Source organism: Anolis sagrei, chromosome 4, assembly GCF_037176765.1.
Source record: "Anolis sagrei isolate rAnoSag1 chromosome 4, rAnoSag1.mat, whole genome shotgun sequence".
In the NCBI taxonomy this organism is placed as follows: Eukaryota; Metazoa; Chordata; class Lepidosauria; order Squamata; family Dactyloidae; genus Anolis; species Anolis sagrei.
The window spans coordinates 122,456,593-122,517,540 of record NC_090024.1 but is presented as its reverse complement, the minus strand read 5'-3'; the positions used below and the strand labels follow the sequence as shown (position 1 = coordinate 122,517,540).

The window sequence follows — 60,948 nt, the reverse complement described above, 5'->3', positions numbered from 1 at the left end:
AAAAACTATGGAGCCCCCGGTGGCGCAGTGGGTTAAACCCCTGTGCCGGCAGGACTGAAGACCAACAGGTCGCAGGTTCAAATCCGGGGAGAGACAGATGAGCTCCCTCTATCAGCTCCAGCTCCTCATGCGGGGACATGAGAGAAGCCTCCCACAAGGATGATAAAAACATCAAATCATCCGGGCGTCCCCTGGGCAACGTCCTTGTAGACGGCCAATTCTCTCACACTAGAAGAGACTTGCAGTTTCTCAAGTCGCTTCTGACACGACAAAAAAACGAAACAAAGAAACCCCTAAAAACTATGTGCCTGTGCTCTAGGTAGTAGCATGGTAATTCTACTAAAACTCTGGAATACTATATTGAATTTTACATTATTTCAGAGATATAAATGGACAGCCATCACTCGCCTACTGTGACTTGTCCTGGCTTTCTTTTTAGACAGGAAAAAGCTAAAGAAGCCAGTATGCATCACAACTGATAAACATGAAAGCAGAATACAGGGTGAGGCAGCATAACTTCCTTTTTTCAAAACTTAATAAAACCCATTGTATGAATCAGAATTTTTTTATATAAAGTAGGCGCATACCTAACGTTTTGTTTTACGTAGTTTTGAAGATCAAGTTATGTAGGTGATGTCCCCCATTCTCCATACACTGAGTAAACCGATTTCTGGCGTTTGTCATGCCAACATAGGAGGTGTTATGTTGGCAATTTCTTCCTGGATGTTGGTCTTCAAATCTTGTAGGGTCCTTGGACGGTTCACATAAACACGGGATTTCAAAAAAACCCATAGAAAAAAATCACAAGGGGCCAAATCTGAAGAGCGGGCCGGCCACTCCAAATCCACTCGAAAAGTAAGCCTCAATGGCAAAAGCACACTCCTCACTGTTCCAATGCATGATGGCGACTGAACTGTGTCAGGACAAAACTTGATACTCCCGCCTCTCGAACGAGACCACTAGCGCTCCGCTACGTCTTCAACCAACTGAATGGCACGCATTTTAAAAAAGGAAATTATGCTGCCTCACCCTGTATATTGAATTTTACATTATTTCAGAGATACAAATGGACAACCATCACTCGCCTACTGTGACTTGTCCTGGCTTTCTTTTTAGACAGGAAAACGCTAAAGAACCCAGTATGCATCACAACTGATAAACATTAAAGCAGAATAATACCACACACATAGAGGCTTCAGTTATAACAGAGGATTTGGCATATTATAATGAGATGAACTGCCTTATAAAAGGAGCGGAAACATCAGAGTTCCTTGAGTTTGAGTTTGCTCATACTTCACTTGGAGGATCTTGGTTATTGTATTCTTCAATGTAGGATTTGGGGAAAATTCCGACTCTTCCATTGCATTTGCCTTCCAGCCACTCATCATTCACTACGAAGATAAAATAGCATCATGTTTAAGTTTTTTTACAAGAAAAAGCTTATTAATTAACAGTGAATTTTAGTAAAAGATTGCACTACAGTACATTATCTGTGAATTAGAAACCATGATGGGAAGAAGGATGGGGCTCCTGTGCAAAGCTACAACTGCGGAGGAGAGAGACTTGGTAGCTACTGTTTCTCTTAGAACAGGCATGGGGAACCTTCGCCCTCCAGGTGTGGTGGACTTCAACTCCCACAATTCCTTGAGGCTCGGCATTTGCCCCAAAGGCTTACCTTGGCCCAAGGAATTGTGGGAGTTGAAGTCCACCACACCTGGAGGGCCGAAGGTTCCTGACCCCTGTCTTAGAATCATAGAGTTGGAAGAGACTTCATTGGCCATCCAGTCCAACCCCCTGCCAAGAAGCAGGAAAATTGCATTGAAAGCACCCCCGACAGAGGACCATCCAGCCTCTGTTTAAAAGCCTCCAAAGAAGGAGTCTCCACCACACTCCGGGGCAGAGAGTTCCACTGCTGAACGGCTCTCACAGTCAGGAAGTTCTTCCTCATGTTCAGATGGAATCTCCTTTCTTGTCTAAAAGTCCACCTAGTACACAATTACCAAAGATACACAAGTTTTGCTATTTTTTTGCATATATGCACATTTCATGAGACTTGCTGTTGGAACAGGAATGAGGAAAATCAAGGGCCAGTAGAAGAAGAAGAGAAGAAGAACTTTATTTTTCTACCCCGCCTCCATCTCCCCGAAGGGACTCAGGGCAACTTGCATGGGGCCTAAGCCCAGGCAGAATACAATTAAAATAAAGCAATAACAATTAAAACAGCATAAAACAACATAACAAAAATAGCTAGCAACAACAATAACAATAATTTTAGAGGGGGGAGGAAAACCACTACGTGAACTAGTTAACGGATAAAATAGTTTAGTAAGGTAGATGAAATACAACACCGTCTGAGCTCTGCGAGCACAGCATTTTTCCGAATGAAACAGAGAGTGTTTGAGGACCAGGACATCCGTAGGGATACCAAGGTGCTTGTTTATAGAGCTATTGTCCTCCCAACCCTGCTATATGCCTGTGAGACATGGACTGTCTACAGACGTCACATGCAACTCCTGGAACGATTCCATCAGCGCTGCCTCCGGAAAATCCTGCAAATCTCTCGGGAAGACAGGCGGACAAACGTCAGTGTGCTGGAAGAAGCAAAGACCACCAGCATTGAAGCGATGGTCCTCCACCATCAACTCCGCTGGACTGGCCACATTGTCCGGATGCCCGACCACCATCTCCCAAAGCAATTGCTCTACTCCGAACATAAGAATGGAAAACGTAATGTTGGTGGACAGGAAAAGAGATTTAAAGACAGGCTCAAAGCCAACCTTAAAAACTCTGGCATAGACACTGAGAACTGGGAAGCCCTGGCCCTTGAGTGCTCTAACTGGAGGTCAGCTGTGACCAGCAGTGCTGCAGAATTTGAAGAGGCACGGATGGAGGGCGAAAGGGAGAAGCGTGCCAAGAGGAAGGCGCATTAAGCCAACCCCGACCGAGACCGCCTTCCACCTGGAAACCAATGCCCTCACTGCGGAAGAAGATGCAGAGCAAGAATAGGGCTCCACAGCCACATATGGGCCCACAAGAATACTGGAAGACAATCCTCCTCGGAAAACGAGGGTTTGCCTAACTAACTAACTAAGGGATATTTAACAGACGGATGACAATTTGACAGTTTCCTTAACATGGAGAAACGAGAAGGGAGTAGAGTTCATAATAGTTTCTTGCTTCATTCAAATCCCCGTGATTTCGGATTGAGTTACCTTGAGCCAGAACAAGTATTGTCTCTCCCTTTTGAAACTCCAGGTCCTCTGGTTGACTGGCTTCATAACTATATCGCGCTACAACTTGATTTTCTTTCATCTCTTTTTCCGTCTTGTCCTGAGCCTCCTCGCCATTTTCTGTGTTTGGATTGTCGTTTCCCGTCTGATGTAAAAACAGCAAGCTTAAGAATTTCACCTTTTACCAAATAAGCGGCACACAATAAAGAAACAGTTCTCCATTCCCTCTGTCTGCTCTGTCTCTCCAATCCCCAGCTATCCTTCCCAAATAGCTGTAATCTTCCTAAGCACACCCCCTTCAGGAGATGAGATTTAAAATGGATGCCCCGGGCACCCTTTCCAAAATGGCTGCCGAACTTTCTGGGCCTACTTTCCTAGCTTTTCCAAGCCTAGCAGGTAGGGAATTCGCTACCAGGAACAATTAGGAAATGACATTCCTAACCCAGGAACAAAAATTGTGTTGCATAGTGTTATCAATCCTTTGAAAGGCAGCAGATCACAGGAGCTGTCTTCATAGACCTGTCAGCGGCTTATGATACCGTAAACCACCGCCTCCTCCTGAGAAAAAATGTATAATATCACAAAGGACTACCGTCTCACCCGCCTCATAGATAACCTGCTACAAAACAGGAACTTTTTTGTTGAGTTCCAGGGCCAGAGAAGCAGATGGCGAAAACAGAAGAACAGTCTGTCTCAGGGAAGCGTGCTTGCTCCATCCATGTTCAACATCTACACAAATGACCAGCCACTGTTAGAAGGGACAGAGAGCTTCATCTATGCTGATGATCGTGCCATTACTGCTCAAGCAGGGAGCTTTGCGATGGTTGAACAGAAGCTCTCCGAAGCCCTAGGTGCTCTCACTCCCTGTTCTGTCATGCGCTGGGCCTGTAAAGAATTTCCTTTAGAACAGGACGTGCAACCTTTGCCCAGCAGGAAGGCAGGGGGCCCAAGGAGAAGTTCTCAGAGGTTTTCCACCACAAATGATCTTTAGATGGCTTGTGAAGTATAACAAAGTCTTTATTAATGAACAATCAAACAGAAACTTCTCTTGTCTTCAGTAAAGCTAAACAAATGATTCCAGGCTTTTATGCAACTGGTAGCTTCCTAAACTTGTCCACGAACTTCTCCCAGGCTGACTGTAATCTAATCCTTACTGATGTGGGCTCCGCTACCAGGTTGAATTACGTCTCGAACGCCGGGTCGACCTACCAGTAAAGGCTTAGATATTCTCCAGCTGGAGTTCTTTGGTCTTTAGGGCTGTTTTCCTGGAAATCTTTGGAGACTCTTAAGACTGTTTCCCCCCAGAAAGTCTTGGATGCTCTTAAGACTGTTTCCCCCCGGAAAGTCTTAAGGATTGAAGCTTTTGTACAGGGGAAACTTGCACACATCCTATACGTAAGTTTACCTTGCTGAGACTAACTAAAAATGGCTCCCTTCCCTTCCCAATTACCCTGAGCAAGGGGCGGAACCAAAACATAATGATGATGGACAGGTGACTTGCCCTATGACTGCAACTAAAGGAAGCCACCTTTCTGCAGAGTCTCTGAAACCTTGGACTGCAAGCAAACAATTAATATAAAGCAAATAAAATTGGAGCTCCTGGTACGGCCATACCAGAACACTGTCTATTACAGGGAAAAACAGCTGATCCCTAATCCATCTAAAACACAGACATGTGCCTTTCACCTTAAGAACAGACAAGCATCCCGAGCTCTGAGGATCACTGGGAAGGAATCCCACTGGAGCATTGCAGCACACCCAAATACCTGGGAGTCACTCTGGACCGTGCTCTGGCCTACAAGAAGCACTGCCTGAACATCAAGCAAAAAGTGAAACAATATCATACGAAAGCTGACTGGCACAACCTGGGGATCACAACCAGATACAGTGAAGACATCTGCCCTTGCACTGTGCTACTCCGCTGCTGAGTATGCATGCCCAGTGTGGAACACATCTCACCATGCTAAAACCGTGGATGTGGCTCTTAATGAGACATGGCGCATTATCATGGGGTGTCTGCGCCCTACGCCACTGGAGAAATTACACTGCTTAGCTGGTATCACACCACCTGACATCCGCTGGGAAGTAGCAGCCAATAGTGAAAGGACCAAGGCAGTCACATCTCCAGTTCATCCCCTGTTTGGGTATCAGCCAGCACGTCAACGACTTAAATCTAGAAATAGTTTTCTAAGATCTACAGAGACACTCTCTGGAACACCTCAGCAAGCGAGAGTCCAAAGGTGGCAGGCCCAAACCCAGCACCTCAACCAATGGCTGATACCAAATGAGAGACTCCCTCCTGGGCACACAGAAGACTGGGAGACTTGGAAGGCACTGAACAGACTGCGCTCTGGCACCACGAGATGCAGAGCCAACCTTAAGAAATGGGGCTACAAAGTGGAATCCACAACATGCGAGTGTGGAGAAGAGCAAACTACAGACCATCTGCTGCAATACAACTTGAGCCCTGCCACATGCACAATGGAGGACCTCCTTGCAGCAACACCAGAGGCACTCCAAGTGTTCTTTAGTTGAATGTGTATGTAAGTCAGGACAAGAACTTTTAAAAAGTGCAACTCCATATATATATAAACTTTGGATACATGGGAAGGATTAACATCCCTGTGGTGTTTGTGTTGCTGTCTGTGCCCCTGTTCAGAAGATTTCACCTCACTTTTTGTCTCTCGAAGAATTGGATTGTAAAAAAAACTGTCTTACTGTGGAAAAATGGATTGGTGAGGAAGCTTCACTGGAGATAACTTTCCCCATGAAAGCTCTTCCAGGAGTTAATTTCCCTGCCGAAGGGTAGATTTCTCTCACTTCCTGTTGTCTCACCCCTGTTCTTAAATATGAATAATTTGTACCATATATTCTGGTGTATAAGACTATATTTTAACCCAAGAAAATCTTCTAAAAAATCAGGGGTCACCTTATACACGGGGTCGTCTTATATGTGGGGGTAGTCTTATACATGGGAGTAGTCTTATACGCGAGAGTAGTCTTATACACGGGTATCGTCTTATATAGCGAGTGCTGAAACTTCCAATCCGGATTGGAGAATCTGTGGTTGCTGCATATGGTGGGGGGAGCTCAAAAATGGCAATGGCCACATCCTTGCCTGTATAAAAAGTGACTGTATAACAGCATTAAGGGCGACTCTGTACAAGTATGGTAGAAGAAAATCCATTCATTAGGATTCATGGACTTAATGTGGACCCGATGGTGAGGTGAAGGGGCGCCTCACCGGGAAGATGTAAATGAAGGGCGGAGCAAGCTGCAGGTGTCCCAAGGTATGGAAAAAAAGAGGGAGAGTGACTCTGGGCCCAGACAAACACACCTCTTTTACCTGTCTGGCCTGCCCTTGTATCCTATTCCAGTACCTCCTCCTCTGCCTCTCAGATCTCGCTCCTGAAGACTGCAGTTAAGTGCGAGATCTGAGAGGCAGAGAAGGAGGTACAGTAATAGGAAAATTAACATATTGAAATCAAATATGATGCTTTAAAAAAAATGGTGTGCATTGGAAGAAGTAGTCTTATACGGCGAATATATCCCAAACTCTATATTTTAACTGGAAATGTTGGGGGTCGTTTTATACGCCCAGTCGTCTTATATGCCGGAATATACGGGTAAGTCAGATGTATGTAATTTGGGGACTGCTTGTAATTCATCAGGTTACTTTTTAAATGCTGCAGTTAGCAACAAATCACTATCACAAGGAGACCAAGTGTGTTCCCTTTTAATTTGGTCTGACCCACCTCCTGGCTGCTGCACCACAACGTCAAGCAATTGTTCTCTGCCTGATTCCACAGGTCCTTCATCTTATCCTCACTCAAAGGCACCAACTCTGTATCATTTGTAAGCCGGAAGCTAAAAAACACAAATGAGTAAACAGATGAAGACCAAAGCAGCCCTGTTTGCTCAGCCAGAGATGAAGGGGATGTTGGACAGCATTCCTTACCTCAGAGTTGTGTGCTGCGGGGAGAGCTCCAGCTTCTTGCAGACCTTCTCTAAAAGACTGCTATACGAAAGCTCGGGGCTCACTTGCAGGGCTACCGTGTATTTATAGTGTACCTTGATAATGTATGTAGCTGAGGAATCAGGCTGCAAGAGGAGAAAAAACAAGGAATAGGGGAACAGAACTCTAAAAGCGCACAAGGACAACACCACTCCCTGTATTCAGAATGGCCATTTCAATGGGAGAAAACAAGAACTCATGCGACTGAGCATGGAAACACATGAAAAATATGTGTTGACGCAAATACTCTTCCATTTTCTATTCTTTCGGGCAAAAGTAGCTGGGAATGTCCCAGATTGACAATGTGCATAATAAATTTGTGGACAAGGGAAATTAAATACTGAATTTCTAACTCAAAAGGTGCCCATGCATCTATGTGGATCTGTGTCATGTGTTTTGGATCAAAGCTTTGCATTCTGTACATTCTCAGAAACACATTTTATTCTACTTGCAATCTTTATATGCCACCCAGCTATGGAGATACAGTGAGCCCCCAGTGGCGCAGTGGGTTAAACCCCTGTGCCGGCAGGACTGAAGACCGACAGGTCGCAGATTCGAATCTGGGGAGAGGCGGATGAGCTCCCTCTATCAGCTCCAGCACCTCATGCGGGGACACGAGAGAAGCCTCCCACAAGGATGATAAAAACATCAAATCATCCAGGCGTTCCCTGGGCAACATCCTTGCAGACGGCCAATTCTCTCACACCAGAAGCGACTTGCAGTTTCTCAAGTCGCTCCTGACACGACCAAAAAATATATATGGAAATACAGTGTATGATTTACAGCAGGGGTCCTCAAACTAAGACCCGGGGGCCGAATGCGGCCCTCCAAGGTCATTTAACCAGCCCTCGCTTAGGGTCAACTTAATTTTGTAATGACTTGAAAGCACAGAACAACAACAACAACAACAATCCTATCTCATCAGCCAAAAGCAGGCCCACACTTCCCATTAAAATACTAAAAAAATTATATTTGTTAAAATTGTTCTTCATTTTAATTATTGTATTGTTTTAAGTGTTTTTTGCACTACAAATAAGATATGTGCAGTACGCATAGGAATTCATTCATGGTTTTTTCAAATTATAATCCGGCCCTCCAACAGTTTGAGGGACTGTGACCTGGCCCTCTGTTTAAAAAGTTTGTTTACCCCTGATATACAGCAAGGGTCCTCAAAGTTTTGAAGTTGAGGGCTGGTTCATGGTCCCCCGGACTGCTGAGGTGCCAGACTATAGCTTGAAAATGCATGAACAAATACCTATGCACATGACACATATCTTATTTGTAGTGCAAAAAACCCATGAAAAAATAGTACAATATTTAAAATGAAGAACAATTTTAATGAACATAAACTTAATGTTAGCCTGCTTTTAGCTGATGAAATAGTCAAGTTAATTAAGATTGTTGTCGTGTGCTTTCAAATTATTTCAGACTTAGGGTAAATCCTATGGTTAAATTACAGGGTGGGGGCTGTGTAAGTGACCTTGGAGGGCCACATCCGGCCCATGGGTCATAGTTTGGGGACCCCCAATTTGTTGTTCATTCGTTCAGTTGCTTCCGACTCTTTGTGACCTCATGGACCAACCCACACCAGAGCTCCCTGTCGGCTGTCACCACCCCCAGCTCCTTCAAGGTCAAGCCAGTCACTTCAAGGATACCATCCATCCATCTTGCCCTTGGTCGGCCCTTCTTCCTTTTTCCTTCCATTTTCCCCAGCATCATTGTCTTCTCCACGCTTTCCTTTCTTCTCATGATGTGGCCAAAGTACTTCATTTTTGCCTCTAATATCCTTCCCTCCAATGAGCAGTTGGGCTTTATTTCCTGAAGTATGGACTGGTTGGATCTTCTTGTGGTCCAAGGCACTCTCAGCACTTTCCTCCAACACCACAGTTCAAAAGCATCTATCTTCCTTCGCTCAGCCTTCCCTATGGTCCAGCTCTCACATCCATAGGTGACTATGGGGAATGCCATTGCTTTAATTATGCAGATCTTTGTTGCCAGTGTGATGTCTCTACTCTTCTCTATTTTATCAAGATTGGTCATTGCTCTCCTCCCAAGAGTAAGCATCTTTTGATTTCCTGGCTGCAGTCCGCATCTGCAGTAATCTTTGCACCTAGAAATGCAAAGTCTGTCACTGCCTCCATGTTTTCTCCCTCTATTTGCCATTCTTGTGGCCATAATCTTGTTTTTTTTATGTTTAGCTGCAACCCAATTTACAGCAATTAAAATCTATTCTATTAAAATCTATTAAAATCTAACTATTCTCATTAAATAAGAACAAAATGTTGCATAAAACAAGTATTTTGGATAAAAGATACTCCACCTGTATAGTGCTATTGATTTAAATTCACATGAAATAAATAGTTTCTGTTAATAGTGGAGGGTGTGCAGTGCACACCGTAAAATCAATTTGTAATATTAGGTGTATCTGGGTTCTTCTCTCCAAAATCTCATACATCAAGGCAACAAAGTAGATCATTTACCTCTGGCGCTTTCTTCTGACCTGCAAGATGAAGCAGAACACATTTCTGTTTTGATTTTGTTTTTTTTCTGAACAAAAGAGAACTAAAATATGCATAGAGATTGATGCTAAGGCCTGCAGTTGCAGTCACACCCCCACATGTTCCAAAATGAGAAGAAAAATTATCTGGGTATAGAATAGATTGTGGAAAATTGCTTTTGAAAACATTTCCTCACATTAAGCATAAACCCCTTGCAGGTTGAAAATGAGGTTAGACTAAAAGCATTACCCTTAATATGCTAATTTTGTATGATAGGAACAGTTTGTTTTTTGGAAGAAAAAAAAACACCAACGAGATAGGGAAGAATACCAGAGTACTGCCTGTGTTAGACCATTACAGCAATGAGTCTTCTAGACCACTGCTTCTTACACTGTGGTTCCTAACAAAAGCACAGCACGGACATGTATAACAAAAGGAAGTCGTGATTATAAAGAGAGAAACATGATTTAAAAATCAGTAATCTCAAGAGTAAAACTTGCAACCATCTCGCCAAAGAGGAGGTGAAAACCTACAGTACTGGGATGCATAGGAAGGGCTTGTGGCTCTTTAGATGTTAATAATAATAATAATAATAATAATAATAATAATAATATCCTTTATTTGTCCCCCGCTACCATCTCCTGAAGGACTCGGTGCAGCTTACAAGAGGCCGAGCCCAAATACAACAATAAAAACAACAGCAACAGCAACAATGCAATAACTCAAAAAACAAAGCAATAACATTAACAACACCCAATGATGCAATTAAAAACAATGGCCGGGCCAAAAGTAATAATTAAAAATTAAAAGTGCTGGCCATGGCAAGGTGGGGAGTTTGGAGGGAGATAGGCATGCAGATATCCAGAAACTCTGATAAAGTGCATTGGGACATAATGTTAAGAGTTTCCTTATTCTGGAAAGGCACACTGGAACAACCACGTTTTCAAGCTCCTCCTAAAGATTGCTAGCCATGGGGCCTGCCTGATGTCCTTAGGGAGAGAGTTCCAGAGTCAAGGGGCCACCACCGAGAAGGCCCTATCCCTCGCCCCCACCAATCGCGCTTGCAGTGCCGGTGGGATCGTAAGCAGGGCCTCTCCAGATGAACGAAGAGATTATGTGGGTTCATACACAGAGATGCGGTCACGCAGGTAGGCAGGTCCCAAACCGTTTAAGGCAGGGGTCCACAAACCTTTTACACAGAGGGCCAGGTCATAGTCCCTCAAACTGTTGGAGGGCCGGATTATAATTTGAAAAAAAAAAACATGAATGAATTCCTATGCACACTGCACATATCTTATTTGTAGTGCAAAAAACACTTTAGAACAATACAATAATTAAAATGAAGAACAATTTTAACAAAGATAAACTTATGAGTATTTCATTGGGAAGTGTAGACCTGCTTTTGGCTGATGAGGTAGGATTGTTGTTGTTGTTGTGTGCTTTCAAGTCATTTCAAACTTAAGTTGACCCTGAGCGAGGCCGGGTAAACAACCTTGGAGGGCTGTATTCGGGCCCTGGGGCGTAGTTTGAGGACCCCTGGTTTAGGGCTTTGTAGGTAAGCACCTGCACCTTGAATTGGGACCGGAAAATGAATGGCTACAAATTCCCCCAGAGCTATAGGTAAAGGTAGTTCCCTGACATTAAGTCCAGTCATATCTGACTCTGGGTTGTGGTGCTCATCTCCATTTCTAAGTCGAAGAGCCAGCATTGTCCATAGACACCTCCAAGGTCATGTGGCCAGCATGACTACATGGAGCGCCATTACCTTCCCGCCGGAGCGGTACCTATTGATCTACTCACATTTGCATGTTTTCGAATTGCTAGGTTGGCAGAAGCTAGGGCTGACAGTGGAAGCTCACGCCGCTCCCCGGAATCGAACCTGCGACCTTTCGATCAACAAGCTCAGCAGCTCAGTGCTTTAACGCACTGCGCCACCGGGGGCTCACCGGATAAGTGCTAAATCAACACAAAATCTATGGTAGTTTGAAAATTAGACCCCAGCTTTCAGAATACACACTCCATTACTATGATCACCAATCCAATGCCTCTGTCTCCAAAATAATTTCCTTTCCCATGACTTGCACAAAATTATTGCCATATCTGCACCAGGCTTTGGGACAAGCTTCCTCTTCCTTACCAGGAGGGCGCCTGGTGGGACGTTCTGGAGCAGCAATGCTGGGTGGTGCTGGGATGTCCAAATCAGAATCGTTTTCCTTCTGTGCAAAAATGAAAATCATTGTTCAGTAAAAGTTCTGGTTATACTCACTCTATACAAGATAGATAAGTTGGTCACTTTTTGTTGGAAGTGAGGCTGGAACTATACTGCTGTATAATCCAGATTATCTGCTTTGAACTGGCTTTTATGAGGCCACACTGCCATATAATCCATTGGCCATAGATTATATGGCAGTGTAGATGGGCCCTGACAGACAAGGTTTGAAGGTACCCTATAAACTTCCAAATACAAAAAGCATAGGAGCCTCTGAGGATGTTTGCCATAGATGCAGGCGAAACATCAGGAGAGAATGCCTCTAGAACATGGCCATACAGCCCGAAAAAACCTACAACAACCCATAGCAGTATCTCTGAGTAACTTGTCTAATCTTTTGCCAACAACCATTTGATCAATTACTTTGGAGACCCAACGATTACCGTACTTAGGAAGAAGAATTGCACATATTTATTTATTTGTTTATTTATGTCATGCATTTCTACCCTGCCCTTCTCCCCCCCCCCCCCGAAGGGGTACTCAGGGTGGCCTCACACAGGTACCGTACAATGCTATCAACATGTAAAAGAGTCCAAAAATACATTAAAAACAATAGAAATAATTGAAATCACAATTTATACAATTAATTAAACAGTAAATTAAACAAGCCAGTTAAAACCAAATCCAGACCCTTGATCATTTTAGTCGCCCTCCTGTGTACACATTCCAGCTTGTCAATATCTCTCTTCAATTGTGGTGCCCAGAATTGGACACAATATTCTAGGTGTGGTCTAACCAAAGCAGAATAGAAGGGTAGCATTGCTTCCCTAGATCTAGACACTATGCTCCTATTGATGCAGGCCAAAATCCCATTGGCCTTTTTTGCTTGCCACAGATGCAGGCGAAACGTCAGGAGAATGCTTCTAGAACATACAGCCCGAAAAACCTACAACAACCCAGTGATTCCGGCCACGAAAGCCTTTGACAATACATAGGCAGATACTCTGACCAAGTCACACAGGAGAGAGAAAGGTGGCTTGTTTCTTTTTCTTTATGTAGCCACCTGCTGATAGGTCATCAGTAAGGGACACTGGTTGATGCAACCTCTTTGCAATACATCTCACATGTTTATTACCATTAGCACCAGAACCCCCCCCCCCCCCCACCACCACCACCCTTAGGTCATATCCAGGTACTATCAATATACTATATGTTCACCAAAAAGTGTTTTATTTATCAATATACATGTTCATCAAAAAGTGTTTTATTCTAGGATTAGAAATGTTTGTCATTTCTATCTAACAAAAACAACATGTGATGTGTTAAATAAACTGTAAGCAACAGTGAAGCTGGGACCACAGAGAATGATACATGTATTTGAGACACTGGATATGAAAGATGTTCATACACTTCCTTCAGTAAAACCGGGGAAATCTGATCCATCTCCTGACATTATAATGCTATTTTCCGCTCATGCACCTTGACTGGCAAACTGCAGGTGATGTTAACCTAGCAGTCAAAAGTTCACAATTGTATGGACTTGGAGGAATAGGTCCCACTTTTAGTGGACACATGTCCAGTTTTCAGTTAGAATGCAGTGGCCTCTTACCCAGACGGTGCTCTGGTTCAGCATTTCCATCGGCTCTAAATAGTTGCAAGGTACAATCCCTTTCTGTACAAAAAGCAAAAGCAAGAACTGTTAGGAGAGAATGGATACAAATAGTTATACTTGGACAGCAATGGTACCCGTATAGACTACTGCAACACTCTACGTGGGGTTGCCTTTGAAGACTGCTCGGAAGCTTCAAATGGTCCAGCGTTCGGCAGCCAGGTTGCTAACAAGAGCGGCACTCAGGGAGCATACGACTCCTCTGTTGCGCCAGCTCCACTGGCTGCCAGTTTGCTACCGGGCACAATTCAAAGTGCTGGCGTTAGCCTATAAAGCCCTAAACGGTTCTGGCCCTACTTACCTCTCCAAACGCATCTCCTATGAACCGACTAGGACACTAAAATCATCTGGGGAGGCCCTGCTCTCTGTCCCACCTGCATCACAGGCGCACTCGGCGGGGACGAGAGACAGGGCCTTCTCAGTGGTGGCCCCTTGGCTGTGGAACTGTGCAGATATCAGATGGGCCCCCTCTCTGCTGGCGTTTCAGAGGAAAGTGAAGACCTGGTTGTTCGAACAAGCATTTGATTAAACAATGTAATTGAACATAGGAATATGGAATAATGGATGATGAGACTGGATTCTGATTTTACTGTTGAGGTGCTAATGATTGTGATACTGATGTTTAATTATTTATGGTACAATTGTTTTTAATTGCCTTATATTTGTTTCGTGATGTTTTGTATCGATGTTGCTCACCGCTTTGAGTCGCCTGAGGGCTGAGAAAACGGTATATAAATAAAGTAAATAAATAAATAAATAAAGCCCACAAAGGAAAGGAAATTTCATCCTACTTCTGGCTCCTGATTTTTGAACTCTAAATGGCAGGATTTTCAAAGTCCTAGTGTTCATTCACATTACAGAATTTAGCTATTATGGGTGTGCCCCATAGGATCCTGAGACTAACAGTTTAAGGAGAGATATTTAGACTTTTCGCCCAGACCTTTCTACACCGCCATTTATTTATTATTTATTTATTTGCTATATTTGTATACAGCCCCTCTCTGCCCGCAGGTAACAAAGGGCGGGTTACAGAGGCAACAATTCAATGCCCAACCACAGCATAAAACATTTAAACACATTAACATATAATAAAAAACCATAACAAGATCAATAAAAACATAAATCCTTAAAAACGTTGTCCAAAATGATCATCCATTCGTTCCATATTCCTATGTCTGTTACACTGCATTGTCAAACGCTTGCTCAAATAGCCAAGTCTTAACTTTTCTCCTGAATACTAAAAGGGAGAGGGCCGATCTAATGTCCCTAGGAAGCGCATTCCATAGCCGAGGGGCCACCACTGAGAAGGCCCTGTCTCTCATCCCCGTCAGATGTGTTTGTGACGCCGGCGGGAATGAGAGCAGGGCCTCTTAAAGTACTAGCTGGTTCATAAGGGGAGATGCGTTTGGACAGGTAAGTTGGGCCAGAACCGGATTATCAAAGTAGAAAATCCACATTGGCTACTTTGAACTGGCCCCAAATGGCTCTGCAACTATTATGTAAGGTACCCAAAAATTGGAGTATGTGGTGGGTTTTGTGTGTGCGTGTGTGTGTCAGGAGCGACTTGAGATACTACAATTCGCTTCTGGTGTGAGAGAATTGGCCGTCTGCAAGGATGTTGCCCCTGGGACACCTGGATATTTTACTATCCTTGTGAGAGGCGTCTCTCACTTCCCTGCGTGAGGAGCTGGAGCTGACAGATGGGAGCTCAGCCTGCTCCCTGGATTTGAACCGTCAGTCATTCAGTCAGCAATCCTACTGGCACAAAGGTTGAACCCATTGTGCCACCGGGGGTGACTAATATTCAATGAAATACAGTATCTCAAGCTGGATCTACACTGCCATATAATCAAGTGTGACGACCTCCCTGCCCTAGAGGGTCACCCTCATCAGTCTTATAATACCTTTCCATTGAATACAACAGTTGCCCAGTTGTCTTTCTCCTTCTTCAAGACGAAAACAATGTTCCCGGGAAGGACTTGTAGCTCATTTGCTGTTTCTGGTGTAAATTCATATAGGACTCTGTGCGGTTGTCCCTGCAACATCCTGCATGGAAAGGCAACTCATATGTAAAAGAATACAATATCAAGGAAATAATCTGTGGGATGAAAATAACATTCTCTTTTATTATACAGTCCAATCCCATGCAAAACTAATCAGACCAGGGAACTGAGTGTTGGAGTTCAGCCTGTGTTTGTGTTTCAGGATCAGGGTGCTTTGGATGTGGGAAGTGATGCCAGTGAATTTCAAGATGGCAATGGTTTGGTCAATTATATTGATGCAGAGAAGGAGACCCCTGTGCAAAGTGTAATTTGATTTCCCATGAGAATGTTCCTGAAGGGTGTGTGGATGATGGTGTACTCCCTGAATTGTTACCAGAGGGTGCCCAGGATTTGGAGGTTGAAAACAACTGGGCACCTGGCTCAGCTGCAAAACTTAATGAGCAAATAGATAGGAGGCAGGAGATTAGTCAAAATAGGCAGACCGAACAGTGGTTTCGGCAGTCTGCCAGAATCCAACAGAAAAAGATAAGGGAATCTCAATTAAAGCGAAATCAATTTCTGAGTGCTGGGGATAGCTTAACGAAGGGATAAAAGTTCCAAGTGTGGGAAATATAGCCAGATGAAGAATTATTTAGAATCAAGGGACGTTCTTGTTCTTGTTCATGGAAGCCTTACTGGAAAGATTCTTGTTTAAGTATTTCTTGTTTCATGATTCTTGGATTGTATGAATTCATGCCTTGGATTAGTGTTTCCTGGTTGGCTAAATTATATTACAGAAGCATGGACTTTGTTTTTATGGACTTTGCTGAACTTTATCCTGGGCTATTTCTTACCTAATTGGATTTACCTATTTCTTTAAAGTGCTTTTTACTTGCTGCTTTTTAACTATCTTCAATAAAAGGAATGGTGTGGTACAGTCAGCGGGCTTTTCCTGTCCTGGATTGCAACATTGAGGATTTAATGACTCAAGTTTAGACTCAAGTTCACGTTTTTTAACAATATTGTTCCAAAACCATGTTTGCATTAAACAGTTGAACCCCAGCAGAGGGAAAAGAAGGCAAATTATACCTATTTGTGTAAAAAAATCTCAGGGACATTGATCTGAATTTCAGAAGGTATTTCTTATGTTTGTGGTCTGTATGTGGAATGCCCTCACTTTTTTGTGTTTCTGAAAAGTGTCTTCCTTATATTTCCTTAATTTATAGTTCCTTAATTGGAGACAGTTTTCTAAATTGGAGACAGTTAATTGGAGACAGTTTTATAGTTCCTTAAATGGAGACAGTTTTCTAAACCTTCAAGCACTGCACATGTAAACAGAATTAGAAATGCAGGTTATTTGTTTAAGAAGTCCTTATGTGTAATTATGGGAAAGTCTTCCTGAATCACATCAATATATATTTTTGTTGAGATTAATTTCACAATTCAGCAGCAGATCAGTTGCACAACTTCAGCGCTTTCCAGTAGCTTCTTCTTGCACGTATTTTCAGTCAACTGCTCCCACAAACTGCAGTCACTCTGGAACCTTTTACAGACACTTGAGTACATGCCCGGCCATTGTCAGTTTTACCATTGTCTTTCCCCCAGTCTAGATGACATTACAAACTTACCACAGCATACAGTTATATCTTGTCTTAGTAGACAGGTTCTTTTATTCAATTACATAGAGCCTTTGACGAACAACATCACAGCACAAGGAGAGAGATATGCACTGTACATGACTTCCTTATATACAGTTCTATACAATTACACATAACAATCTCTGATTGGTTCCCAACTCATTAACTTAACTCAGATCCAGGATTACATCATTCACAATCACCTGGACTAGGCCAGAACACATTCCCCAAATGAAGTTCTATATACAGTTAATGCATGACTCAGTATTTCCAATAGAAGCCTATTAGCAGTGCATGACTCAGCTATATTACATTACAATACATTGTAAAACCTGACAATTTTGATGTGCTGCCATTATCTTAATTTTATTGATCTTACCTAAGAGTTTCTGGTGTTTTTGGTCTAGGAGGTGGATCTGATGCCTAAATCAAACAACAGCACACCACATATATTAGCATAAGTCCCTTCCAGGTTATACTGTCATTTTTATCTCAACAAAGCTATTGAAAATTAGTATCTTTGTTAGTGTGTTGAAGAAGCAACATTTTTATTTCTTTTTTCAAAAATATATTTATTAACACACATATTTTAACTAGATAAACTACTTTATAGATGTGCAAAAACACACAAAAAGAAAAAAAACATAATAAATGTCACAACTGCAAAAATTACATAGATACACATGCTCTACTACTAATGTACTACATCTACAATAACAAAAAAGGTTGTATGTCATTTCCAACTTTCCAGATTGCAATCACACTGGCCAACACACATTTTGGTACCTCAAATATTAAACCTGTTTCTGAGTATTTTTGACTTTCTGATGCTTCATTCAGTCAAATGCTGCAATATGGACGTGCTATTGTTGCCCTGCATCACAAGAACAGTGAGAAAACGCCTACATGCAATGCCTTATGGAGTGCGTGCCCTGAGCCCATTGCCCTGCATTGCCTCTCCACCAAGATCAAGCCCGTGAAAAAGGAAGCACTGCTAACCTCAAGAATTGGTCCAGGAACTTGCCCAGCACATTTCCCTTGACCTGGCCAACTCCTTCTGCCTAATGCAGTGTTTCTCAACCTGGGGGTCGGGACCCCTGGGGGGGTCACAGGGGGTATCAGAGGGGTCGCCAAAGACCATCAGAAAACATAGTATTTACTGTTGGTCATGGGAGTTCTGTCTGGGAAGTTTGGTCCAATTCTATCATTGGTGGGATTCAGAATGCTATTTCATTGTGGGTGAACTATAAATCCCAACAACTACAACTCCCCAATGTCAAGCTCTATTTTCTCCAAACACCACCAGTGTTCACATTTGGGCATATTGAGTATTTGTGCCAAGTTTGGTCCAGATCCACCATGGTTTGAGTCCACAGTTGTCTCTGGGTGTAGGTGAACTACAACTCCAAAAACTCAAGGTCAGTGTCCACCAGACCCTCCCAGTATTTTCTCTTGGTCATGGGAAATCTGTGTCAAGTTTTATTCAATTCCATCATTGGTGGAGTTCAGAAGGCTCTTTGATTTTAGGTGAACTATAAATCACAGCACCTCCAACATTCCCAAATGACGAAATCAATCACCCCCAACCCCACCAGTATTCAAATTTGGGCATATCGGGTATTTGGAATCTGAATATCCGCATATCAGATATTTACATTACGATTCATAACAGTAGCAAAATTACAGTTATGAAGTAGCAACAAAAATAATGCTATGGTTGGGGGTCACCCAGGGGCGGCTCAACCATTACGCAAAGTAAGCATTCGCAGTAGAGTTGATTTTGCCTAGGGGCGCTCTTGAGGTGCTCTTGGGGGAAAATAGACCTTGACATATGCGAGTTGTAGTTACTGGGATGTATAGTTAACCTACAATCAAAGAGCATTCTGAACTCCACCAATGACGGAATTGAACCAAATATGGCACACAGAACCCCCACGACGAACAGAAAATATATATCAGTGATTGGTTTGAGTGCCAAAATACTGTTTGCTTACCGTTGAAAATTACTCTGGGGTCACCACAATATGAGGAACTCTATTAAGGGGTCACGGCATTAGGAAGGTTGAGAAACACTGGCCTAATGGAAGCATTTATCATTATGCGAGAGTCGGATAGAGGGAGCAATTTGGCCTTACCTGGGGCTGAAGGGGAGCAAAGCCTGCAAACTCATCTTTGTCTATCACAGACGCCACAACCTAAAATCAGAAAGAGGAACATTATTTCACTCTCGCCAGTCACTTATGTTTTGTTCATTGTAAAATGTCATACAATGAGACCATTCTTTCATAGAATCAGAGTTGGAAGAGACCTCATGGGCCAGCCAGTCCAACCCTTTGCCAAGAAGCAGGTAAATCGCATTCAAAGCACCCCTGACAGATTTCCTCTCTCTCCCCGCGTTTTCTCTGTTGGTTTCCCATTTTCTGGGTAAGAGACATTATAGAATCATAGAATCAAAGAGTTGGAAGAGACCTCATGGACCATCCAGTCCAACCCCCTGCCAAGAAGCAGGAATATTGCATTCAAATCACCCATTACTACTTTAAAAACTTATAACTGATGATCTTCCAAGATGACAATGCTAAGTTGAACTCTCTGGCTAAACTTAGCTGTCCAAATGGTTCTGGCCCAACTTACCTGTCTGAACGCATCTCTCCTTATGAACCTTCCAGGACTTTAAGATCGTCTGGGGAGGCCCTGCTCTCGGCCCTGCCTTCATCACAAGCACAGCTAGCAGGGACGAGAGACAGGGCCTTCTCAGTGGTGGCCCCTCGGCTATGGAACACCCTCCCTAAGGACATTAGATCGCCCCCTTCCTTTTAACATTTCGGAAGAGAGCTAAAGCTTGGCTTTTTGAGAAGGCATTTGCAAATACAGTGTAACAGACATAGGAAAATGGAATGGTTTGATGATGTGATTGGATGATGTTTTCAACGAGAAGACCCTAATGATACCTGTTTTTATTGATTTTATTGATTCTGTTATGGCTTTATTATTTGATTGTTTTATTATATTGAAATTGTATTTTACGGTCTGCGTACCAACTGTAAACCATCCCATGTCACCTGCAGGTTGAGAGGGATGGTATATAAATGCAGTAAATAAATAAATAAATGTTGTTTGTAGATATTTCCAATATAGATTGATTCCTACTTCAAATGTATTCAAAGCCCTCGATCCAAAATTTATTTATTTATTTATTTACCGTATTTGTATACCACCTTTCTCAGCCTTTCGGTGACTCAAGGCAGTTTACAGGCAACAAGTAATATACATAATATAAAAATTCACATAAAAACATTAAATACAATATAAAATCATAACAGAAATAATAAGCAACAGCCAGGAGACAGGTGTTTTTGAAGTCTCTTCCTCAGTCCCCTTCCTCCTCTTAGCTAGCTTGGGAGCGGGGGAGAAGCAGCAGGATTTCCTCCTTCTCCTTCCGAGGTGGCAGGCAGATGTAGTAAGCAACAGCCAAGAGACAGGTGTTTTTAAAGTCTCTTCCTCAGTCCCCTTCCTCCTCTTAGCTGGCTTGGGAGCGGGGGAGAAGCAGCAGGATTTCCTCCTTCTCCTTCCAAGGTGGCAGGCAGATGTAGTAAGCAACAGCCAAGAGACAGGTGTTTTTAAAGTCTCTTCCTCAGTCCCCTTCCTTCTCTTAACTGGCTTGGGAGAGGGAGAGTAACAGCAGGATTTCCTCCTTCTCCTTCCAAGGTGGCAGGCAGATGTAGTAAGCAACAGCAAAGAGACAGGTGTTTTTAAAATCCCTTCCTCAGTACCCTTCGTCCTCTTAGCTGGATTGGGAGGGGGAGAGTAGCAGCAGGATTTCCTTCTTCTCCTCCTGAGCCAGGAGACGGGTGTTTTTAAAGGCTTGGGGCGGGGGAGAAGCTGGCTTGGGTCGGGGAAGAAGCAGCAGGATTTCCTCCTTCTCCTTCCAAGGTGGCAGGCAGATGTAGTAAGCAACAGCCAAGAGACAGGTGTTTTTAAAGTCTCTTCCTCAGTCCCCTTCCTCCTCTTAGCTGGCTTGGGAGGGGGAGAGTAGCAGCAGGATTTCCTCCTTCTGCTTCCAAGGTGGCAGGCAGATGTAGTAAGCAACAGCCAAGAGACAGGTGTTTTTAAAGTCTCTACCTCAGTCCCCTTCCTTCTCTTAGCTGGCTTGGGAGAGGGAGAATAACAGCAGGATTTCCTCCTTCTCCTTCCAAGGTGGCAGGCAGATGTAGTAAGCAACAGCCAAGAGACAGGTGTTTTTAAAGTCTCTTCCTCAGTCCCCTTCCTTCTCTTAGCTGGCTTGGGCGAGGGAGAGTAACAGCAGGATTTCCTCCTTCTCCTTCCAAGGTGGCAGGCAGATGTAGTAAGCAACAGCCAAGAGACAGGTGTTTTTAAAGTCGCTTCCTCAGTCCCCTTCCTTCTCTTAGCTGGCTTGGGAGAGGGAGAGTAACAGCAGGATTTCCTCCTTCTCCTTCCAAGGTGGCAGGCAGATGTAGTAAGCAACAGCAAAGAGACAGGTGTTTTTAAAATCTCTTCCTCAGTACCCTTCCTCCTCTTAGCTGGCTTGGGAGGGGGAGAGTAGCAGCAGGATTTCCTTCTTCTCCTCCTGAGCCAGGAGACAGGTGTTTTTAAAGGCTTGGGGCGGGGGAGAAGCTGGCTTGGGGCGGGGGAGAAGCAGCAGGATTTCCTCCTTCTCCTTCCAAGGTGGCAGGCAGATGTAGTAAGCAACAGCCAAGAGACAGGTGTTTTTAAAGTCTCTTCCTCAGTCCCCTTCCTCCTCTTAGCTAGCTTGGGAGGGGGGGAGTAGTAGCAGGATTTCCTCCTTCTCCTCCTGAGGTGGCGGGCAGATGTAGTAAGCAACAGCCAGGAGACAGGTGTTTTTAAAGTCTCTTCCTCAGTCCCCTTCCTCCTCTTAGCTAGCTTGGGAGGGGGAGAGTAGCAGCAAGATTTCCTCCTTCTCCTCCTGAGGTGGCGGGCAGATGTAGTAAGCAACAGCCAGGAGACAGGTGTTTTTAAAGTCTCTTCCTCAGTCCCCTTCCTCCTCTTAGCTAGCTTGGGAGGGGGAGAGTAGCAGCAAGATTTCCTCCTTCTCCTCCTGAGGTGGCAGGCAGATGCAGTAAGCAGCAGCCAAGGGACAGGTGTTTTTAAAGTCTCTTCCTCAGTCCTCTTCCTCTTCTTAGCTAGTTTGGGAGGGGGAGAGTAGCAGCAGGATTTCCTCCTTCTCCTCCTGAGGTGGCAGGCAGATGTAGTAAGCAACAGCCAGGAGACAGGTGTTTTTAAAGGCTTGGGGCGGGGGAGAAGCTGGCTTGGGATGGGGGAGAAGCAGCAGGATTTCTTCCTTCTCCTCCTGAGGTGGCAGGCGGATGTAGTATTGTGTGTCTTTCTCTTTTATAATAAAGTTTAAAAATGGTTCCCAGTCCTTTGATTTTTTTCCCCCTTGAGCTTTGTTGCCAATTTGTCCATTTCTGTCCTTTTCAAAGCTTTTATAATCCACTCTTCAGCTATGGGTGTGTTGTTCTTTTTCCAATGTTGTCCCCAGGTTTCCAGTATATGCAGATGAGAAAAGAGGAACTGGAATATGGTTTGGGGATGTGTGAAGATTTCAGTCCAAAATTAGACTGACTTGTTTTGCCTTATGTCTGCATTCTCAGGACACAACTAAAGACACAACTAGTACCCTTAAATCCACACATAGTCAGCAATCTGCATTTGTTGAAGATAGGGGCATAGGGCTCCTGTGAAAGTGGAAAACCACAAATAAAGAAATTGCTATTTTTTAACCTGAGGAAATCCCCTCTAAGAATGTCTAGGTCTTACAGCATGACTGTATGGTCAAATTCCACTGGAAGCTGAGCAAAGAATTGCACAGAAGAACCCAGAGAAGATACTGCCATTGTCGTTATTTTGCTTATTGTTTTGATTTGCTTTGCTATTGTTGTGTTATGTTTTCTATTGTATTGTGTTTTGAGGCTTCGGCCTGTGTAAGCCGCATCAAGTCCTTCGGGAGATGCTAGCGGGGTACAAATAAAGTTAATAATAATAATAATAATAATACTGGGCCTTCTCAGTGGTGGCTCCCCACCTGTGGAATTCACACCACAGTGAAATTAGATTATCAACGTCCCTCTTTTCCATTAGAAAGAAGTTAAACATGTGGATGTGGGACCAGGCCTTCGGGTAATCTTGCTGACAATGACAGTGACAATGATGACAATCGCTATGGAAATGGACTATGGACATGCTTGATGGAGTCTCTAACTACAGAATTTGGCTCAGATAAGGCCTCCAGGCTGTTATGGAAACAGAAAAAGATTTTAATTAATTGATGTGATTTAATGTTTTAAATGTATGTAATTATTGGATTTTATTAAGTATTTTATTATGTGTACATTGGAGGCATCAAATTGTTGCCGGCTGGAAACCGCCCTGAGGGGCCCCCCAGGGGGGGGAGGGGATGAGAAGGGCGGGGTACAAATATCTGAAATAAATAAATAAATAGAGATTCCTAGAGAGGTGTTCTCTAGGGACCTTATCACATTAACATAGGGCAGGGGTCCTCAAACCTTTTAAACCAAGGGCCAGGTCACAGTCCCTCAAACTGTTGGAGGGTCGGATTATAATTTGAAAAAAACATGGATGAATTCCTATGCACACAACACATATCTTATTTGTAGTGCAAAAAACAATTAAAAACAATACAACAATTAAAATGAAGAACAATTTTAACAAATATAAACTTATTAGTATTTCAATGGGAAGTGTGGGCCTGCTTTTGGCTGATGAGATAGAATTGTTGTTGTTGTTGTTGTTGTGTGCTTTCAAGTTGTGTGCTTTCAAGTCATTTCAGACTTAGGTTGACCCTGAGCGAGGGCCGGATAAATGAACTTGGAAGGCCGCATCCGCCCCCCGGGCCTTAGTTTGAGGACCCCTGACATAGGGATTCACCGTGCATCATGCATTGGGGCCCGGCAGGGGGACCCTTTGCCCCACATCCTGCATTGCCTGCATTGGGGTTGTGTTGGACTCATCGCTGACGAAGGAGGCCCAGATCACTGCCATAAGTAAGAAGCCTTTTTTCATCTTCGCCAGGCAAGGAAATTGGCATCCTACCTTTCGGTAGAAGCATTGGCAACGGTAATCCACGCAACAGTTACCACGAGGTTGGACTATTGCAATGTCTTATATGCCGGCCTTCCAAAGTCAACGACCCAGAAGATTCGGATGGTCCAAAATGCGGCAGCCAGGCTGCTATCGGGATCATCTATAAGATCCCATATTACACCGATTCTGCAACAACTGCATTGGCTACCAATAGAACATCGGATCTCTTAGAAGATACTGATCCTGACAGAGCTCAAAATGGCCAAGGACCTTTATATCTTAGGGACCGCCTCATTCCTTTTCCCCATCAGTGGTCACCTCGATCCACCCAGGAAAATCCCCTATACATACCGGGTCCTAGGGAGGCACATTTGGAAGCTACAAGGCATAGTGCTTTTTCGACCTATGCTCCAATTCTGTGGAACTCATTGCCTCCATATATTAGAGCAATGTCGGAGTTGCAACCTTTTGTAAAGGCGATCAAGACTTGGCTGTTTGGTTGTGCATTTAAGTAATTTAAGTAAATTACATTGTGGGATGGGAGCTGGTGGATTCTGTGACAAAAGTGAAGAGGAATCAGCATACAATGGGTAATTTTGCCCGTCTGATCATGAGGTTGTAGGTGCCTGGCTTCTCCAGCATAACTGGAGGAACTAGAAATTCTTAGAATATTTTTTTCAAATCCATGAAGATTCAAATCTAGAGGGACAATTACTGACATTATGGGGAAAATTCACTTATTTGAAAATGTGCCCATTTTCCTAAAGAACCGCACCATTTTAATTCAAGGGTGAAACTTGTGGTCTGCCAGAGTGTTTTGTCACTGCAGTCTCGGCATTTTTCACCATTAGCTATACTGGCAAAGCTTACTGGAAACCACAGTCTGAGAATATCTGTCTGGCTGGATGATTACGGAAAATGTGGACGTCATCTATTAAAATTACAAACTATGTGGTTATTTGTTTGTTTGTTTGTTTTCCTGAACAGATGGCAACTGTATTACCATAGTGTCTACATCCAGGGAAGTCATGTTCCCCTCTATTCTGCCTTAGTAGTAGTTGTTGTTCATTCGTTTAGTCGTCTCCGACTCTTCGTGACCTCATGGACCCGCCCATGTCAGAGCTCCCCGTCGGCCGTCATTACCCCCAGCTCCTTCAAGGTCAGTCCAGTCACTTCAAGGATGCCATCCATCCATCTTGCCCTTGGTCGGCCCCTCTTCCGTTTGCCTTCCACTTTCCCCAGCATAATTGTCTTCTCTAGGCTTTGCTGTCTCCGCATGATGTGGCCAAAGTACTTCAACTTTGTCTCTAGTATCCTTCCCTCCAATGAGCAGTCGGGCTTTATTTCTTGGAAGATGGACTGGTTGGATCTTCTCGCAAGTCCAAGGCACTCTCAGAACTTTCCTCCAGCACCACAGTTCAAAAGCATCTATCTTCCATCTATTCTTTCTGCCTTAGACCACACCTGGAATATTGCGTCCAATTCTGGGCACCACAATTGAAGAGAGATATTGTCAAGCTGGAATGTGTCCAGAAGAGGGCGCCTAAAATGATCGTGGGTTTGGAGAACAAGCCCTTTGAGGAGTGGCTTAAAGAGCTGGGCATGTTTAGCCTGAAGAAGAGAAGGCTGAGAGGAGACATGATAGCCATGTATAAATATGTGAGAGGAAGTTTTCTGCTGCCCTGGAGACTAGGATGATGATGATGATGATGATGATGATGATGATGATGATGATTATTATTATACCCCACCAACTATCTCCCCTAGGGGACTCGGTGTGGCTTACAAGGGACACGCCCAAAATTACAATTAAAACACACATGTAAACAATGGCTTCAAACTACAAGAAAGGAGATTCCATCTGAACATTAGGAAGAACTTCTGACTGTGAGAGTTGTTCAGCAGTGGAACTCTCTGCCCCGGAGTGTGATGGAGACTCCTCCTTTGGAACCTTTTAAACGGCTGGATGGCCATCTGTCGGGGTGCTTTGAATGCAATTTTCCTGCTTCCTGGCAGGGGGTTGGACCGGATGGCCCATGAGGTCTCTTCCAACTCTGTGATTCTATCTGAGCGAGACTTTAAGAATACACACTTGGTGGAATCTATTAATTCCACTTTTGCTATACAGATTAACATCCTACCGTAGCTTTCCCCAAGTAGTCTTTCTTCTCCAGCTGTGCCACATGCTTTTCATTTGGCCGAAACAACTTTCCTTCAGGAATCACTATGGGCTCAAATAATCTTTGCTTCTGCAGATACAAAGAAACAACAACAATCCAATGATTTCCTCACAAAACATAGCTTGACAAAACTGTCAGTACTTGACACTCCCTCTTCCAAATGTTAGCCGAGTTTAACGCTCCTGTTCCCCCAAGATCGGATGAGGTCTAGTGACTTCAGGGTGTTTAAATTCCTATTTTTACAATCAAAATAAGAACAATTGCAGAATACATGAAGAGGGATATCACCTCCATATCTGTAACATTGACACTTTACCCCAGGGCCAATCGAGAGTGCAATCAACCCTTGGGCTACTGTGGCAGTGGGAAGGAGTCCTTACCATCCAGCAGCACCAAACTTGATCTGGTGCCACTGGACAGCCACTCACTACCCTCCTGTTCTCATCATAGTACCGAGACTGTGGCGCAGCTGGCTGGGAGTCAGCCGCATTAAGATCACTATTGAGTCCAAAGCCAGCCCAGGTCAGAGGGAGCTTCCGACTGTTGTGGTTCAGTCTGAGCCTGCGCTTTCTGAACCTGAGTTTCCTCAGGACAAGGAGGAGGATGGGTTACAGATTTCTGAACATGTTCCCGCTAGTGAGGCAGTTGAAGCAGACAGTGTTGATTCTGAAGAAGAGACGGCATTTCTCTTCCCCAGAGAAAAGAATGTGGCTTTAGATAAGTATAGTGAAACTTCGGAGCTCCAGGTGGAGGCTCCTTCTGGGAGCTCCGAGCCTCGTTTGCCAGGGTGACCAGTCCTGGCAGGGTGAAGATAATGAGCTAACTGGCCTTGAAGATAGTGGAGATTTGATTAGAGAGGACCGTTTGCAATTAAGAGTTTGGATAGTGGAGATTTGATGAGAGAGGACCGTTTGCAATTAAGAGTTTGGAGAAGCGCACGCCTTGCCAACAAGCGTGAAGCTAGAGGTCAACATAATGTTTTCATGTTGGGAAACGTATTTAATGATCTGGTCAAAGGGCATTCTCTGTCAGGCCAATGTTGCTTGTACCCTGTTAACTTCTGTGGAATTACCTCGGCTTTTGCGGAAAGCTTCTGGCTCTTTGGGATTTTGATTTTGATCCTGATTTTTTGAGACCTTGCCTTGCTGCACTCTTGTTTAACCAATGCTTCGTGTTATTTGTCTTTGGAACCTGGATACTTTCCCTTTGCATTTAAGACTCTGTTTTGCCTATTGAACTGTACCTCGTTATTTCTCTGTTTTGATTTTGCTTTTTCTCAATAAACTACAAACCCTACAGCCTTGGTGTGTGGTGGTGTCTTGAGCAAGGTGAAGCTATCCTGAGTTGCGACACCGACCAATTTGTGTAGCTTGTTGTCGACCTTTGCAGCCCGAAAGACAGTTGCATCTGTCAGGCAGGAAATTTAGGTACCACTTATGTGGGGAGGCTATTTTAACTAATTTACAAGGCCATAAAAATCTCCAGCAAGCATGCAAAGAATGAGGAAGTACTTCATCAGTGTCACAAATGGACGGTGAAGTGACAGCTCCCCTGGTGGCCATAATACCCTCAGGAAAAAAGCTGGAATGTTAAATAGTCTCTTGAGTGTATGTCTATATATGTTGTGTGTCTATTGCATTGAATGTTTGCCATGTATATGTACATTGTAATCCGCCCTGAGTACCCTGCAGGGTGAGAAGGGTGGAATATAAATACTGTAAATAAATAATAATAATAGCAGTAGTAGTAACTATCAGCCACAAAATGGCTTGTGGCTGTCATTTGTCAAGTTGAATGATATTGGCCAAGGTGCCAGAGGGGAGAGGGGAAAGGAGGAATTGCTCCCCCTTTCCCCTTCATTCTCCGGTCGCCCTTGCACCCCAGTCAACATCACTACAGTGATGAGAAAGGAGGGGGATGATAAGCGCTACTTCATGTCCTCATGCCACCTGAGCCCAGGGAACATGGGATCAAAACTGGTCCAGAACTGGTCCAAACATGAATCAAGGAACATGAAAGGCACTGCAGACTACTTCAACCAGAGAAGTCAGCCATAGCAGAGCACCTGATGAACCAGCCTGGACACAGCATATTATTTGAGAACACAGAAATGCTGGACCACACCAACAACCACCATGTCAGACTACACAGAGAAGCCACTGAAATCCACAAGCATGTGGACAATTTCAACAGAAAGGAGGAGACCATGAAAATGAACAAAATCTGGCTACCACTATTAAAAAACTCTAAAATTACAACAGCAAAACAGTAGAGAGGAAACAACCAGGCACATCTTAACACCTCTCAACAAAGGATTCCCCCAGACTCAGCCAGGCCTTCAAATGCTAATGAAGGTGGTCAGTTGAAACATTCACACCTAGCTCCAGCAGAGAAGAGCTCTTTGCCCCACCCCAGTCATTCCACAGATATATAATCCCATTTTCCTAACTCCAACAGACGTCACTACCTCTGAGGATGCTTGCCATAGATGCAGGCGAAACGTCAGGAGAAAATGTCTCTAGAATATGGCCATATAGCCCGAAAAAACTCACAAGAACCTGGTCCAGAACTGTTTACAGACCACATGCCAGGTTTGCTCTGAAGTCTCAGAGAAAGTCCAAAGCAATCTGAAACTTTTCTTAACATGGTTTGCCTTGGAACTAATTCACAAACACAGAGACTCCTCAGAGGTGTAGGTATGCCCATGGTGATATATTTGCACTGAAATCCTAGACCTTCTTAGAATTTCAGGCTAACCATCATAAAATCCCACTATATTCCTGAATATAGTTCTCTCAAGATACAAATGCTACATGAATGTTCCAAAGTTATCATAAGATGAGTTTTTCCTATATTTATTTTCTACATTTTCTTACAAGGATAGATGCCATGGCCTTATCTATTTTGCTGTGTCGTTGTCCAGTCTTCAGTTTCTCTGCTTTTGTCATATGCTCCTCGGCCTTTTTCCAGTCATCCAACTTGGCATAGGCAAGGGCTATATTGTATAACACCTATTGAACAAACAAAGAACAGGATTGACGAAGGCTTTCATGGCTGGAATCACTCAGTTCTTGTGGGTTTTTTCGGGCTATATGGCCATGTTCTAGAGGCATTTCTCCTGACGTTTCGCCTGCATCTATGGCAAGCATCCTCAGAGGTGAGGTCACCTCTGAGGATGCTTGCCATAGATGCAGGCGAAACATCAGGAGAAATGCCTCTAGAACATGGCCATATAGCCCGAAAAAACCCACAAGAACTGAAAGAACAGGATGATCTATTGCCATATTTATCCATTTCATGCCAGATTAAGATATAAGATAGAGCTTTTGTCTTCAACCAGAATGACCCGAGTTCAAATCCATGAAGTTTAGTACTTGATGTTGACTCTCTGTTTCAGCTTACCATATTTCATCACATAATAGTCATATTTTTTTTCCTTTTTATAGATTTTATACGTGACAAAAATGTGCTTTGGTTCTCTGGTTTCTTTTTGTATAAATAAATAAATAAAATGCCATATTACTGAAAGGAAAAAAAGAGGAAGGACAGCTTTGTTTCTGTTTGTTTGAGGTTTTTTTTAAACTAAAGAGCAATTTCAGGCTGATTCCCCCACATTTCTTTTTTTCCCCAAAGGCAAGGCAGTTTAAAAACTATAAAATGAATGTCTCTGAAGGTTGTTGTAGGTTTTTTCGAGCTATATGGCCATGTTCTAGAGGCATTCTCTCCTGACGTTTCACCTGCATCTATGGCAAGCATCCTCAGAGGTAGTGAGGTCTGTTGGAACTTGGGAAAGGGGTTTATATATCTGTGGAAAGACCAGGGTGGGACAAAGGACTCTTGTCTGCTGGAGCTAGGTGTGAATGTTTCAACTGACCACCTTGATTAGCATTTGATAGCCTGGAAGTGCCTGGAGCAATCTTTTGTTGAGAGGTGATTAGATGTCCCTGATTGTTTTCCCTCTGCTGTTTTGCTGTTGTAATTTTAGAGTTTTTTAATACTGGTAGCCAGATTTTGTTCATTTTCATGGTTTCCTCCTTTCTGTTGAAATTGTCCACATGCTTGTGGATTTCAATGGCTTCTCTGTGTAGTCTGACATGGTGGTTGTGAGAGTAGCCCAGCATTTTTGTGTTCAGGACAATGCTGTGTCCAGGTTGGTTCATCAGGTGCTCTGCTATGGCTGACTTCTTTGGTTGAAGTAGTCTGCAGTGCCTTTCATGTTCCTTGATTCGTGTTTGGGCAATGCTGCGTTTGGTGGTCCCTATGTAGACTCGTCCACAGCTGCATGGTATACGGTAGACTCCTACGGAAGTGAGGGGATCCCTCTTGTCCTTTGCTGAATGTAGCATTTGTTGGATTTTCTTGGTGGGTCTGTAGATAGTTTGTTTGTTGTGTTTCCTCATCAGCTTCCCTATGCGGTCAGTGGTTCCCTTGATGAATGGCAAGAACACTTTTCCTCTGGGTGGATCTTTGTCTTGACTCTTGTGGCTTGTTCTCGGTCTTGCAGCTCTGAGGTTTCACTAATCTGTCCTTCCTCTTAGACAACGTAGTGCAAAAACCTGAAATGGAGGTCTCTGGAACTCAGATCTTCCCATAGAACTCCATTCCAGGTTTTGTAAATTATCTTGCTCAGAAGAAGGGGGAAGGAGAGAGAAGGAAAGAGTGGAGCTTCAGAGACCTCCATTTGGTAGTTTTAAACTGCCTTACCTTCAGAGAAAGAGGGAAGGGAGTATCAGCCCCAAATGGGTCCGCGACTATTATGCGAGGAAGACCAAAATACCAATTTTGCTTCACAAAAAATGAAGGTATGGCTATTATGCGATGGTGAATATTATTAAATGAAGCACAGTATCTATATCACAGGACTGCTGTGAAAGCAAAAGTGGATAACCTCTACTTATGGTACCTTATTTATTTATTTATTTATTTACTATATTTGTATATCACTCTTCTCAGCCCTGGGGCGACTCAGAGCAGTTAACAATAGCAAAATTCAATGCTCAAAAACATCATAAAACAGTTAAAAACAATTAAAACCATAGCATAACAAACAGTCAATATAAATCAATAAAACATCTCATTAGCGTCTCATAGTTAAAATCAAGATCCGGTCTCATCATCCAATTGTTCCATATTCCTATGTTCGTTACACTGCCTATTCAAATGCCTGCTCGAACAACTAGGTCTTCACTTTCCTCCGAAATGTCAACAGGGAGGGGGCCGATCTAATATCTGTAGGAAGGACGTTCCACAGCCGAGGGGCCACCACTGGGAAGGCCCTGTCCCTTGATCCCACCAAACGTACTTGTGACGCAGGCAGGACCGAGACCAGGGCCTCCTTTCTTTACCACAGAAATGATGTCCTTTGATATAGCAGCTCTCTCCAGCTCATTTTGTGTATTCCTAGGGGCTTCCAAGTCCTCTGAATGACAGGGTTAGATATCGAAATTAAGGTCATAGGCCGATCCTTTGGGATGCCATCTCATACTATGGAAAGTGTGCACATGGCTGGGATGTGAGGTCTTAGTGGCTTCTAGGGCATTCCTGACGATCTTAACATCCTAGCTGGTTCAAAGGAGGAGATGCGTTCACACAGGTAAGTTGGGCCAGAACCGTTTCGGACTTAGATTCAATAGAGCTGCATTTCTCAACCTGGGACTCAAGACCCCTTGAGGGGTCATGAAGGGGTATCAGAGGGGTCACCAAAGACCATCAGAAAACACAGTATTTGCTGTTGGGTCATGAGGGTTCTGGCTGGGAAATTTGGCCCAATTCTATCATTGGTGGAGTTCAGAATGCTCTTTGATTGTAAGTGAACTATAAATCCCAGCAACTACAACTCCCAAATGTCAAGGTTTGTTTTCCCCAAACTCCACCAGTGTTCACATTTGGGCATATTGAGTATTCGTGCCAAGTTTGGTTGAGATCCATCATTGTTTGAGTCTCTGTATGTAGGTGAACTAGAACTGCAAAATTCAAGGTCAATGCCCATCAAAAAACCCTTCCAGTATTTTCTGTTGGTCATGGGAGTTCTGTGTGACAAGTTTGGTTCAATTCCACCATTGGTGGAGTTCTGGATGCTCTTTGATTGTAGGTGAACTATAAATCCCAGCAACTACAACTCCCAAATGACAAAATCAAGCCCAGAACTCACCTCACAAGCAAGCAACTTAAACTGCAGGCCTAGGATCTTGTAGTCTATTAGGTTGTTCCCACGTAGTTGAGCCAAAGCTTCTTTTAAGTCATTAATCGATGACTCATAACTAGAAAGCAAAGAAAGGAAAGAATATTTCAGGCAAGTCTCTGTCAGCAAAACCTCTGAAAAAGAAAACCAATTTTACAAAGTCCTGCTAAGCCCTCATTCTCCGTCTAATGCTATGTAGTAATTTTTTTTTTACAATTCTTTATTGATTAGTCAATGTTGACCATATCAAAACATGCAAAACATACAAAACATACACATACAGTAAAGTAGAGTCTCGCTTATCCAACCTTCACTCATCCAACATTCTGTATTATCCAACACAATCTGCCTCCCACCCGGATCCACAGCTGTTTCAATAAATTGCTAAATTCATAAATAGAATAATTACTACATAACGTTATTGTGTATTGAATAGCTTTTTCTGTTGAGTTGTTGTCAAACATAATATTTTGGTGCTTAATTTGTAAAATCATAACTTAATTCAATGTTTAGTAGGCTTTTCCTTAATCCCTCCTTATTTTTCAATTTATCTGTTTATTTGTTTATTTATTTATTTCGGACATTTGTATCCCGTCCTATCTTGACCTCTGCAGAGGGACTCGGGGCGGCTAACAACCAACACACCATGGTGCCCACAACCAAAAGCATAAATATACCATTTAAATAAAAACAATATAAAAACAGTCTAAAAACATTCAAACAGTCACCGATTTAAGTCATCGTCCTAAAAGCAGTCCGTCAAGTCCATTAAAACCGCCGCTTTGCCAGCAGGTCAGCCTAGTCTGCAAGGGCCTGATCCCGTAGCCAGGATTTCACTTGTTTCCAAAAGGTCGGGAGGGATGGAGCCAATCTAATTTCGCTTGGGAGGGAGCTCCACAGCCAAGGGGCCACCACAGAAAAGGCCCTGTCCCTTGTCCCCACCAAACGCGATTGTGATGAATGAGCAGGGCCTCCCCAGATGATCTTTGGGTCCTAGGTGGATCGTAGCAGGAGATACGCTCAGACAAGTAAACAGGGCCAGAACCGTTCAAGGCTATTTTTGCTTTTCCAACATTCTACCAGCCCATTGGATAAGCGAGACGCTACTGTAGCTTAAATATTGCAATGCAGACAGAAAAGGGCAGAGAGCACAATCTACTTGCTTGTGCTACAAAAAATGAGATCTACACATTTGGCTGCCAAAATGGAAATCACAAAAAAAAGTCCTGCTGAAAGAAAAAGTCACGCTTGTATGCATTTTTGAAAAACTTTTCAAGTGGTCTAGGAGGTTCACCATGTTATTCTTTATCTATGCAAGGCTAACTTAACCTTACTAATTTCTTTCACGTGTGTGTATTGTTAGTTTGGGAGGATTTGCTAAGACAAACTGAATTGCTTTTTTGTTCGTAGCATTGGGACTTATCCTTATTTTTCCCTTTTCCATCTCTGGTAGCAAATTTTCTTGTAAAGCAATAAATGCTCAGGAACAGGTTTTTTGCACTACCTTGTCTAGGAGGAAGGGCAGAAGAGTGAAGCTTCCGAGACCTACATACAGAATGGGGGACGCGTGGCTCGAGAGCAGTACGTGTGAAAAAGATCTTGGGGTTCTCATGGACAACAAGTTAAACATGAGCCAACAATGTGATGCGGCGGCAAGAAAGCCAATGGGATTTTGGCCTGCATCAATAGGAGTCTAGTGTCTCGATCCAGGAAAGTCATGCTACCCCTCTATTCTGCCTTGGTCAGACCATACTTGGAATATTGTGTCCAATTCTGGGCACTACAATTGAAGAGAGATATTGAGAAGCTGGAATGTGTTCAGAGGAGAGCAACTAAAATGATCGAGGGTCTGGAGAACAAGCCCTATGAGGAGTGGCTTAAAGAGTTGGGCATGTTTAGCCTGAAGAAGAGAAGGCTGAGAGGAGACATGATAGACATGTATAAATATGTGAGGGGAAGTCATAGTGAGGAGGGAGTAAGCTTGTTTTCTGCTTCCCTGGAGACTAGGACACGGAACAATGGCTTCAAACTACAAGAAAGGAGATTCCACCTGAACATTAGGAAGAACTTTCTGACTGTGAGAGCCGTTCAGCAGTGGAACTCTCTGCCCCGGAGTGTGGTGGAGGCTCCTTCTTCGGAAGCTTTTAAACAGAGGCTGGATGGCCATCTGTAGGGGCTGCTTTGAATGCGATTTTCCTGCCTCTTGGAAGGGGGTTGGACTGGATGGCCCAGGAGGTCTCTTCCAACTCTAGGATTCTATGAACACATCAGCTGTGTTAACTTAGGTGTAGCTGTAATTACCCAATAAAATATGGAATATGATGTTCTTGCAACAGATTAACTTTCAATCATTCTGAGATGAGATATTCTCATCCACAGGGAATTTTTTTATTATCAGAGAAAAAACTTTAAAAGACGATGTTCATGCTTTTCTCTAAGTTGTAATTTTGCATATTTGTGAACCTGCATAGTAAAGATTTCATGAATAATGTTTTCTATGTACAGTAGTCTATTACAAGTGGCATTGGTTTGAACAGATAGGGACAGCGCCATAGGCATTATGCATATTGTGGTCAAATTCTGCAGAATTTTGTTGATACAGTATTTTATTCAGAGTGTACTGTCTAATTTATGAAACATCTAGGACCTTAAGATCGTCTGGGGAGGCTCTGCTCTTGTTAACCAAGTACGTTTGGCGGAGATGAGAGACAGGGCCTTCTCGGTGGTGGCCCCTCGGCTGTGGAACACCATCCCTATAGTTATTAGATTGGCCCCCTCCCTTTTAACATTCTGGAAAAAAGTCAAGACATGGCTTTATGAACAAGCTTTTGCAAATGTAGAGTAATTGACACAGGAAAATGGAACAACTAGACAATGAGTCCGGACAACATTTTTAACAAAGAGACACTATGCATTTATATTTTATTGATTTGTTTAGTTTTTATTATATGTTATGTTTTTAATTGTATTTATTACATTGTAAGCATGTAATTTTGCCCTGTTAACTGCCTTGAGTCGCCTACGGGGTGAGAAAGGCGGTATACAAATACAGTAAACAAATAAATAGATAAATAAATTGGAATATGTAAATGTACACCTATTAAGGGGGCAAAATGTGTTTTACAGATTTACCATGAGAAGTTGTATTGATATTCATTTGAAAACAATTCAGTTTTTCTAGCTCTCTCTTTATTTGCCCAAGGCTTTTTCTACAACTGTTTTCCACCCATTTTATTATACTTGGAGTCATACTCCCTGTTCTCATGGAATCATAATCCAATGTAAGTGTTCTCAGAGCTTGGAAAGCTACCTTGAAAAAGGAATTAATTGTTGTCAAAGCGCCAACCCCCTCCTTTCAACCAGTTACTATTGTAGCTAACCATTTTATATTGATTCTTTGCTTCATCGTTATTTGAATGTATATGACGTAACAGTATTATATATTAAGATGAGACAAGATGCAAGGAGGGAGGAAGATGTAATGAGTGGGTGCAAGATGGACTGTGAAGGAGCATAAGGGAAGAAGAACGGAAGGGTATGAGCTGCAAGAGAGAAAGGCATTACAAAGTGAGGCAATGCGGGAAGGAAGGAAAAGTGTAGCAACAAAGTGCAAGAAAAGGGAGAACGATATAAGATGCAAGTAAAGTAGACATGGTCATAGAATCAAAAAGTTGGAAGAGACCTCCTGGGCCATCCAGTCCAACCCCCTGCCAAGAAGCAGGAATATTGCATTCAAAGCACCCCTGACAGATGGCCATCCAGCCTCTGTTTAAAAGCCTCCAAAGAAGGAGCCTCTACCACATTCCAGGGCAGAGAGTTCCGCTGCTGAACGGCTCTCACAGTCAAGAAGCTCTTCCTCATGTTCAGATGGAATCTCCTCTCTTGTAGTTTGAAGCCATTGTTCCATTGCGTCCTAGTCTCCAGGGAAGCAGAAAACAAGCTTGCTCCCTCCTCCCTGTGACTTCACATATACATGGCTATCATAGCTTTGTGTGTGTGTGTATGTATTTGTGTATATGTGTGTTTGCTTATATATGTGTGTGTGTGTGTGTGTGTGGTTTTGTGCATGTGTTGTAATGTATTTTTATTTTTTGGCTTTTTAAGTCTCTTCTGCTGTGTTTTCCAGTGCTTTTATAAGTGATGGTCACTCGTTGGCCTGATAGGTGTATTGTGTCCAAATTTGGTGTCAATTTGTCCAGTGGTTTTTGAGTTATGCTAATCCCACTAATGCTAATATTTTTCCATTTATATACCATAAATGGAAAAATAGAAGTAACATTTGGGAATTTGATATGAAGGAGGGAACTGGTCTGCCACATTAAATTCCCAATTCTTTTAAGAAAGAGACACATACACACAGAAATAACTTTCACGGTTTTGTGTGGGCAGCTATGTCTCTCTCTGCATTAAAAAACAGCACTGAGCTGTACAATTTATATGGATCCGAGAATCTTCTGTTGGTACATGCTGGTACATAAGGTTTGCAAAATAGGAAACTAAACATAGCACTGTTCTAACAGATTAAGGAGAAAGTGGTTGCAAGGATGAACAACAGAATAAGAAAACATTCCGCTCCTTTTTTAAGGTGCCCAATATGTTACAACTCACTTTTCCATCTGGTACGCCACAATTCCTCGCTGGAAATATGCCACTGCTAAGTGTCTGTCATTGTTGGTACTCCTGGTAAAGGCCTGAAGGAAGCAAAAATAATACCTCTTGAAAAGTATTATAGATACAGCAGTTTGGGACTTCTGGGTTGCCAGGCATTGCCAGCACAAACTGATGGGGCACAATCTATATAAATAAAAATGTAACAGTCGTTTGTGGTATTAACATAACTCAAAACCCACTGGACGAATTGACAACAAATTTGGACAGCATACACCTAACAACCCAATGTATCCTTCACTCAAAATTTTTTGATTTTGTCTTTTGGGAGTTGTAGTTGCTGGGATTTATAGTTCACCTACAATCAAATAGCAGGATAGAATTGAACCAAACGGGGCATAAAGGACTCCCATGAAGAATAGAAAACACCAGAAGGGTTTGGTGAGCATTGAGCTTGAGTTTGGGAGTTGTAGTTCACCTATATTCAGAGAGTACCATGGATTCAACCAATGATGGATCTGGACCTGGGCCAAACTTGGCACAAATATTCCATATGCCCAAATATGAACACAGATGGGGTTTGGGGGAAATAGACCTTGACATTTGGGAGTTGTAGTTACTGGGATATAGTTCACCTACAATCAAAGATTGTTCTGAACCCCACCAATGACAGAATTGGGGCAAACTTCCCACACAGAACCTCCATGACCAAGAGAAAATACTCAATGCTATCCAGTCCAACTCCCTTCACCAGGGCAAGAAAACATAATCAAAGCCCTCATGACAAAGAGCCATCCAGCCATAAATATAGATAGATGTGATTCACACACACAGAGATATAGTATCATAGATTTGAAAGGGACTCCTAAAGAAGGACAATATGTTGCATGTTCCAGAGTAGGCAAACCAGACAATCTTCACATTAACACTGACAAAGAAACAATAAGAAATACTGTTTACCCACAAGCATAAAAAAATTACATATATTAGAAACCAATGCTTTCTCATTACTTTATTTTCCAGATCACCAGACTGGGCCACAGCAAGGCCTGGCAGGGGACGGCTAGTCTATATAAACAAGCCACGAGAACAAGCCATGAGAGTCAAGACAAAGATCCACCCTGAGGAAAAGTGTTCTTGCAATATATCAAGGGAACCACTGACCGCATTGGGAAGCTGATGAGGAAACACAACATACAAACTATCTACAGACCCACCAAGAAAATCCAGCAAATGCTACGTTCAGCAAAGGACAAGAGGGATCCTCTCACTTCTGCAGGAGTCTACCGTGTACCATGCAGCTGTGGACACGTCTACATAGGGAGCACCAAACGCAGCATTGCCCAGACACGCATCAAGGAACATGAAAGGCACTGCAGACTACTTCAACCAGAAAGGTTAGTCATAGCAGATCACTTGATGAACCAACATGGACACAGCATATTATTTGAGAACACAGAAATGCTAGACCACGTCACACTACACAGAAGAGCCATTGAAATCCACAAGCATGTGGACAATTTCAACAGAAAGGAGGAAACCATGAAAATGAACAAAATCTGGCTACCAATATTAAAAAACTCTAAAATTACAACAGCAAAACAACAGAGAGTAAACAATCAGGCACATCTAATCACCTCTCAACAAAAGATTCCCCCAGGCACTGCCAAGCCATCAAATGCTAATCAAGGTGGTCAGTTGAAACATTCACACCTAGCTCCAGCAGACAAGAGTTTTGTCCCACCCTGGCCATTCTACAGATATATAAACCCATTTTCCTACTTCCAACAGACCTCACTATTTCTGAGGATGCTTGCCATAGATGCAGGCGAAACGTCAGGAGAAAATGCCTCTAGAACATGGCCATATAACCTGGAAAAACCTACAACAACCCAGTGATTCCGGCCATGAAAGCCTTTGACAATACATTGAAACCAGAATGTTTCGCACACCCCTAAATCTGTTGTAACCCCCTGCCATTTGAAAATGAAAAAGGAAATAGAGTAGGAACAGGGAAGGAAAACAAGTAAGTTTAGCTAGCAGTCCATATTTTTTTGGTCATTCACCAATCAAACCAAGAGCAGGTTGTTGCAGGTTTTTTCGGGCTATATGGCCATGTTCTAGAAGCATTCTCTCGTGACGTTTCGCCTGCATCTATGGCAAGCATCCCCCGAGGTTGTTAGGCGAAACGACGGACTTCTAGAACATGGCCATATGGACCGAAAAACGTACAACAACCCAGTGATTCCAGCCATGAAAGCCTTCCACAAACCAACAGCAGCTCAGAAATCCTGACTTAATAACAGGGACACAGCTAACCTGTTTTTAAATGGCTTCTTTTCCCATCTCTCCCTACTAGTTCCATGGAAGGACTCCTGCAGCCATCCAGGTTTACTTGTTGGGCTTGTTAAGCTGCTTTTGGGGAGAATATTTCAGTTTTCTTGGCCACCTACCTGCTGTGCCTCATCCAAATTCCCCATGACCAGGTGGGTGCAGCCAATGTTAAAGCAGATTTTGGAGGAAGGATTTGGAACCGAAGTGAAGGCAGACAGAGCAGCCGGCCAGTCTTTGCGGTCAGCTGCAGACACCCCTTCACTCCACAGTCGAATTGTCTCTACAAGGGCCATGGCCAAACTGGAATCTATTCAGTTGCAAGCAAGGGGCTCTCACAATCCACCAGGCAAGCTCCCCTTGCACATCAGGTATGCATTCTGCTCCCCCTCTCGAAGCTCACCAGTGTTGCAATTGCAAACAGACCAGGAAGTCTCATCACTGAACTCATAACTGAAAGAGGGGCCAGGCTTGACAGAGGAAGTAATGCCACACGGGCTGGAAGATTGCCCAAAGAAGAAGCTGCTTTCAGGACAGAGCATTGTCTGTGATCCTCTGCTCAGGTTGCTTGCACTGTCTGACGTTGACTTCTCATCATGCGACTGCAGTCACGCCTTCCTTTTTCTGAATTTCACTTTCCATAAGAGTCTTAAAATAAAATCATTGGGCTTCCCTTTCATGATGTGTTAACTCGGGATCTGTCGTGAAGATTTCAAGAGTCAAACCCGGCCTCTCTGTGGTAAGAAGCTATACATAAAAAGGAAGCTGTTGCAGGATTGCTCAAGTTAACATCTTTTAAACACAAGTGAAGTCGAGCATGTCCGTCCGTCCCCCCAATAAGGGATGGTAACTTATAGTTCTGCAAAGGGCAAGGGTACCAGATTGCACAAAGGGGTTAAGTCTTGGTCAATTTGTCAAAGACACTAACAACAACAAGGACCCCATGAGGCTTTCAGGGAAGAGCCTGGCCTTGAGGCCCCAGTCCTTGGAGGGAGTTATAGTTTTCCAAGGACTAAGGACCAGCTTGATCTTGGCGCTGCAAGAATCCCTTCCTTGGCTCAATGGAAATCACCCAGCTCCTTTTCTGACTATTGGACTTCCTACACATCATTTTTGGCTCTAATGAACTTATTTTCACGTTTGAACTTCCCCAGTATGAACTATGGACACATGTTTTATCAAAATTATTATTTTAATCAATTTCTCTGGCGGGCAGGAAGACCCGGATAAAGTAATCAACAAGACCCATCAAAAGACAATAGACTGGCATCCTTTGCAGGCTGAAGTCTCAGACTCAGGATTCCCCCAGGCATGAAATCCATTAATCCATTCATGAACCCATTGTTTCTTCTTCGTCCCACCTCCCCTCTCCTGATTCGCCGGAGCGCTGAGGCGGTAGGAGCTCTCCAATTGGTTCCTGCACAGCGGAGGAGCTCTGTAGTTGGCTTTGGCCCCCTCCCAGCTGGAATCACGTCAGCCAATCATCAGGGCGGAGGGCGGGAATTTTGAAACTTCTAAGCCTGTAAACCTTATTATAAAAATGTCTCTGATCTTTGTACTGGCATGATTTGTAGGCGAATGATTGCTACATTGCATCCTTTTCAGCTGAATCACTAATAAAAACACCTCAGTGCCACTTCTTCAACTTTGGTGAGATTTATTTTGAATTTTTTAATTTAATAAATTGGCTGAAATCAGGCTTCTCTAGCTCGCCAAAGTAGCGATCCCTCTTTGGTGGGGTCTCAGGGTCCCTCCTCCTGGAGACGACCCTCCTAAACTTCCTACCGACTTCACAAGCAAGTTGCCCAACTGGTACTTCCATAGAATACTATTATCTACTTTTTTGCTTGTGAGTTGGATTAACAACTAGCCCACCTCCCAAATTCTTCCTCTCTTAGGCAATCCCTCATTGGCTGAGTAGGATAGTCTTCCAGGATCAGTGTTCTGGTGGGTCCGTAGGTGACTGTGGAGCCCTATTCTTGATCTGCATCTTCTCCCACAGTGAGGGCATTGGTTTCCAGGTGGAAGGTGGTCTTGGTCGGGGTTGGCTTGATGCACCTTCCTCTTGACACGTTTCTCTCTTTCGCCCTCCATTCATACTTCTTCAAATTCTACAGCACTGCTGGTCACAGCTGACCTCCAATTAGAGCGCTCAAGGGCCAGGGCTTACCAGTTCTCAGTGTCTATGCCAGAGTTTTTAAGGTTGGCTTTGAGCCCATCTTTAAATCTTTTTTCCTGTCCTACATTCCGTTTTCCGTTCTTGAGTTCGGAGTAGAGAAACTGCTTTGTGAGATGGTGGTTGGGTATTCGGACAACGTGGCCGGTCCAGCGGAGTTGATGGCAGAGGACCATCGCTTCAATGCTGGTGGTCTTTGCTTCTTCCAGCATGCTTCTTCCAACATTTGTCCGCTTGTCTTCCCAAGGGATTTGCAGGATTTTCCGGAGGCAGCACTGATGGAATCGTTCCAGGAGTTGCATGTGACGTCTGTAGATAGTCCATATCTCACAGGCATATAGCAGAGTTAGGAGGACAATAGCTTTATAAACAAGCACCTTGGTATCCCTACGGATGTCCCGGTCCTCAAACACTCTCTGCTTCATTCAGAAAAATGCTGCACTCGCAGAGCTCAGGCAGTGTTGTACTTCAGTGTCAATGTTGACTTTTGTGGAGAAGTGGCTGCCAAGGTAGCGGAAATGGTCGACATTTTCTAGTGTTACACCATTAAGCTGTATTTCTGGCATTGGAGAGGGACTGGCTGGTGACTGCTGGAAGAGCACTGGTTTTCTCGATGTTTAATGACAGGCCGAGCTGCTCGTATGCTTCTGCAAAGGTATTTAGAGTGACTTGTAGGTCTTCTGAATGCGCACAGACAACGTTGTCATCAACATACTGGAGTTCTATAATAAATGTTGTTGTAACCTTGGTTTTGGCTTTCAGTCTGCTGAGGTTAAATAGCTGTCTGATAGATGATTTCCACTCCGGTGGGAAGCTTCCCATCAGCAAGATGAAGTATCATAGCTATGAAGATGGAAAAGATGTGTTAACTCAGGATCTCTAGTGAAGATTTCAAGAGTCAGTGATGGGTCAAACCCGGCCTACCTGTGGTAAGAAGCTATATATAAAAAGGAAGCTGCTGCAGTATTGCGCAAGTTAACATCTTTTAAACACGAGGTAATCGACAATATTTGCTTTGAACTGGATTATCTGAGTCCACACTGCCATATAACCCAGCTCAATGTGGATTTTATACCAGTCTGAGGGGAAACAATCTCAGAGTCGCTAGTAAAGGACTTGATAAAATAGTGTAGAGACATCACACTGGCAACAAAGATCCGCATAGTAAAAGCAATGGTATTCCACATAGTTACCTATGGATGTGAGAGCTGGACCATAGGGAAGACTGAGCGAAGGAAGATAGATGCAGCCAGAGAGACGCAGCCTAGGCTCACTTGTACCCTCAATAGCAACAAAATGGAGGGACGGCGGGCGTTTTGCGTCCCAAGAAAGAGGCCTATTTGGAGAAGGGCCTGTTGAAAGGACAAAGGGCCTCATGGATGCCGTAATTCTGAAACAGACCATTGCTGACAACCAACAGCCGAAGTCAGCCATGCCGGTTTTGAGGCCAGACTCGTAGGTGTTTTGGACTCCCAACTCCCACAGTTCTTAACAGCCAGTAGTGAAGTGTCCTGTTCTAAGCCTGTCTAGAAACATCCTGCTCTTCTACAGGGTAACTCAGTCCTGTCAGAAGAACAACAACAAACATGGTGTCGATGGAGAGACGCGGCCTAGTCCCACTTGGAGCCTGGGAGACATTGAAATAGTGAGGCAGCGTGCCTTTAGTGGCCAGAGAGATGTGGCCTTGTCCTACTTTGGAGCCTGGGGTACAGGGAAATACAGTGGACCTTTTGCAGCCAGAGAGACGTGGAAGAGAAGGCTGAGAGGAGATATGATAGCCATGTATAAATATGTGAGAGGAGGCCACAGGGAGGAGGGAGCAAGCTTGTTTTCTGCTTCCCTGGAGACTAGGACACGAAACAATGGTTTCACACTACAAGAAAGGAGATTCCATCTGAACATGAGGAAGAACTTCCTGACTGTGAGATCCGTTCAGCAGTGGAACTCTCTGCCCCAGAGTGTGGTGGAGGCTCCTTCTTTGGAAGTTTTTAAACAGAGGCTGGATGGCCATCTGTCAGAGGTGCTTTGAATGCAATATTCCTGCTTCTTGGCAGGGGGTTGGACTGGATGGCCCATGAGGTCTCGTCCAGCTCTTTGATTCTATGATGCTTTTGAACTGTGGTGTTGGAGGAAATTCTGAGAGTGCCTTGGACAGCGAGAAGATCCAATAAAGCCTGACTGCTCATTGGAGGGAAGAATAGTAGAGGCCAAGATGAAGTACTTTGCCCACATCATGAGAAGAAAGAAAAGCTTAGAGAAGACAATGATGCTGGGGAAAATGGAAGGAAAAAGGAAGAGGGGCCGACCAAGGGCAAGATGGATGGATGGCATCCTTGAAGTGACTGGATTGACCTTGAAGGCAGAGGTGGCCCTAGGTAATTTTCAACGGTAAGCAAACAGTATTTTGCACACACACACACACCCCCGCCCCCAACCAATCACTGATATATATTTTCTGTTCGTCATGGGAGTTCTGTGTGCCATATTTGGTTCAATTCCATCAATGGTGGAGTTCAGAATGTTCTTTGATTGTAGGTGAACTATACATCCCAGTAACTACAACTCGCATATGTCAAGGTCTATTTACCCCCAAGAGTGCCTCAAGAGTGCCCCTGGGCAAAATCAACTATACTGCAAGTGCGGATTTGAAACTTTGGACTGACATGCCTAAGTAAGTACATTATCGTGTATCCTTGCAACAGTCTTGTAGGTTGACCAGTGTATTACCCACATTTGGCTAATAGAAACTAGGAAAATTGTGACTTCACAGTTGGTATCACATCTCAGATGCTTTGCAAACTCTATTTTTAACAGTGACTATTACAATTTGACTCAACGTGAGGCAATACATTCTTATGAGGCAAGAATGCTTCCTTCTCCTTCGCTTCAACTGTGGACTGCTTCTGCATTTCACAGAAGTCATGTGTGACTGATCCCATCTATTTGACACATTTCCTTCAGAAACCATGATGCCATGATTGTCAAATGAGAATCTTATGCTCAAGAGTCAGTTACCAGACATAAGCCAGTTTCTAAAATTCTGCAAAATGTTACAGTTTGGTCAACCATTTGTTTACAGGTGGAATACAGTATTACTTTATTTCCAATCTCTGGCATAAACTATTTGAACAGCAGCATTTCTCAACCAGGGGGGTCGTAAGGGGGTGTCAGGGGGGTCGCCAAAGACCATCAGAAAACACAGTATTTTCTGCTGGTCATGGGGGTTTTGTGTGGGAAATTTGGCCCAATTCTATCGTTGGCGGGGTTCAGAAGGCTCTTTGAGTGTAGGTGAGCCATAAATCCCAGCAACTACAACTCCCAAATGTCAAGGTCTATTTTCCCCAAACTCCACCACTGTTCATATTTGGGCATATTGAGTATTCGTGCTAAGTTTGGTCCAGATTCATCATTTTTGTGTCGACAGTGCTCTCTAGATGTAAGTGAACTACAACTCCAAAATTCAAGGTTAATGCCCACCAAACTCTTCCAGTATTTTTTGTTGGTCATGGGAGTTCTGTGTGCCAAGTTTGGTTCAATTTCATCATTGGTGGAGTTCAGAAAGCTCTTTGATTGTAGGTTAATTATAAATCCCAGCAACTACAACCCCCCCCCCCCCCCCAACTGCACCAGTATTCAAATTTGGGTATATATATATACCGTCCCTCTCAGCCTGCATCTGACACGGTATGGTTTACAGTTGGTACCCAGACCGTAAAATACAATTTCAATATAATAAAACAATCAAATAATAAAACCATAACAGAATCAATAAAATCAATAAAAACATGTATCATTAGGGTCTTCTCATTAAAAACATTGTCCAATCACATCATCAAACCATTCCATTTTCCTATGTCTGTTACACTATATTTGCAAATGCCTACTCAAAAAGCCAAGTTTTAGCTCTCTTCCGAAATGTTAAAAGGGAGGGGGCTGATATGATGTCCTTAGGGAGGGTGTTCCATAGCCGAGGGGCCACCACTGAGAAGGCCCTGTCTCTCGTCCCTGCTAGCTGTGCTTGTGATGAAGGCGGGACCGAGAGCAGGGCTGCAGACGATCGTAAAGTCCTGGAAGGTTCGTAAGGACAGATGCGTTAAGTTGGGCCAGAACAGTTCGGACAGCTAAGTTTAGCCAGAGAGTTCAATTTAGCATTGTCATCTTGGAAGATTATCAGTTATAAGTTTTTAAAGTAGTAATGTCTCTTACCCAGACAATGAGAAACCAACAGAGAAAACGCGGGGAAGGATAGGAAATCTGTCAGGGGTGCTTTGAATGCGATTTACCTGCTTCTTGGCAGTGGGTTGGACTGGCTGGCCCATGAGGTCTCTTCCAACTCTTTGATTCTATGAAAGAATTGTCCCATTGTATGACATTTTACAATGAACAAAACATAACTGACTGGCGAGAGTGAAATAATGTTCCTCTTTCCGATTTTAGGTTGTGGCGTCTGTGATAGACAAAGATGAGTTTGCAGGCTTTGCTCCCCTTCAGCCCCAGGTAAGGCCAAATGGCTCCCTCTATCCGACTCACATATAATGATAAATGCTTCCATTAGGCCAGTGTTTCTCAACCTTCCTAATGCCGTGACCCCTTAATAGAGTTCCTCATGTTATGGTGACCCCAGAGGCGGCCCTAGGTAATTTTCAACGGTAAGCAAACAGTATTTTGGCACCCCCCCCCCCCCCCCACAAACCAATCACTGATATATATTTTCTGTTCGTCGTGGGGGTTCTGTGTGCCATATTTGGTTCAATTCCGTCATTGGTGGAGTTCAGAAAGCTCTTTGATTGTAGGTTAATTATAAATCCCAGCAACTACAACCCCCCCCCCCCCAACTGCACCAGTATTCAAATTTGGGTGTATCGGGTATTTCTGCAAAATTTGGTCCAGTGAATCAAAATACATCTCGTACATCAGACATACACATTATGATTCATAACAGTACAGTTATGAAGTAGCAATGAAAATAATTTTGTGGTTGGGGGTCACCACAACATGAAGGATGGCATTAGGAAGGTTGAGAATCACTGTGTTATAGCATTTTGGAAAAAACCCCAATATTTTTCATGTTGGTAATATCATTTACGAGTCCCAACAAAAATATTTCCGGTGAAAACGGTATCTCCTGTTCAGAGGCGGCCCTAGGTAATTTTCAACGGTAAGCAAACAGTATTTTGGCGCCTCCCCCCCCCCCCCCAACCAATCACTGATATATATTTTCTGTTCATCGTGGGGGTTCTGTGTGCCATATTTGGTTCAATTCCATCATTGGTGGAGTTCAGAATGCTCTTTGATTGTAGGCGAAGTATACATCCCAGTAACTACAACTCGCATATGTCAAGGTCTATTTTCCCCCAAGAGCGCCCCTGGGCAAAATCAACTATACTGCGAATGCTTACTTTGCGTAATGGTTGAGCCACCCCTGATCCTGTTGTAAAATTATTTGGATTGTTTAACAGCTGTCCAATATGCATGGGCTTTATGACTAATCCACCACATATGGAAAGGGGGTCCCTTTTTTTTCTTACATTTCCAACATTTATTATCCATATGTTTTAGTATTATTAGAAAGTGTAAAATTATGAATGCTATTTTATATCAATCAATATCAATATCAATGGTTGTGTTATAATGTGTACACTTTGGAAATAATAATAAAAACACTTATTAAAAATTAAATGAGGAACTGGTTGAAGTTACACTATAGATATATTTTTTGAATGGGGACTCAATTTCCTTTCTGGGTTGTACCTGGAAACAGATGCTTTTCTTCCTCAACTCTGCTTTGATTCCTTTCTCTTTTCAATCTTAATTTTGGCAATGTCAGAATTAGTGCCAGAGTTACACGAGGAGTGGTTTTGTTACACCCCTTAGTGCCTTTTCTTACATAGATTACTGCAATGCACTCTATGTGGGGTTGCTTTTAAAGACTCTTCGGAAACTTCAACTAGTCCAATGAGCGGCAGCTAGACTACTTACTGGAGCGTCACACAGGAAGCATACCCAGAGGCAGCCCTAGGTAATTTTCAACGGTAAGCAAACAGTATTTTGGTGCCCCCCCCCCCCAACCAATCTTTGATATATATTTTCTGTTTGTCGTGGGAGTTCTGTGTGCCATATTTGGTTCAATTCCATCATTGGTGGAGTTCAGAATGCTCTTTGATTGTAGATGAACTATACATCCCAGTAACTACACTTGCTGCACTTGCTCCCTTGCCTGGCCCGCTTTGGGCCCGGAGGCGTGCCTGAAGACCCCGGCGTGTGCACCAAAAGTCACCTCTTCTCCTGACTTTCTCCTCAGCCATTGGGACTGAGAGAGAGAGAGAGAGAGGTGGAGATGCCCACCTTTCCTAAAGGTAGGCGCAAAAACAAAGAAGGGAGCGGAGGTGGGAGATACCTCCAGCCGGAGGTGCTCTCTCTCTCTCTCTCTCTTGGTCCCAATGGCTGAAGACAGGCATGTAGCCAGTGGGGGGGGGGGGGGCTTGAGGGGCTTCAGCCCCCCCCCCCCCCGAAATTCTCATGGTAGTTCGCGAAAAGGCCTTACTGGTGCATTATCTAAACTGTTATGTTTATTCATATCATGATCTGATCACCATACTCAATATATCCCATACGCATGGGGGTATTGGGGTAATGATACAAAAGGTTTGCTAGGGTAGACCCTCTTTCACTCAGACTCAGCCCCCCCCGAAATCCCCCCTGAAAAAGCTCACCCCCCCCCCCCAAATCGAAATCCTGGCTACGGGCCTGGCTGAAGATGAAGTCAGGAGAAGAGGCGACTTTTGGTGCGCACGCTGGGGTCTTTGGCGACCCCTCTGACACCCACTTGCGACCCCCCTTAGGGGTCCCGACCTCCTGGTTGAGAAACATTGATCTGAAGTCTGTCCTGATGAAAAGACGGGATCCAGGGATAGCAGACTAGCCTAGTGGGTGGAAATAAACTGACCAACACAGACAGGTGTGTCTTCCAACATCTTGTGCTCTTCAGTATCTTTGTGCTGAGGCAACTCTCTCATCCCAGTCAATGATAAGGACAGTCTTGAGTCAATGGGGCTTCTCCACTTGAATCTATTGAACGAACCAATTTCATATAGTTCCAAGCTAAGGCTGAGTCTCCCTATTTTAGAAGCCTTCACTACCTCAAGTTAATTGCTTCTTGTGCATTTTCATAGCAGATGCATCCTTAAGTTGATGTCTTCTTCTGATCTTTCCTTTGGAAGGTAGGGAAAAGAGGCCTCAAGGGGAACATTTATTCTCCGAGCTGCAATGACTAATTTTTCCTAAATTAAAAACTGAGTGCACCCCTTTTATATAAAAAAGCCTCAACCTTTGACTTTTTCTTTCATTCTCTCATTATAAAGAAGGAGTTCCTGAAGGCATCTAACAAATGAGTCACAAGCCCACTTACTCAAGATTGCTATAGCAACCTTCAGTGGTACAGAGGTGGTTCGGGTTTGCTTGCAAGCTTCATTTGTAAGGAAAGTCAAATCTGCCAGCAACAGCTTGAAGGGAAGGGTGAAAAAAGCCAAGCGTGATGAATATCCTGCTTTGCAGAGCTTTTTTTCCAAATAAATTTTATTAAACACTAGCTGTCCCCTGCCACGCGTTGCTGTGGCCCACATGGGGGTTCTGTGTGGGAGGTTTGGCCCAATTCCATCGTTGGTGGGGTTCAGAATGCTCTGTGGTTGTAGGTGAACTATAAATCCCAGCAACTACAACTCCCAAATGTCAAGTTATATTTTCCTCAAACTCCACCAGTGTTCACATTTGGGCATACTGAGTATTTGTGTAGAGTTTGGTCCAGACCCATCATTGTTTGAGTCCACAGTGATCTCTGGATGTAGGTGAACTACAACTCCGAAACCAAAGGACACTGCCCACCAAACCCTTCCAGTATTTTCTGTTGATTCTGTGTGCCAAGTTTGGTTCAATTCCATCGTTGGTGGGGTTCAGAATGCTCTTTGATTGTAGGTGAACTATAAATCCCAGCAACTACAACTCCCAAATGACAAAATCAATTTTTTGAGTGAAGGACATACATAGGGTTGTTAGGTGTCTTGTGTCCAAAGGTGGTGCCAATTTATCCAGTGGTTTTTGAGTTCTGTTAATCCCACAAACGAACATTACATTTTTACATTACATTCCAACAGACAAAGGTCCTTTGTCCCACCCTGGTCATTCCACAGATATATAAACCTACTTTCCTAGTTCCAACAGACCTCACTACCTCTGAGGATGCTTGCCATAGATGCAGGCGAAACGTCAGGAGAAAAATGCCTCTAGAACATGGCCATATAGCCCGGAAAAACCTACAACAACCCATTACATCTTTATTTATATAGACTAGCTGTCCCCTGCCACGCGTTGCTGTGGCCCACATGGGGGTTCTGTGTGGGAGGTTTGGCCCAATTCTATTGTTGATGGGGTTCAGAATGCTCTTTTCTGTGTCTATGTGTTTTGTGCTTTTCGAAGGCTTTCATGGTCGGAATCACTGGATTGTTGTAGGTTTTTTCGGGCTATATGGTCATGCTCTAGAGGAATTCTCTCCTGACTTTTCGCCTGCATCTATGGCAAGCATCCTCAGAGGTAGTGATGTCTGTTGGAACTAGGAAAATTGGGTTTATATATCTGTGGAATGACAAGGGTGGGGCAAAGAACTCTTGTCTGCTGGAACTAGGTGTGAATGTTTCAATTGGCCACCTTGATTAGCATTAGATGACCTGACAGTTTTTTGCTGTGGCTTGTTAGTGCCTGGGGGAATCTTTTGTTGAGAGGTGATTAGCTGTCCCTGATTGTTTCCTCTCTGTTGTTTTGCTGTTGTAATTTTAGAGTTTTTTAATACTGTATTGTCGAAGGCTTTCATGGCCGGAATCACTGGGTTGTTGTAGGTTTTTTCGGGCTGTATGGCCATGGTCTAGAGGCATTCTCTTCTGATGTTTCGCCTGCATCTATGGCAAGCATCCTCAGAGATAGTGAGGATTTTTTTAAAATACTGATAGCCATATTTTGTTCATTTTCATGGTTTCCTCCTGTCTATTGAAATTGTCCACATGCTTATGGATTTCAATGGCTTCTCTGTGTAGTCCGACATGGTAGTGGTTAGAATGGTCCAGCATTTCTGTGTTCTCAAATAATATGCTGTGTCTAGGTTGGTTTATCAAGTTGTGCTTCTTTTTTGGACTACAACAAGAACCCAGTTCTCAGGTTTAGTGCCATCACCCAAGTAAGAAAAAAACCCAAACACCACACATGGACAATGTAAGTAAATATTTAGCAGTGAACCTTTTATTTTTTGATTTCTCATTTTACAAAAGGCAGTTATAAAAAATGAGCAAAGTTTTCATAATTCCTTACTAGATTTGTGAGTATAAATGAAACACACACATTTGCTCCTAAGTCATGCACTTTCAAGCTGTTCCCAGGTCTGGAATGCACAAAGAAATTCATTTTTTAAAAATTTATCAGCACTTTTCTCCTGTTGGTCAATACTTTCCTTCTCTCAATACAACATGAAATACAACCAAATCAGGAGCACAGATCAAGATTTTCTAAGTCCTACATTCTGAACACTGATAAAGTGATTTCCGCATAATTACACATTGTATCTGAAACAGTGCTATCAACCCACCCACCCACCGGTGTTAAAATTGCTTGCATCTCTTTCATTCAATGGGAAGAACCGTCTTTTACATGTAATATTACATAACATTTCAATACCAGCAGAAAAAAAATGTAATATTAGTGGAGAACCACATGACACCAGGACATAGGCCAAGAATTCTTACAAGTTAAAAAAAGGAGGATTTGACACAGGGATGTGATTATTGACAGCAACCCTGTATCACAGTGTAGTTCTGCCCTAACACCATTTTGTGTATGTCCTAGATTTTTAAATTACTATGGTGAATTGGAAAAAAAATATTCTGGTCTTATTATGTAATACAAATTGCAAAGAAACACTGGGTGAGGTAATTATGAAAAACGTTACCATAGCAGTTTGACTTTCAACAGACACTCGTTTCAGAATTTGACTGTAAAATGCAAGGTCCAGTTTCTGGTACTCATAAGCTGCCCTAGTCTCAATACATATTACACGGAATGACTGGCCAAGGAATTTCAAACATTGACCTCATTCCATCTGAGAGGTATTGGTCAAAGACCCCACCCAAAACCAAAAGATATTAAAAACAGAAAACTGTATGTAGGTTTTGGATAAAATAATGGCAAATCATCCTATGCAAACACTTACACAAGTGTCAGTGAAATGCTCTTTATCAAATATTATTTTGAAAAAATAAAATTGCACTTCTATCATTATTCAACATTTAGCAAGAAAAAAAAAAGTCTGATATGCGTATTATGCCACAGATATGAAAAAGCAAGAAGGCAAGCCGAGACAGAGAGACACACATACAGACTACCCACAGGGCAGTGATGGCATTTGGTTGTTTTGGTCTTTGTACCAGCACTTCCTACACCCACGGCAGAAGGACACTTTTGGCTGGACTTAAACTGTTTTCCTGGCAGTTAAGACACGGACAATGGAACCTACACCTCCAGCCGCAAGAGCCTACAAATAGAAGATCAGAAGCCGTAATATAAGAATATAATTATGCAGACGTCTACAAACATGTTTCATGCGCCTATTAAAAAGGGACTCAAATAATTCAATTCCCTGAGTTAGAAACATTGCCATATGGCTTCAGAAACATTAGCTTGCATTAAGATACAAATAACTTGTTGAATGATGTTCTCTTCACTAATACCTCAACTAAATCTATCATCCTTCTGTGTATTATTCGTTTACTGTGCAAATTACAACAAGTTTGAATGAAATCAGACCAAAATTACATTGGGTACAACAATGCTCAATAAATTACATGCATGATTTATGTGGAAAACCACACAGCATAGATATATAACTTACTAGCTGTGCCCTGCCACACGTTGCTGTGGCCTATAATAAGAATTTTCAAAGTAGAGGTAGATATCTGGACTATTATGAAAGAGAGGTACCTACCTATTCCTTCCCTCCCTTTTCTTCCCCTTTCTTCCTTCTCTACCTCTTTTTTCATTCCTTCTTTTGCTCTTTGGTTTCATCCTTCCTTCTCTCTTTTCTTCCTTTTCTCCCCCTTTCTCTACTTCTCCCTTTGTCTCCTTTCTTCCTTCCCTGTTTCCTTCCTTCTTTCATTTTTTATTTCCTTTTCTCCTTCCTTCTTTACCTCTTTCCTGCATTTCCTTCCCTTTTTTCTACTTTCTCTTCTTCCTTCGTTACCTTTTTCTTTCCTTCCCTCCTTCCTTTTCTTTCCTTCCTTTCCTCCCCCTTTCCCTCCTTCCTTCCTTTTTCCCTCCCTCCTTTCTGCTCTCCTTCCTTCCTGTCTGTTCTCCCCCAATACCATGGTAGAATCCCTTCTAACATAGAATGAGTCTATTTAATATAGTAATATATAGTAGTAGCATTATATTTTTGTGGTGTTTTGTTTTGTGTTTTGTGGAGGGGTTTTTCAGTGATGGTCACTCCTTGGATTGTGAGGAGTTTTGTTGCCAAATTTGGAGTCATTTGGCCCTGTAGTTTTTTGTTTTGTTTTTAGGGAACTCGTTATGCACAGAGCATTTATATATATATATATAATTTCCTCTCTTTGTGATGGTTCATCTATTCTAGCTCTAAAAACAGCTGCTTCAAGCTGGGTGTTCTACGCAATGTGCAAAAACATAGTATTTTAGCTCTGAAAACAGCTGCTTTAGAAAATAATTTTTCAAATATTTATATCTGTAATTCAATTCCTCATCACTTAATTAGTTACTCAATCTGCAATAAAAGCTGAAAGTGTTAATGTTCTTAAGAGGTACAACCATCATACGCAAAGGAATTGTACCTTTTCGTGCCACTGCAGCAAGACAGCACTGCTGTTATCAGATGGACTTTCAAATCCTTTGTAGATGTATTTCATTAAAAGATCAACTCCATTCTTATCCAAAGACTGTACTGCCTTTTCAATATCACTGGCTTTAAAAGAGATGAGAACCTTCAGGACAATACTTTCTGCACGATCCTAGAAAAGAAAACCAGACAATGTCTCGAACAGAGAAGGAATTATAAAAATTAAAATGCTTTACCATCTAGAGATTTAGATTATAATCCTCTGTGCATCTTCTTGGGTCAGTTCTACTGACCTCAGTTCAATGTACTTTTGAATACACATGCACTGGATGGGAACACTATTATAATTTATTGCAGAAATCCAGTAAGCAACAAAATACTAATTGAACACAGCCGACTAATATATGTAGCTCAGACAGAAAAATTAATTTGTTCTAATTTTTAAGTCACGCCACTTTATGAATACTTCTATGAGATTTTAAATGCATCAAAATTAATTAGTATAAGGTGACAATTTTCCAAATTAGTAAGATCTGTTGCTTTTTACTCAGTTATGAACTTTCATATTCACACAGACCTTTCTTCCATTTCAAGGGCTCAAAACAACCTGCAAGTGTATTCTATACTTCCCCCCCCCTTTTTATTTTGACAAAAATGAGCCTGACTATTCTCTATTAGAACTGTTTGATCTGAAGGAAATCTTAAACTAGCATTTTGCATTACCCAATCCACTGTGAGGTTAGAAAGATAGGAGGCATTCACTTCTGTTTTCAATTATGTTTCCATCCATAACCACTGGCCATACTGACTGGGATCAGTAGGAGCTGGAATTCAAACAATCTGGAGGGCATCAGAATTCAAACAATCTGGAGGGCATTATTTTTTTCGGGCTATAGGGCCATGTTCTAGAGGCATTTCTCCTGACGCTTCGCCTGCATCTATGGCAAGCATCCTCTGAGGATGCTTGCCATAGATGCAGGCGAAGCGTCAGGAGAAATGCCTCTAGAACATAGCCCTATAGCCCGAAAAAACCCACAAGAACCTAGTGATTCCAGCCATGAAAGCCTTCGACAATACACTTGACTTTATTGTTGTCCATGTTGAATACAGCATAATATTCTCATGGTGACCCACCTTTACAGATTGACTCTTGGTGTTGATGGGTGGGTTCTTCAGAGCTGCTTGTAATGCAGCTGTCATATTACCTGTAAAGAGACGTTAAGGACAACACAGCCTTGCTCACCATTACAATTAATAAGCTAGTGATATTTTACATATTGCAAACACCAACTTCCGTTTACAAGAACAGTAGTCCTTACAACAGCCTGGCAATGTAGGTCAGTATAATTTCTGGGTTGGTTCTGAAGCTGAGGGAGTAGTAGCTTACCTAAAGGTGATTTATGAATGTATGGATGAAGCAAGATTTAACCTAGAACTTTTCTGGCTTAAATTCACTCTTTTCTACTATAAGGTACTAGGATAAAACAGTGTTGTCTTATGCACACAGCTATAAGGATAGCAAAAAACTAAAATGCTCACCAAGTTTGCCCAGGAACAAGCAACAATACAATACTAAAACACAGAAACAAGAAACAGAACTTGTGCTACAGGATTCAATTTTTCCCCTCGTACTGTTTTAAGACGGGGTTGGCAAAGAGCAGTCCATGCTCTTTGCCCGTGCTATGGCCATTTAAACTCAAGGGTCAAAACAGTTTGACACCAAATGCAACCTAGGGCAGTGGTTCTCAACCTTCCTAATGCTGTGACCCCTTAGTGCAGTTCCTCAGGTTGTGGTGACCCCCAACCATAACACTATTTTTGTTGCGACTTCATAACTGTAATTTTGCTACTGTTGTGAATCATAATGTAAATATCTGATATATAGGATGTGTTTTCATTCACTGGACCAAATTTGGCACAAATACCCAATACGCCCAAATGTGAATACCGGTGGGGTTGGAAGGGGGATTGATTTTGTCATTTGGGGGTTGTAGTTGCTGGGATTTATAGTTCATTTAACTCCCATGACCAACAGAAAATACTGGAAGGGTTGGTGGGCATTGACCTTGAGTTTGGGAGTTGTAGTTCACCTAAATCCAGAGAGCACTGTGGACTCACACAATGATGGATCTGGACCAAACTTGGCACGGATATTCAATATGCCCAAATGTGAACACTGGTAGAGTTTAGGGAAAATAGACCATGACATTTGGGAGTTGTAGTTGCTGGGATTTATAGTTCACCTACAGTCAAAGAGCATTCTGAACCCCACCGATAGAATTGGACCAAACTTCCCACACAGAACCCCCATGGTCAACAGAAAATACTGTGTTTTCTGATGGTTTTTGGCGACCCCTCTGACACCCCCTCGTAACCCCTCTAGGGCTCCCGATCCCCAGGTTGAGAAACACAGACCTAGGGGATGTAAAGGGAATAGTCATCACCTTTGGAGGCTTCCAGAGTTATCCAGGAGTCAATAGCAATGTTTGGCAACCCCCCCCCCCTTTTTTTTTTTAAAAGAAGATTTGAAATGCCCATCAGGGTGTGGGTTGTGCACTCATCATGTTTTGTCATCCCACACACACACACACTTCAGCATATGTTAAGGAGGGGCTTTTTAAAAAATTCAAAACACAGTAAATGCCTAAAAGGGCAAACATTTCAGGAAAAGGATTTATTTTTCTAATTTTCTCTTCATTATTTCTTGAAGGCCACTGAAATGTGCTAGAAAGTCTCCTCATATGACAATCTGTTTCCATTTTTAATGTTTCCATATTTATGATATCAATACCAGTTAGTTACACTATCATAGACTAGATGCAACTGTTTCCATAAAAGGTAAGCCACTGCAGAATGCATGTACTTCCTCTACTGCTTCAGTTTGACACCAGGAAATTTGAAAGCTGTGGTCCTGTGACTCCTCCTCTCTCTCATGCCATTAGATTTAGCACTGTTTAATACATGTTTTAGGCCCGTACCAGCAAAGCAAAAGATACAGACACTTTTGAATATTTACAAGCAAACCATACTGCTTGTATGCTTCTAGAAACCATACTGCCTAAATGCCTCTAGAACATGGCCATATAGCCCGAAAAAACCCACAAGAACATACTGCTTGTGTCTAGGATATCCATGCTAACTATATTAAGCACACTTTACTCATATATTGTGAATACTTAAAAGAGTCTTTAACTTTTACAATGCCTGTACAAACCTTTCACACTGAGATAGGAGTGGGCCACAGCAGTGCAGAAACACTGATTTGGCTAGAGAATGTAAAAAGCAAAAACCTCCTCCAAATCTCTGCAAGCAGGAAAGGGTGGTTTAAGGGACAGTGAAATATGCACAGTGGGGGGTGGCTGAACACCTATTTATACCCTGCCCTTCAGCTACAAAGGTTCCCTAAACAATTACAATTAGTTAGTACCTTGCCATCAAGCTTATATATGACCACTAGCTTCCCAGGGGATACTGAAAGTTACTCTTAGAGCAGGGGTGGAGTAAGTACCATTATTTATAATTTATAACCTGACCAAAAAGTTCACATTGCAATTATGGGGTATTGATCAATTTTTCTATGTTTAGTTTAATCATGGGATGACAAAACAGAAAGAGAAACAATAGTTTAGACCAGGGGTCCTCAAACTATAGCCCTGGGGCCAGATATGGCCCTCCAAGGTCATTTACCCAGCCCTCGCTCAGGGTCAACTAAACAACTTGAAAGCACACAACAACAACAACAACAACAACAACAACAACAACAACCCTATCTCATCAACCAAAAGCAGGCCCGCACTTCCCATTGAAATACTAATAAGTTTATTTAAATTGTTCTTCATTTTAATTATTGTATTGTTTTTAAGTATTTTTGCACTACAAATAATATATTGTAGTGCACAAATGTGCATAGGATTTCATTCATGTTTTTTAAAAATTATAATCTGGCCCTCCAATAGTTTGAGGAACTGTGACCTGGCCCTCTGTTTAAAAGGTTTGAGGACCCCTGGTTTAGATTGTACACACACACCCTTTCCCAGCTTTCAAAAGTAAGGGCAAAATCAAGGGAAGAGAGGGAGCAAAGGAAGTAAAAAGTTAGATAAGGCTTTGTGTATTAAAGGTGGAGGCAGTTTAAAATCCTTGCACAGCTAAGACTACCAAGTGTCAAACTGGCTTGCTCTTACATAAATCACTTCCTGATACAGATACACACCTCTGTTCCTTTTATTTATATATAATTTTATAATTGTATGATATTGTATGATCTGTATATTAATGTAATTTGTATTAATATATTATGATGCTATTATGTTTACTCTGTTTGTGTATGAATTTTCTGCTGTCAGCCGGCCTGAGTCCCTCTTCGGAGGTCGAGAAGACCGGGTTATAAAAGCTCTAAATAAATAAATAAAATAATATAATAAAGAATAAAAAGGCAATAGAATGGCCTACAAAACAACAATTTTATAGAACAAAGGAAGGCAGAGGGAGTGTAGTTCTCTGGTCAATCTATAGTAGATCAGCAAGTCTGATTCCCTAGTGACTCACAACAGGAAAATTATAATGTCCCCAGGCTGCTGAAACAAAGAAGTGAACAGAGAAGCAAGAGGATAACATGTGTTCTTTTTTCAGGATATATCCACCCTCCTGAGCCACTATTTTGTACATGGCAGGACCCCAGACTTTAAATAAAAGGTAAAATAGGTCCTGAAAGCCTTGTCTGCTCACCTGTTGTGTGTGCCTTTAAATTGCCTATTAATTTATAATGATCCTTTGAATCTCAAAGAGTTTTGGTGCTGAGATTTGGGATATTTTAGAGCAAAATTATTTATTGCTGATTAAAAATAAAAGCAGTGTTGACTGGAAGAAGATTTAATGTGAATAGCATCTGTTACATGCATGTTTTGTATGTGCAAACTACGGTTGATTTATGGCAATCCTATGAATATCAAATGCTTTTCTTAGGCAAGGAATACTCAGAGGTAGTTCCTTCCTTTGAAATATAGCATACAGCACCTAACAGTTATTAACAGTCTCCCATCCAACACAAACCAGGGCAGACACTGCTTCACCTTGAATATCAGATGGTGCCTTTAAGGTATTTCGGCATTAGTGGCAACCTTTTTATCCCCAACTTCATATTGAGGCTCCTTCTTTGGAAGCTTTTAAACAGAGGCTGGATGGCCATCTGGCAGGGGTGATTTGAATGCAATATTCCTGCTTCTTGGCAGGGGGTTGGACTGGATGGCCCATGAGGTCTCTTCCAACTCTTTGATTCTATGATTCTATGATTCAAAACTGTGTGGGTTAAAATAGTCTCTCAGCAGTCATTTGTCAGTCAGAAGTTTATGCAGAAATCTGGTGAGGTAGAGCTGTGGGGAACTACTTAATACAAATCTCAGTCCACTCTTCTTTATTTTCTATCCCAATTCCCATGCTGTGTTAATTATCATCATCATCATATTTAATTACTTATTAATTGCTCTCCATCCGAGAATTATAATCTCAACCATACCTTAATTATAATATAACAGATTATATATATATATATATATACACACACACACACATACATACACACACACATACACATATATACATACATACATACACACACATATATATACATACACACATACCATAAGATCCAGTATAAACATGATATTTTGTTTTTACAGGCAAATTATATGTATATTTATTTTCATTTCATCCCACGAAGTTTGAGTGGATTTATTCCCACATAAAGACCTCTATAATCAAAATTCAGCTGCACTCTTCTGCAATGTAACTTGAGAGTAATCCCTTATCAAGCCTTCTTATATGTGATCATCTATAAAATCGGGCTTCAATCCTAAGCAAAGAATTAATGAATGATAATGATGATGAAGCAAATACGCATATGATTCTTTTGATATTCAGAGTATCTCAGATATGTCACTTCAGTAAGTCTCCTGACTGGCCATCAATACTTCCTATCCATATTAAGATGTGGGGAGTGTTGGCTAAGAGACAGTAGTGTCATCTAGTCCAGAGCTTCTTAAACTTTTTCCACTTGTGACTCCCTTTTTGCCATGGAATTTTACATGACCCCAGATACATAGATATATCTAATAGGTATAAAATAAAATATTTACTCAGGCATTGTGTGGTTTCCGGGCTGTATGACCCGTATTGTTAGTGCATTTTTTTCCTGACATTTGTGGCAGATGGAACCTCAGGAGAAAATGCTTCTAGAACATGGCCATACAGCTTGGAAATCACGCACCTCAGTGATTCCGGCTGTGAAAGCCCTCAACAATACAAGTATTTACTGGTAATAAAAAGCATTTGCAAGGCTTGCTAAACAGGCTGATTTTTCTTTTTGTGGAGTACACCTGAAACATTTTTTGCTGAGTCCACTGCAACGCTGCAATTTATTACTAACAAAGGCCTTTTCCAAACAGCTGTACAATATCCACACTGATATATTATATGGCAGTGTGGACTCAGCTAATCCAGTTGAAAGCAGATACTGTGGATTATCTGCCTTGATATTCTGTTTAAACTGGTTTATCTGAGTCCACACTCAGATAATGTGGGATTTTCTACCTTGATATTCTGGGATACAGGCCTGTGTGGAAGGGCCCTCAGATAACCCAGTTCAAAGCATTCTGGGTTATATGGCTGTGCAGAAAGGCCGAACATTGCTTCAGTGCTTCAGCATTCAGAAACTCTTTACCGTTGTCAATTTTTTTGTGATCCGAACGTTGAGCTAAGGGGACGCTATTTGGGATCGGGACCCACAGTTTCAGAAGCATGAAGGTGTTTAAGATCAATTAAGGGTGCGCTGTGATTTTTAACTTTGAATGTGTTTTGACGGTTTTTAACTAGGATTTTTAAAAATTCTGGTTATATTTAATCCTGTTTTAATGTTTGCATATTTGTATATTTTTAAATTGTTATGCTGATGCTTTTGTGTTAAGCTGCTCTGAGTCCCCTTCATAAAGCAGGGTATAATAATAATAATAATAATAATAATAATAATCAGTGTTCACATAGCCCCACCACCAAGGCCTGAACAAGTATCATTTCCTTCACCATGTATTTCTAAATCAACCATTAATTAAATGTCATCTCCAAAATTCCTGACCAACCAAATTCTGTTGTTTTCCATTTTCGCTCTCTAAGACATATTTAATAAAGACCAACCAGTATGCCTCAAAATCTGATCTGTTAATTTCCCCCCTGAATACCCTCATTTCCATTGTTAGTTTATCATTTAAAGCTAC

The 60,948-nt window shown here is 42.5% G+C and overlaps 2 protein-coding genes across 2 annotated transcripts in view; both read right to left on the bottom strand.

Annotated features, from left to right (window-relative positions):
* Positions 1-869: 869 nt before the first annotated feature.
* On the bottom strand, positions 870-39,946 carry NCF2 (neutrophil cytosolic factor 2). Its single transcript, XM_067467615.1, has 15 exons — positions 39,746-39,946; positions 37,293-37,375; positions 32,655-32,763; positions 29,380-29,514; positions 26,465-26,572; positions 19,376-19,435; positions 17,620-17,663; positions 15,526-15,667; positions 13,562-13,624; positions 11,881-11,959; positions 9,726-9,745; positions 7,189-7,331; positions 6,986-7,097; positions 3,213-3,375; positions 870-1,391 (listed from the first exon to the last, which is right to left on the bottom strand). The coding sequence occupies exons 1-15, from the start codon at positions 39,917-39,919 to the stop codon at positions 1,288-1,290; spliced, it is 1,539 nt and encodes a 512-aa protein (XP_067323716.1). The 5' UTR covers positions 39,920-39,946; the 3' UTR covers positions 870-1,287.
* Positions 39,947-51,062: 11,116 nt separating this feature from the next.
* ARPC5 (actin related protein 2/3 complex subunit 5) overlaps positions 51,063-60,948 on the bottom strand; it is a 12,066-nt gene continuing 2,180 nt past the window's right edge. The window contains exons 2-4 of the mRNA XM_067467614.1: positions 54,818-54,890; positions 53,679-53,855; positions 51,063-52,369 (exon numbers count right to left, since the gene is read on the bottom strand). Coding sequence (XP_067323715.1) covers positions 52,307-52,369; positions 53,679-53,855; positions 54,818-54,890 — 313 coding nt within the window. The 3' untranslated portion in view covers positions 51,063-52,306. The remainder of the gene's footprint in view (positions 52,370-53,678; positions 53,856-54,817; positions 54,891-60,948) is intronic.

Coding starts and splice junctions, on each gene's coding strand:
- NCF2 (XM_067467615.1), bottom strand. CDS start 39,919: ATGGCCCTTGTAGAGACAATTCGACTGTGGAGTGAAGGGGTGTCTGCA. Junction 17,664..19,375: donor TTGCTCCCCTTCAGCCCCAG/GTAAGGCCAAAT, acceptor TGTTTGATTTAG/GCATCAGATCCACCTCCTAG. Junction 11,960..13,561: donor TGAACCAGAGCACCGTCTGG/GTAAGAGGCCAC, acceptor ATTTTTGCACAG/AAGGAAAACGATTCTGATTT.